Source organism: Bombina bombina, chromosome 2 (genome assembly GCF_027579735.1).
Source record: "Bombina bombina isolate aBomBom1 chromosome 2, aBomBom1.pri, whole genome shotgun sequence".
Classification (NCBI taxonomy): Eukaryota; Metazoa; Chordata; class Amphibia; order Anura; family Bombinatoridae; genus Bombina; species Bombina bombina.
The window spans coordinates 92,840,793-92,912,881 of NC_069500.1; the positions used below are offsets into that span (position 1 = coordinate 92,840,793).

The 72,089-nt window shown below is 40.7% G+C and overlaps 1 protein-coding gene across 1 annotated transcript; it reads right to left on the bottom strand.

The window, feature by feature from the left end:
* Nucleotides 1-7,402: 7,402 nt before the first annotated feature.
* GOLPH3 (golgi phosphoprotein 3) lies at nucleotides 7,403-37,582 on the bottom strand. Its single transcript, XM_053701174.1, has 4 exons — nucleotides 37,179-37,582; nucleotides 23,465-23,596; nucleotides 21,275-21,389; nucleotides 7,403-9,166 (listed from the first exon to the last, which is right to left on the bottom strand). Exons 1-4 carry the CDS (start codon nucleotides 37,377-37,379, stop codon nucleotides 8,742-8,744), a joined length of 873 nt encoding a protein of 290 aa, XP_053557149.1. The 5' UTR covers nucleotides 37,380-37,582; the 3' UTR covers nucleotides 7,403-8,741.
* Nucleotides 37,583-72,089: the final 34,507 nt, after the last annotated feature.

Genomic DNA, 72,089 nt, shown 5'->3' on the forward strand with positions numbered 1-72,089 from the left:
AAAACTTTTTCTGAGTCCTTTATATATGTGTCTTATCTTGTGTAAATAAAGTGCCTCCTTTTTATTATCCCTTTTATAAAATTAAAGTCAGCACTTACCTCATAAATCTGCCAGACAGCAAGGCAGCTCACCAGGTTTGAGAGGTCCTCTCCCTCACATGGACCTGTGGAAAAAAAGGTAAAGACTGAATAATTTTACTCAGGCTTTCCGATTCAGGGCAGCATAATTACATGAGAGGCGCAGTGAGAATTAAGTTCCCATTGCTCTAAAGCCACCACTGCTCTAATGAAGAGACTGATATGGACTACGGCTACACCCCAGGACAAAGCAGCACAATCTTGCACTACTTAAAAAATAATAAAATCTTGCTTGAAGAATCTTTTCCAACACCTAACTTTACCACTTCCTTGCTGTAACATAGGCAAAGAGAATGACTAGGGTGGGAGGGAAGGGAGGTGATATTTAACAGCTTTACTGTGATGCTCTTTGCCGCCTCCTGCAGGGCAGGTGTGATATATCCCATTAGTAATTAGATAATCCGTGGACTCATGTCATTAGAAAGAAAAGATTTGAATAGTACCCTAGACCCCTTTCTGCTTGGGGTACTGGTACGATAACGCAGAGAGAGGAGAGATCCCTCACACACTCTTGAAAGGCCTCTATCTTTACCGGTCTTGAAGACAGGTTTGACAGGAGGAATCTGCCCCTGGGCGGATGGGATCTGAAACCTATACTGTAACCCTGGGCAACAACCTCCAGAACCCAAGGGTCCTGAACGTCCTGTAACAAGGCTTCTGAGGAGAGTATCTGCCCCTTAATTGGTCCGGAGACCAGTCAGGGGCCGCCCCTTTATGACGATTTTGTCTCGGCGGGCTTCTTGCTCTGCTTAGACTAGTTCCAAGAATGAGCCGGTTTCCAAGTTCCCTTGGACTGGTCCGCTTTCGCGGCAGGCTGCTGGGCTTTGTCCGCACGAAAGGGACGAAAAGTAGATCCTTTAGGCGTAGCCTTCTTATCCTGCGGTAGGAAAGCTCCCTTGCCTCCCGTAACCATGGATATGATCGAATCCAAACCTGGACCGAACAGAATCTTTCCTTGAAAAGGCAGGGACAACAGCCTTGACTTAGAGGTCATGTCCGCAGACCAAGACTTTAGCCACAGATCCCTGAGTGCTAAAACAGAAAAACCTGACACCTTAGCATTCAGGCAAATAATTTGCATATTGGCATCACAGATGAAAGAATAGGCGACCTTCAAGACCTTAATCTTACCCTGTATCTCGTCAGTGGAAGTCTCCCCCTCGACCAATTCAAACAGGGAGTCAAACCAATGTCGCAGCTCCGGCAACCACAGCTACGGCCACTGCCAGCTGAAATACAAACTGTGTGTTGAAACATCATCCTTAACATGGTTTTCCAACTTTTTATACATTGGCTCTTTAAACAATGAACTATCCCCGAGGGGAATAGTTGTCCGCTTCGCGAGCGTGGAGATAGCACCATCCACCTTAGGGACAGTACCCCAAAGCTAAAGCTGAGAGTCCGGAACGGGAAACAGTTTCTTTAAGGAAGAAGGGGAAAAGGAAGAACCTAATATCTCCCATTCATTCTTAATATTAGCCATCTTAACAGGAACCGGGAAGGCCTGAGGCACCACCCTGTCCTCATATACCTTATCAAGCTTAGGAATCGCAGGTTCCTCCTGAAGCTTCGGTTCCGGAACCTACCGAGTAGCAAGCACTTCAGCAAAAAGTAAAACTCTCTATCCTAAACCTAAAGTCAGGCTCCTCCGCAGCCAGAGGTTTAGATGACACGAACTCCGACCCAGAAGGGGCCTAATCAGAAGAGTTGGAGTGGGCCTCGTCATCGTATAACGCCTCTGATATTTCCACCCTACGCTTGTGCTTAGCAGAACGTGGTAAGGCATGGATCACTTTCGATACCTCCGTTTGCAGTTGATCCGCAAAATCTCATGGCCAACGAATCTCTCCTGCAGAAGTAATGGTTGGACCCTGGGGGCTGCATGTGCAATTGGAGATGAATGCAGGGAACCCTCAGGGGTAGACGGCTCAGTAGTAGATTACTTTTAGATGTCGTAACTTTATTAAGGCATGTGGAACATAGTTGAGCAGGCTGTTCTACCAGAACCTCCTCACAATAAACACAGGAATGAGACCTTGTTAAAGAGGGAGAACCCTCTAACGTGTCAAAGTCCTCCATAGCTTGTGCTGTTATTACGGACTAGATTAACTTAATAGGCACCTTGATACCTCCAATGGCCAGGGCACTCACCACCTCCTATGACCCGGACTACAGAAACCGTTTTGTCTCCTGCGCCGCTTATCAACAGAGGAAGAAAGCTAGCCACACCCGGTCACATGGAATGCCTTGCAGGACCGCCCCAACCTAAGGAGAAAACGCGCCAAAAAAAGGGCTGCGCAATACTACTGTAAGTCACCTAAAAGTCCCACACATTGCCAGAGCCTCATCTTGCTCATAACGCAGCAATGATACAAACAATATCATGTATAACCCCCCCCCCCTGTTCAATAATCCCATTTCCAGGAATATTAACTCTTGATTCTTTAAAGATAAGAGGCGTCACACTGTGACCCTGTCTTCCGTATTATGTAATAAAAAATGAAACGATTTTACCAGAATCTATGCTGTGGAACAGGAACCCGGCCCTTCAAGTGTGACAGGTTAGTAGCTTCGCTCCCGACATGGACTTGATTGTGAAAAGCAGGCAGCGAAACTCGTCACTGCTGATTGCTTGTGGAGCTGTTAATAGGAGTCAGGATGGTTTCGCAGAAAGACTCTCCCTGTATCTCCGGACTCTAACTTTCACCCAGGCTCTAACTAAGAAGCTGACGGGACTACTTAAAACTCCAGTCCCAATGCGAAGAGTACTACCCTCCTTAAGAGACTACTCCAATCTTCGGCACTTCTCTGCCGTTGTCCTGTGACGAAAGGCAAAGAATGACTGGGGGATGAGGGAAGTGGGGGAGGTATTTAAGCCTTTGGCTGGGGTGTCTTTGCCTCCGCCTGGTGGTCAGTTTCTTAATTCCCAACAGTAATGAATGAAGCAGTGGAATCTCCTCCACTTTAGATGGAAATTGCCTGTTCTATCTGAACCATGAAAGAAAAAAAATTGGGTTTAGTATCCCTTTAACAACCAAGGAGGTGCAGGGTACGTCCTATAAAAACTGGTAGTTAATGACCAAAGACGTATCCTGCACGTCCTCAGGGTTTTCAAGCGCTGAAAGTGATCGCTTCCAGAGTATTGAGGCATCGTACAATACCCTTTTTTTAAGCACACCGATGCAGAGAGGGCAACTCTGTGGCCTGCTCGACATCGGTCAGCGATGGTACCGATTGATGGTGGCGATGGAGGCCCATCACTGGATCAGTTCCTCGGAGTGTGGATCCTTTTCTGGCAGTGCATGCCAGGGAAGGAGGGGGGAATAAGTCTTGGGAAAGGGATCTAGGAGGGGTAGGGTATTGAGGGGGGCAGCTACACTATGGAAAAAATGGGATTATTTAAAAAACAAACAAAAAAAACAGCACAATTTTAGTGCAAAGTGGATACTGGCAGACAGCTGCCAGTACCTAAGATGGCCGCAAATAGGAAGAGCTTAAGAGAGCTGTTGGGGGGGGGGGGGGGGTATCGTGGAGGTTGTGGGGTCAGGGGGAACCTACACTGTTTTTTTAACTGTCATGATCGGTCTTTCTGCAGACAGTACAGTTTCTGCAATGAGATCGCAGTGTTTTGCCTTGGGGCCCACTAGTAATTGGAATGATGTTGTGGACTCTCCATGCCATAGGAAAGAAAAATACTTTTACACAACTTTTGAATGTGTGTGTGTAACTCTGTGCATGTGTAAATGTGTGTGTATGAGCAAGTATGTATTTGTATAACTGTGTTTGAAAATGTGTGTCCTTTAATAGGATATAGTACCGGTATTTTGCGAATCAGGGCAAGTAGATTGTCACGAGGGACAAGTCGATTGGGCTCCCGCTTTAGTTTATTGGAAAGTAGTTTTTAAAAAAATATTCCAAACCCCCTGGGTAGTTTTAGCAATTTCTCCTTCATGACAACGTAATTACTTTTGTCTGCCTTGAAAAGGCAGGGACAACAGCCTCGACTTAGGTCATGTCCGCAGACCAAGACTTTAGCCACAGATCCCTGAGTGCTAAAACAGAAAAACCTGACACCTTAGCGTTCAGGCAAATAATTTGCATATTGGCATCAGAGATGAAAGAATAGGCGACCTTCAAGACCTTAATCTTACCCTGTATCTCGTCAGTGGAAGTCTCCCCCTCGACCAATTCAAACAGGGAGTCAAACCAATGTCGCAGCTCCGGCAACCACAGCTACGGCCACTGCCAGCTGAAATACAAACTGTGTGTTGAAACATCATCCTTAACATGGTTTTCCAACTTTTTATACATTGGCTCTTTAAACAATTTACTATCCCCGAGGGGAATAGTTGTCCGCTTCGCGAGCGTGGAGATAGCACCATCCACCTTAGGGACAGTACCCCAAAGCTAAAGCTGAGAGTCCGGAACGGGAAACAGTTTCTTTAAGGAAGAAGGGGAAAAGGAAGAACCTAATATCTCCCATTCATTTTTAATATTAGCCATCTTAACAGGAACCGGGAAGGCCTGAGGCACCACCCTGTCCTCATATACCTTATCAAGCTTAGGAATCGCAGGTTCCTCCTGAAGCTTTGGTTCCGGAACCTCCCGAGTAGCAAGCACTTCAGCAAAAAGTAAAACTCTCTATCCTAAACCTAAAGTCAGGCTCCTCCGCAGCCAGAGGTTTAGATGACACGAACTCCGACCCAGAAGGGGCCTAATCAGAAGAGTTGGAGTGGGCCTCGTTATCGTATAACGCCTCTGTTATTTCCACCCTACGCTTGTGCTTAGCAGAACGTGGTAAGGCATGGATCACTTTCGATACCTCCGTTTGCAGTTGATCCGCAAAATCTCATGGCCAACGAATCTCTCCTGCAGAAGTAATGGTTGGACCCTGGGGGCTGCATGTGCAATTGGAGATGAATGCAGGGAACCCTCAGGGGTAGACGGCTCAGTAGTAGATTACTTTTAGATGTTGTAACTTTATTAAGGCATGTGGAACATAGTTGAGCAGGCTGTTCTACCAGAACCTCCTCACAATAAACACAGGAATGAGACCTTGTTAAAGAGGGAGAACCCTCTAACGTGTCAAAGTCCTCCATAGCTTGTGCTGTTATTACGGACTAGATTAACTTAATAGGCACCTTGATACCTCCAATGGCCAGGGCACTCACCACCTCCTATGACCCGGACTACAGAAACCGTTTTGTCTCCTGCGCCGCTTATCAACAGAGGAAGAAAGCTAGCCACACCCGGTCACATGGAATGCATTGCAGGACCGCCCCTACCTAAGGAGAAAACGCGCCAAAAAAAGGGCTGCGCAATACTACTGTAAGTCACCTAAAAGTCCCACACATTGCCAGAGCCTCATCTTGCTCATAACGTAGCAATGATACAAACAATATCATGTATAACCCCCCCCCCTGTTCAATAATCCCATTTCCAGGAATATTAACTCTTGATTCTTTAAAGATAAGAGGCGTCACACTGTGACCCTGTCTTCCGTATTATGTAATAAAAAATGAAACGATTTTACCAGAATCTATGCTGTGGAACAGGAACCCGGCCCTTCAAGTGTGACAGGTTAGTAGCTTCGCTCCCGACATGGACTTGATTGTGAAAAGCAGGCAGCGAAACTCGTCACTGCTGATTGCTTGTGGAGCTGTTAATAGGAGTCAGGATGGTTTCGCAGAAAGACTCTCCCTGTATCTCCGGACTCTAACTTTCACCCAGGCTCTAACTAAGAAGCTGACGGGACTACTTAAAACTCCAGTCCCAATGCGAAGAGTACTACCCTCCTTAAGAGACTACTCCAATCTTCGGCACTTCTCTGCCGTTGTCCTGTGACGAAAGGCAAAGAATGACTGGGGGATGAGGGAAGTGGGGGAGGTATTTAAGCCTTTGGCTGGGGTGTCTTTGCCTCCGCCTGGTGGTCAGTTTCTTAATTCCCAACAGTAATGAATGAAGCAGTGGAATCTCCTCCACTTTAGATGGAAATTGCCTGTTCTATCTGAACCATGAAAGAAAAAAAATTGGGTTTAGTATCCCTTTAACAACCAAGGAGGTGCAGGGTACGTCCTATAAAAACTGGTAGTTAATGACCAAAGACGTATCCTGCACGTCCTCAGGGTTTTCAAGCGCTGAAAGTGATCGCTTCCAGAGTATTGAGGCATCGTACAATACCCTTTTTTTAAGCACACCGATGCAGAGAGGGCAACTCTGTGGCCTGCTCGACATCGGTCAGCGATGGTACAGATTGATGGTGGCGATGGAGGCCCATCACTGGATCAGTTCCTCGGAGTGTGGATCCTTTTCTGGCAGTGCATGCCAGGGAAGGAGGGGGGAATAAGTCTTGGGAAAGGGATCTAGGAGGGGTAGGGTATTGAGGGGGGCAGCTACACTATGGAAAAAATGGGATTATTTAAAAAACAAACAAAAAAACAGCACAATTTTAGTGCAAAGTGGAAACTGGCAGACAGCTGCCAGTACCTAAGATGGCCGCAAATAGGAAGAGCTTAAGAGAGCTGTTGGGGGGGGGGGGTATCGTGGAGGTTGTGGGGTCAGGGGGAACCTACACTGTTTTTTTAACTGTCATGATCGGTCTTTCTGCAGACAGTACAGTTTCTGCAATGAGATCGCAGTGTTTTGCCTTGGGGCCCACTAGTAATTGGAATGATGTTGTGGACTCTCCATGCCATAGGAAAGAAAAATACTTTTACACAACTTTTGAATGTGTGTGTGTGTAACTCTGTGCATGTGTAAATGTGTGTGTATGAGCAAGTATGTATTTGTATAACTGTGTTTGAAAATGTGTGTCCTCTAATAGGATATAGTACCGGTATTTTGCGAATCAGGGCAAGTAGATTGTCACGAGGGACAAGTCGATTGGGCTCCCGCTTTAGTTTATTGGAAAGTAGTTTTTAAAAAAATATTCCAAACCCCCTGGGTAGTTTTAGCAATTTCTCCTGCATGACAACGTAATTACTTTTGTCTAATGATTTGTCGTGTTCTCTTACTTTAAAATGTTTTTGGGATCTTTCTGTGGAAGGTAAGACGTATCAGCTCAAGAGTTTACGATGTGTAACTAGTTTTTTTTACCACCCAACAGAGGCAGACCTGCTCAGATTAGACAAACAAAATCAAAAAGGCTCATATCAATTATTGTAGCAAAATCATTTTACGTCTCACAGGAGGCATCAGTGTTAGAACTAAATTGAAACTTGCAAGTAGTAAGCTCCGTTATTCTGTAATAATTACACAACACTGCATTATTTCAGGCACTTTAAAGATCATCATTTATTTACTTATAATAAAAAGCTAGTATACAGATATGAGGGAATCTGATCATTGCAAAGAGTTACTCAACATTTTTGCTCTCTGTATTCGAAGAAAAAAAAAAAAATGTTAGTGCTTTGTCTATAAAGTTCCACCATCATCCCTTCTTGTGCTGTATGGCCCTGCAAAATGACTTAAATGTGCTCAAGACCTTCTGACACTCATCTGGATGATTTATATAAGCTATATACAGAATAAATTGAACAAAAATAGAGTGACAAGCAGCAATATAGAAGAAAAACATGAATTGTCCACAAGATCAAACAGTGATAATCTGCATAATTTTATATATAAAAATGAAATCTCAGTTTAGTGTTTTATAGAAACTTTGTAATTGTTTGAGCTGGTTATTACTTGCCAACATATGCATGCAACATCTCATAGGTGCGATTGCGTCCGAGGCTAAACAGACAAAGACAGGCCTGGAAAAATAACTTATTAGTACATAAAAACTAAGACAAACAAAAACCCACAAATACAAAATGGCTGAACAGCTCATGTTTGAAAGCATTTATAAGTGAATGACATTTCATGATATCTTAAGTTGGGATCTAAACATTATGGACTTGTTGAATCTAATATAGGGTGCAACTGAAAAGTCTCAAATAACTTTGCAAGGAGAGAAAATGATTATTACTATACAACAGATACTATTTACATTTAATGGAATGTTCATCATCCCAAGATGGCTTTCAAACACCATAGGATCTTTCAACACTATACTATTGTTAACATTTAAAATTAGTTAGTTGAAGTGTATATGGACTATACAGAAACAAGAAGCAAATAATGAGCAGCTTTAAAAAACAAAACAAAAAACACAATTATTAAAATTGCTATAACAAGCATTGACTGGAGACTGTAAAAAGTAATGTAGACAGGAAAAAGCAGTTATAAACTTTGGTGATTCAAAGGCCTTTTTTTTTTGTAACGTTCTCTCTGAAAAAGTCTGCAAATCCTAACTGCTGCACAAGCACTTGAGGCAAGCTCATCAAGCTATGGATAAATGTGCCTTGCTACCAGCTAAAGAAAATAAACCCTTCAATAGCTAGAATACAAGTTTACAAGTTAAGGAGTAATGGAATGCCAATATGGCAATAAAAACTTCTCTTTCAACAGGAAGGTTTTTTCGTACCAGCAGCATCCTGCATACAGACACAAATTAATGTCCTCTGAGCTGATTAAAAAATAAGCAAAAAAGATACAAATTACCAAAAATATCAAGCAGAAACAACTGGATTTACATAAAATGAGCACTCCAGTCCACTGTATTTACTTGGTAAAGGTAGCTACCACGGCCCAAAGGATTTCATTAGCATTTGCCTTTGTACACTCAACTTCTGGGTCTAGATCAAGCAGTTGCCGCACTCTCTTCATGGCCAAGTCGTATTGATCATCCAAAAGGGGAGCAAATGCATTCTCAATGACGTCGGAAGAATGGGCTAGGTAGATAAGGGCCAGCAAACGTTTGTCCATACGATGAGGATCTTTCACCCATTTGTCAAGAACTGCTTCCTGTACTTTCTTGATGAGACGCTGCTTGATATTATTATTGGTGAGAGGATGTGTGGTCATGTCAAAGAGAAGAAAGTTTTGCTTTTCTGTTGTCAAAACACCCTTTTCTACAAGGTTTTTAGCTAAACGTTCACGCACATTTCTTAACTGGTAGTGTAGTTTCAATGGATTCCATGTCTCTCCTAAAAAAAACAAAAAAAACAAACAAAACAACATTATACTCACACTCTTGGTATTAACCCTAAACAAAAATGTAATAAAAGCAATCACTTAACAATTTTAACTAATTCAGGTCATGTATGCGACGGCAAGATTAAAAATCTGCCATTAACCAACTTTAACTTTTTAATAGTAGGATATAGAAAATATGTTTGCATACTAATTCCATCATCAAAGACATGAAACACTGCCCACATGTTTAGTCTCAGAGAACTAAAGTCAATTTTGGATGACCAATTAATTAGTATTATAAAAAAAAAAAAAAAAACACAGCTAGGCTGCTGAACTCACCGTATTTGCTAAAATGTCTTTATGAAACTGACATCTAGTGTGATAATCTATAAAAAGCTCTGCGTCTTATACTGGATGCCGCAATCTAGTAGCATCCTGTGATCACAGTGCACTTTCACATATGCTTTCTTGACAGCGAGGCATTACATTTTTTTGCCGTTTAAAAATTAAATGTAAAGTCCAAGATGGCGACTCCCAGTGTGAAGATGCAGAGCTTCACTAACCAATACTTGTAAGGGGTTAAAATAGGAGAATTTAAAGACAGCTGCAGGAACAGGAGAAAATAAAACAGCATGGTGAGTAGTAACCTGCTACTGTACTTCTACTCAGCAGTTTAAAGTCCCTTTAATCCTTACCTCCTATTTATAAAGTAAAGAGAAGTGTAGAGGTGCTCACTTTCAAAAGGAGGGAAGGAAGTGAAGATGGGTTTTCCATGCATGCCACAAAAAAGTGGATTTTTGAAAATGTCAAACTTTTATAAATTGGAAACTACATGAGGTTTAAAAACTGAAGGGACATAATACTCCTATGCTAAATCATTTGAAAGTGATGCATCATAACTCTAAAAAACAGAATTTATGTTTACCTGATAAATTACTTTCTCCAACGGTGTGTCCGGTCCACGGCGTCATCCTTACTTGTGGGATATTCTCTTCCCCAACAGGAAATGGCAAAGAGCCCAGCAAAGCTGGTCACATGATCCCTCCTAGGCTCCGCCTACCCCAGTCATTCGACCGACGTAAAGGAGGAATATTTGCATAGGAGAAACCATATGATACCGTGGTGACTGTAGTTAAAGAAAATAAATTATCAGACCTGATTAAAAAACCAGGGCGGGCCGTGGACCGGACACACCGTTGGAGAAAGTAATTTATCAGGTAAACATAAATTCTGTTTTCTCCAACATAGGTGTGTCCGGTCCACGGCGTCATCCTTACTTGTGGGAACCAATACCAAAGCTTTAGGACACGGATGAAGGGAGGGAGCAAATCAGGTCACCTAAATGGAAGGCACCACGGCTTGCAAAACCTTTCTCCCAAAAATAGCCTCAGAAGAAGCAAAAGTATCAAACTTGTAAAATTTGGTAAAAGTGTGCAGTGAAGACCAAGTCGCTGCCCGACATATCTGATCAACAGAAGCCTCGTTCTTGAAGGCCCATGTGGAAGCCACAGCCCTAGTGGAATGAGCTGTGATTCTTTCAGGAGGCTGCCGTCCGGCAGTCTCATAAGCCAATCTGATGATGCTTTTAATCCAAAAAGAGAGAGAGGTAGAAGTTGCTTTTTGACCTCTCCTTTTACCAGAGTAAACAACAAACAAGGAAGATGTTTGTCTAAAATCCTTTGTAGCATCTAAATAGAATTTTAGAGCGCGAACAACATCCAAATTGTGCAACAAACGTTCCTTCTTTGAAACTGGATTCGGACACAAAGAAGGCACAACTATCTCCTGGTTAATGTTTTTGTTAGAAACAACTTTCGGAAGAAAACCAGGTTTAGTACGTAAAACCACCTTATCTGCATGGAACACCAGATAAGGAGGAGAACACTGCAGAGCAGATAATTCTGAAACTCTTCTAGCAGAAGAAATTGCAACCAAAAACAAAACTTTCCAAGATAATAACTTAATATCAACGGAATGTAAGGGTTCAAACGGAACCCCCTGAAGAACTGAAAGAACTAAGTTGAGACTCCAAGGAGGAGTCAAAGGTTTGTAAACAGGCTTGATTCTAACCAGAGCCTGAACAAAGGCTTGAACATCTGGCACAGCTGCCAACTTTTTGTGAAGTAACACAGACAAGGCAGAAATCTGTCCCTTCAAGGAACTTGCAGATAATCCTTTCTCCAATCCTTCTTGAAGAAAGGATAGAATCTTAGGAATTTTTACCTTGTCCCAAGGGAATCCTTTAGATTCACACCAACAGATATATTTTTTCCATATTTTGTGGTAAATTTTTCTGGTTACAGGCTTTCTGGCCTGAACAAGAGTATCAATAACAGAATCTGAGAACCCTCGCTTTGATAAGATCAAGCGTTCAATCTCCAAGCAGTCAGTTGGAGTGAGACCAGATTCGGATGTTCGAACGGACCTTGAACAAGAAGGTCTCGTCTCAAAGGTAGCTTCCATGGTGGAGCCGATGACATATTCACCAGATCTGCATACCAAGTCCTGCATGGCCACGCAGGAGCTATCAAGATCACCGATGCCCTCTCCTGATTGATCCTGGCTACCAGCCTGGGGATGAGAGGAAACGGCGGGAATACATAAGCTAGTTTGAAGGTCCAAGGTGCTACTAGTGCATCTACTAGAGTCGCCTTGGGATCCCTGGATCTGGACCCGTAGCAAGGAACCTTGAAGTTCTGACGAGAGGCCATCAGATCCATGTCTGGAATGCCCCACAGTTGAGTAATTTGGGCAAAGATTTCCGGATGGAGTTCCCACTCCCCCGGATGTAATGTCTGACGACTCAGAAAATCCGCTTCCCAATTTTCCACTCCTGGGATGTGGATTGCAGACAGGTGGCAGGAGTGAGTCTCCGCCCATTGAATGATTTTGGTCACTTCTTCCATCGCCAGGGAACTCCTTGTTCCCCCCTGATGGTTGATGTACGCAACAGTCGTCATGTTGTCTGATTGAAACCGTATGAACTTGGCCTTTGCAAGCTGAGGCCAAGCCTTGAGAGCATTGAGTATCGCTCTCAGTTCCAGAATATTTATCGGTAGAAGAGATTCTTCCCGAGACCAAAGACCCTGAGCTTTCAGGGGTCCCCAGACCGCGCCCCAGCCCATCAGACTGGCGTCGGTCGTGACAATGACCCACTCTGGCCTGCGGAAGTTCATCCCTTGTGACAGGTTGTCCAGGGACAGCCACCAACGGAGTCAATCTCTGGTCTACTGATTTACTTGTATCGTCGGAGACAAGTCTGTATAGTCCCCATTCCACTGACTGAGCATGCACAGTTGTAATGGTCTTAGATGAATGCGCGCAAAAGGAACTATGTCCATTGCCGCTACCATCAAACCTATTCCTTCCATGCACTGCGCTATGGAAGGAAGAGGAACGGAATGAAGTATTTGACAAGAGTTTAGAAGTTTTGTTTTTCTGGCCTCTGTCAGAAAAATCCTCATTTCTAAGGAGTCTATTATTGTTCCCAAGAAGGGAACCCTTGTTGACGGAGATAGAGAACTCTTTTCTACGTTCACTTTCCATCCGTGAGATCTGAGAAAGGCCAGGACTATGTCCGTGTGAGCCTTTGCTTGAGGAAGGGACGACGCTTGAATCAGAATGTCGTCCAAGTAAGGTACTACTGCAATGCCCCTTGGTCTTAGCACCGCTAGAAGGGACCCTAGTACCTTTGTGAAAATCCTTGGAGCAGTGGCTAATCCGAAAGGAAGTGCCACGAACTGGTAATGCTTGTCCAGGAATGCGAACCTTAGGAACCGATGATGTTCCTTGTGGATAGGAATATGTAGATACGCATCCTTTAAATCCACCGTGGTCATGAATTGACCTTCCTGGATGGAAGAATTGTTCGAATGGTTTCCATTTTGAACGATGGAACCTTGAGAAACTTGTTTAGGATCTTGAGATCTAAGATTGAATAATAAAAACTACAGTTAAACACTAAAAAACTCTAAGCCATCTCCGTGGAGATGTTGCCTGTACAACGGCAAAGAGAATGACTGGGGTAGGCGGAGCCTAGGAGGGATCATGTGACCAGCTTTGCTGGGCTCTTTGCCATTTCCTGTTGGGGAAGAGAATATCCCACAAGTAAGGATGACGCCGTGGACCGGACACACCTATGTTGGAGAAAGCTGACACGAAAATATCCCCCGAACATCTCTATGTAAAAAGGGGGAAGATATTTTGACTCAAAATTTCTTCAGCTCACCAGAAGAGTAAGTGCTTTGTGATCAGTCATACTTCAGCTACTGCCCAGCTGCAAGTTGAAAAGAAAGCCCATCAGCAGTGCTGAGGTCATGCTTTGCTGTGATCTTGTGATAGTTCATAGTAAACTTCCTTAAACTGAATAGGAAAATAACATGACTGTGCCTGCACATGCCAGATGCACAACGGATTGGCTGTTTAAAGTCTCTTTCAGTGGAGTGTGAATACTTAGGTACATTTGAGTAAAAATATATTTTCTTTTTCTTTTTTTTTTATGTAGAGATGTTCAGGTGATATTTTCTAGTCAGCGCCATTTTCAAGTGCTTCAACATTTTGGTATCGTGTCCCTTTTTAAGTACAAGGAGTTAAATCAAAATGGTGAAACCTAAGATGAAACGGTGATTGATAATGTTATTGCAAGACCATTTAGCAGCTGGATTCTGTAATGAGGCATTAATGAGAGCAGCAGGTACAGGAGGGAAACAATAGCATGGTGAATAGTAACCCTGCTACTGTAGTATAATGTCTCTTTAGTTACAATGCAGCTCTGTATATATGTATTGCTGCATCCTGTGACAGAGGCAGTGTGCTTGCAGGGATCAGTGATCGCTATTGGCTTGTTAACAGCTTTACCTTGCACAATAGAAAGCAGAAGCTTTAGATTTAGTTTTTACAATCATGAAGACCACAATTTCCTTTCATGATACAGATAGAACATACAGATTTTAAACAACTTTCCAATTTACTTCTATTATCAAAATTTCTACATTTGAATGGTACTACTGGGAGCTAGCTGAACACATTGGGTGAGCCAATGACAAGAGGCAAGTATGTGCAGCCATCAATCAGCAGCTAGCTCCCAGCAGTAATGCATTGCTGCTCCTGAGCCTACATAGGCACGCTTTTTTAACAAAGGATACCAAAATAAAGTCAATTTGATGATAGAGCATGTCATTCTAAACAACTTTCTAAAAAATATACAGATCCCGCTCTGTATTGTGCACAATAAGACAATATCACTGATCTGTAAATTCACACTGCTTCTGTAACAGAGTGTGGGAATACACTATTTGTTCTGGCCCCTATGTTTTGGACAAATTTATGTGGTTTATAATGGTGAACTACACGACAGAAATATAAACAATACAATGATTTCATTAACTGCATGGCCATACATTGAACACATTTAAGTGTGCAATATAATTTTGTCCTAAACAAAATCAAATAAAAATCTGATAATCTTTTGGCCAATGATTATCAGAGTGATCTGCTTTGACAAATGTAACAATCCTCTAATTGGAACATTGATAAAGTGATGGTATTTCCCTTTGCAGTTACGTATTATGCGATGCCAGGATTGCAAAATGTTTTTTGCCGAGTTAGCTGCACAATGCAAGTACCACTAAATCCTGCACCATGAATTGCACATCCAAGTAAACTTTCTGAAAGTAACAACATTGGGTTTTTGTATAGTAATATATATGTCAACCGTAATGAAATTATGAAAAACATAATTTATGCTTACCTGATAAATTCCTTTCTTCTGTTGTGTGATCAGTCCACGGGTCATCATTACTTCTGGGATATAACTCCTCCCCAACAGGAAATGCAAGAGGATTCACCCAGCAGAGCTGCATATAGCTCCTCCCCTCTACGTCACTCCCAGTCATTCGACCAAGAATCAACGAGAAAGGAGAAACCAAGGGTGAAGTGGTGACTGGAGTATAATTTAAAAGATATTTACCTGCCTTAAAACAGGGCGGGCCGTGGACTGATCACACAACAGAAGAAAGGAATTTATCAGGTAAGCATAAATTATGTTTTCTTCTGTTATGTGTGATCAGTCCACGGGTCATCATTACTTCTGGGATACCAATACCAAAGCAAAAGTACACGGATGACGGGAGGGATAGGCAGGCTCATTATACAGAAGGAACCACTGCCTGAAGAACCTTTCTCCCAAAAATAGCCTCCGAAGAAGCAAAAGTGTCAAATTTGTAAAATTTGGAAAAAGTATGAAGCGAAGACCAAGTTGCAGCCTTGCAAATCTGTTCAACAGAGGCCTCATTCTTAAAGGCCCAAGTGGAAGCCACAGCTCTAGTAGAATGAGCTGTAATTCTTTCAGGAGGCTGCTGTCCAGCAGTCTCATAGGCTAAACGAATTATGCTACGAAGCCAGAAGGAGAGAGAGGTAGCCGAAGCCTTATGACCTCTCCTCTGACCAGAGTACACGACAAACAGGGAAGACGTTTGTCGAAAATCCTTAGTTGCCTGCAAGTAGAACTTGAGGGCACGAACTACATCCAGATTGTGTAGAAGACGTTCCTTCTTTGAAGAAGGATTTGGACACAAGGATGGAACAACAATCTCTTGATTGATATTCCTGTTAGTGACTACCTTAGGTAAGAACCCAGGTTTAGTACGCAGAACTACCTTGTCTGAGTGAAAAATCAGATAAGGAGAATCACAATGTAAGGCTGATAACTCAGAGACTCTTCGAGCCGAGGAAATAGCCATTAAAAACAGAACTTTCCAAGATAACAATTTTATATCAATGGAATGAAGGGGTTCAAACGGAACACCCTGTAAAACGTTAAGAACTAAGTTTAAACTCCATGGCGGAGCAACCGTTTTAAACACAGGCTTGATCCTAGCTAAAGCCCGACAAAAGGCCTGGACGTCTGGATTTTCTGACAGACGCCTGTGTAACAAGATGGACAGAGCTGAGATCTGTCCCTTTAATGAGCTAGCCGATAAACCCTTTTCTAAACCTTCTTGTAGAAAGGACAATATCCTAGGAATCCTAACCTTACTCCAGGAGTAACCTTTGGATTCGCACCAGTATAGGTATTTACGCCATATCTTATGGTAAATCCTTCTGGTAACAGGCTTCCTAGCCTGTATCAGGGTATCAATAACCGACTCAGAAAAACCACGTTTTGATAAAATCAAGCGTTCAATTTCCAAGCAGTCAGCTTCAGAGAAGTTAGATTTTGATGTTTGAATGGACCCTGTATCAAAAGGTCCTGTCTTAGAGGTAGAGACCAAGGCGGACAGGATGACATGTCCACTAGATCTGCATACCAAGTCCTGCGTGGCCATGCAGGCGCTATTAGAATCACTGATGCTCTCTCCTGTTTGATTTTGGCAATCAATCGAGGAAGCAGCGGGAAGGGTGGAAACACATAAGCCATCCCGAAGTTCCAAGGTGCTGTCAAAGCATCTATCAGAACCGCTCCCGGATCCTTGGATCTGGACCCGTAGCGAGGAAGTTTGGCGTTCTGGCGAGACGCCATGAGATCTATCTCTGGTTTGCTCCAACGTCGAAGTATTTGGGCAAAGACCTCCGGATGAAGTTCCCACTCCCCCGGATGAAAAGTCTGGCGACTCAAGAAATCCGCCTCCCAGTTCTCCACTCCCGGGATGTGGATTGCTGACAGGTGGCAAGAGTGAGACTCTGCCCAGCGAATTATCTTTGATACTTCCATCATTGCTAGGGAGCTTCTTGTCCCTCCTTGATGGTTGATGTAAGCTACAGTCGTGATGTTGTCCGACTGAAACCTGATGAACCCCCGAGTTTTTAACTGGGGCCAAGCCAGAAGGGCATGGAGAACTGCTCTCAATTCCAGAATGTTTATTGGCAGGAGACTTTCCTCCTGATTCCATTGTCCCTGAGCCTTCAGAGAATTCCAGACAGCGCCCCAACCTAGTAGGCTGGCGTCTGTTGTTACAATTGTCCAGTCCGGCCTGCTGAATGGCATCCCCCTGGACAGATGTGGCCGAGAAAGCCACCATAGAAGAGAGTTTCTGGTCTCTTGATCCAGATTCAGAGTAGGGGACAAGTCTGAGTAATCCCCATTCCACTGACTCAGCATGCACAATTGCAGCGGTCTGAGATGTAGACGTGCAAAGGGTACTATGTCCATTGCTGCTACCATTAAGCCGATCACCTCCATGCATTGAGCTACTGACGGGAGTTGAATGGAATGAAGGACACGGCATGCATTTAGAAGCTTTGTTAATCTGTCTTCTGTCAGATAAATCTTCATTTCTACAGAATCTATAAGAGTCCCCAAGAATGGAACTCTTGTGAGAGGAAAAAGAGAACTCTTCTTTTCGTTCACTTTCCATCCATGCGACCTTAGAAATGCCAGAACTAACTCTGTATGAGACTTGGCAGTTTGAAAGCTTGAAGCTTGTATCAGAATGTCGTCTAGGTACGGAGCTACCGAAATTCCTCGCGGTCTTAGTACCGCCAGAAGGGCACCCAGAACCTTTGTGAAGATTCTTGGAGCCGTAGCCAATCCGAATGGAAGAGCTACAAACTGGTAATGCCTGTCTAAGAAGGCAAACCTTAGATACCGGTAATGATCTTTGTGAATCGGTATGTGAAGGTAAGCATCCTTTAAATCCACTGTGGTCATGTACTGACCCTTTTGGATCATGTGTAAGATTGTCCGAATAGTTTCCATTTTGAACGATGGAACTCTTAGGAATTTGTTTAGGATCTTTAAATCCAAGATTGGCCTGAAAGTTCCCTCTTTTTTGGGAACCACAAACAGGTTTGAGTAAAACCCTTGTCCTTGTTCCGACCGCGGAACCGGATGGATCACTCCCATTAATAACAGATCTTGTACACAGCGTAGAAACGCTTCTTTCTTTATCTGGTTTGTTGACAACCTTGACAGATGAAATCTCCCTCTTGGGGGAGAGAATTTGAAGTCTAGAAGGTATCCCTGAGATATGATCTCTAGCGCCCAGGGATCCTGAACATCTCTTGCCCAAGCCTGGGCGAAGAGAGAGAGTCTGCCCCCCACTAGATCCGGTCCCGGATCGGGGGCCCTCGGTTCATGCTGTCTTTGGGGCAGCAGCAGGTTTCCTGGCCTGCTTGCCCTTGTTCCAGGACTGGTTAGGTTTCCAGCCTTGTCTGTAACGAGCAACAGCTCCTTCCTGTTTTGGTGCAGTGGAAGTTGATGCTGCTCCTGCTTTGAAATTCCGAAAGGGACGAAAATTAGACTGTCTAGCCTTAGCTTTGGCTTTGTCTTGAGGCAGGGCGTGGCCCTTACCTCCTGTAATGTCAGCGATAATTTCTTTCAAACCGGGCCCAAATAAAGTTTGCCCCTTGAAAGGTATATTAAGTAATTTGGACTTAGAAGTTACATCAGCTGACCAGGATTTTAGCCACAGCGCCCTACGTGCCTGAATGGCGAATCCTGAGTTCTTAGCCGTAAGTTTGGTTAAATGTACTACGGCCTCCGAAATGAATGAATTAGCTAGTTTAAGGACTCTAAGCCTGTCCGTAATGTCGTCCAGCGTAGCTGAACTAAGGTTCTCTTCCAGAGACTCAATCCAAAATGCTGCCGCAGCCGTAATCGGCGCGATGCATGCAAGGGGTTGCAATATAAAACCTTGTTGAACAAACATTTTCTTAAGGTAACCCTCTAATTTTTTATCCATTGGATCTGAAAAAGCACAGCTATCCTCCACCGGGATAGTGGTACGCTTAGCTAAAGTAGAAACTGCTCCCTCCACCTTAGGGACCGTTTGCCATAAGTCCCGTGTGGTGGCGTCTATTGGAAACATCTTTCTAAATATTGGAGGGGGTGAGAACGGCACACCGGGTCTATCCCACTCCTTAGTAACAATTTCAGTTAGTCTCTTAGGTATAGGAAAAACGTCAGTACTCGCCGGTACCGCAAAGTATTTATCCAACCTACACAATTTCTCTGGTATTGCAACAGTGTTACAATCATTAAGAGCCGCTAAAACCTCCCCTAGTAATACACGGAGGTTCTCCAATTTAAATTTAAAATTTGAAATATCTGAATCCAATCTGTTTGGATCAGAACCATCACCCACAGAATGAAGCTCTCCGTCCTCATGCTCTGCAAGCTGTGACGCAGTATCAGACATGGCCCTAGTATTATCAGCGCACTCTGTTCTCACCCCAGAGTGATCACGATTGCCTCTTAGTTCTGGTAATTTAGCCAAAACTTCAGTCATAACAGTAGCCATATCTTGTAATGTTATCTGTAATGGCCGCCCAGATGTACTAGGCGCCATAATATCACGCACCTCCCGGGCGGGAGATGCAGGTACTGACACGTGAGGCGAGTTAGTCGGCATAACTCTCCCCTCGCTGTTTGGTGAAATTTGTTCAATTTGTACAGATTGGCTTTTATTTAAAGTAGCATCAATACAGTTAGTACATACATTTCTATTGGGCTCCACCTTGGCATTGGAACAAATGACACAGGTATCTTCCTCTGAATCAGACATGTTTAACACACTAGCAATAAACTTGCAACTTGGTTACAATCTTATTTAACAAAAACGTACTGTGCCTCAAAGAAGCACTAAACGATTAAATGACAGTTGAAATAATGAACTGAAAGACAGTTATAGCATCAATCCTTAAAAACAACACAACTTTTAGCAAAGGTTTGTTCCCATTAGTAAAGTAACAATAATTAAATTTGAAACATAAAAATTACAGAGCAACGTTTTTAATCACAGTCAATATATAAGTCTCACAGCTCTGCTGAGAGAATCTACCTCCCTCCAAAGAAGTTTGAAGACCCCTGAGTTCTGTTAGAGATGAACCGGATCATGCAGGAAATACAAGAGTAACTGACTGGAAATTTTTGATGCGTAGCAAAGAGCGCCAAAAACGGCCCCTCCCCCTCACACACAGCAGTGAGAGAGAAACGAAACTGTCACAATTAAAACAAGTAACTGCCAAGTGGAAAAATAATGCCCAAATATTTATTCACTCAGTACCTCAGAAAATGCAAACGATTCTACATTCCAGCAAAAACGTTTAACATAATAAATACCTATTAAAAGGTTTAATGTACTTTTAACAGAGTAATTCCGGTGAAATACCATCCCCAGAATACTGAAGTGTAGAGTATACATACATGTCATTATAACGGTATGGCAGGATTTTCTCATCAATTCCATTCAGAAAATAAAAACTGCTACATACCTCAATGCAGATTCATCTGCCCGCTGTCCCCTGATCTGAAGCTTTTACCTCCCTCAGATGGCCGAGAAACAGCAATATGATCTTAACTACTCCGGTTAAAATCATAGTAAAAACTCTGGTAGATTCTTCTTCAAACTCTGCCAGAGAGGCAATAACACGCTCCGGTGCTATTGTAAAATAACAAACTTTTGATTGAAGTTATAAAAACTAAGTATAATCACCATAGTCCTCTCACACATCCTATCTAGTCGTTGGGTGCAAGAGAATGACTGGGAGTGACGTAGAGGGGAGGAGCTATATGCAGCTCTGCTGGGTGAATCCTCTTGCATTTCCTGTTGGGGAGGAGTTATATCCCAGAAGTAATGATGACCCGTGGACTGATCACACATAACAGAAGAAATGCAAAATCTTTACACAACTAAATTTGTATTTCTTTTTAATTTTCAGACTTTAAATCCTCTTATTGTACCAAACGTGTCAATAGTACTAGATGTGTGCCTTAAAGCAAAAGAAAATTGTAAATTTGCACTGGATTACTTAACACAAAATTCAACAAAGTCTTAAGGGACACGGAACCCAATTTTTTTTCTTACATGATTTAGATAGAACATACAATTTTACAAAAAGCTTTCCAATTTAGTTCTATTATCAATGTTGCTTCATTCTATTGGTAACATTTATCGAAGAAGCAGCAATGCATTACTGGGAGCTAGCTGAGCACATAAGTAATATAAAATAATATGAGGTATATATATATATATATATACACATACAGTCACCAATAGTTATAGTTTTGATCAGGGGACTGATGTAGCTAACTGCGAGGACACGGTGCCTGATCTGTTGTAATTACTTTATATATCAGGTTAAATAAATTGTCAACATACTAAAACCAATTCTACACCTACCACTGAGGAGTTCAATCCAACTTTGTACAGTCTCTGGAGCTGGGGTTTCCTTTATATGCTTTAAGGCTTCATCAAGCATAACATCTCCCGTTGGGGCGTCAGATTTACAAATTACCTGAGAAAAATTAAAATGACACAGTTGCTATGTAAATACAGTGATTAACATATACATGAGTCTCGTTTACCACACTTAACGCCCTTTCAGATTTCAATATAATATTTTTAAATTATGAGCAGTAAAATCACTTCTATAAACATGCTTTTATCGCCGTATATGTAATTGGGGTAAAAAGACGGAGCTCCATGCGACTGGTAACTTTACACGTTTCTCATTGGCTCAGCTCCACACCAGTTACCAGCAGACTTAAAGGGATATAAAACTGAAAAACATTTCTCCCCTGTAAAGTGTTCCCAATAACTGATATTACTTGCTGCAGTGTATTAAATTATATCCAAACAAGCATTTTCTTTACCGTAGTCATTTGAAATAGTTGCTTTTTCCCGCTAAAACTACCACCTATACAAAAAAACCATAAATATTGCCATATACCCTATAAAAATAATAATATGTAAACAAGCAGAAACCTTCACAGTGGAGGGTAGGGAGATAGGCCCTAACATTGTTTTTTTCAGTTGGCCATTTTGTATAGAAAGAGAAGATCACATTAGGTGGTCTGCCGTCCCTGAATCCCAAGTCCATTTAAATGGGGATATTCTTGAGAAAAGCAAAACAGCTTTTTTTACAGTACATCCCTTTAAGAATGAATAATTATTTTATGAGAATAGGCATAAGTGTAAAAACTCATTAAGAAATGTACTCTGCCTACACATGTGGTTAAACAGATGGAAAAAGCATCAAAGCAAAGCCAATAAGTAGGGCATAATGCACTCTAATATATCATAGATAATAGACCATTTCCCCATACACTTCAGCATTTCTATGACATTTATCTATTATTATTTTAAGTAACTGTTGAATTAGGCCACTTTTTGAAATTTGTGCACTAAAATGTATACACGGTTCACAAATAGACAGCATGATTTCTTCTGTGGCAAAGAAGAAAAAAAAACGAGCTATGAGAAAGGGTTAAAAGAAAATAAATATGGCTGCTAGACATCTATTCGGTTGCATATATTTTTTTTACTCACTCCCCATATTCCTGCTGCTTCCAACTTAAAAACAATCTCCAAAATTTGCCTCTTTCTCGCACAAGATATACTTTAATCTACTCACATTCCGGTCTACCAGACTTCTCCAGCCCCTATCTTGTGGAACACTCTGCCTCGCTCCACAAGACTATCCCCTAGTTTCCAAACTTTCAAGCACTTAAAGGGACAGTCTACATCAGAATTTTTATTGTTTTAAAAGATAGATAATCCCTTTATTACCCATTTCCCAGTTTTGCATAACTAACACAGTTATAATAATATACTTTTAACCTCTGTGATTATCTTGTATCTAAGCTTCTGCAAACTGCCCCTTTTTTCAGTTCTTTTGACAGACTTGCAGTCTAGCCAATCAGTGCCTGCTCCCAGATAACTTCACGTGCACGAGCACAGTGTTATCTATATGAAATAAGTGAACTAACACCCTCTAGTGGTGAAAAACTGTTAAAATGCAATCTGAAAGAGGTGGGCTTCAAGGTCTAAGAAATTAGCATATGAACCTTCTAGGTTAAGCTTTCAACTAAGAATACCAAGAGAACAAAGCAAAATTGGTGATAAAAGTAAATTGGAAAATTGTTTAAAATTACATGCTCTACCTGAATCATGAAAGTTTATTTTGGCCTAGACTGTCCCTTTAAAGACTCTGTTCAGGGATGCAAACATTATACATGAACATGTTCGTATCTCAGTTCCTCTACTCCTTTGTCATCCCCTTGAACCCCCTTTAGCATGTAAGCCTACAAGCCCAGCCGCTTGGTAGATAACATGAGAGCTGATTTACAACAGCTCAATTCTTGGCCGGGCCGTCTATCAATTTGTCTTTTATAATTGTCACCTTGCATGTTTATAGCGCTGTGGAATCTGTTGGCGCTCTACAAATAACTAAGAATGTATGTCAAAGTTTTAAAATTGAGCAGTAAATTTATTGTAAGTATGCTGTGAAATACTGATGATTTATTTTTCCAAACTTAGCATAGGATGAACTTTAATACAATTACACATTTAATGACAGACTTTGTTTACCTTTCTTGAGAGTAGACTTTTGCGTCTCATACCAACAGCTTCAAGAGTAATTCTGCCCCTAAATGCCAGTTCAATTAACATACAACCACGTAAGCCAGCAGAAATGCAATCATTCCAAAATGATGTATATCCCTAAAGGAAAAAAACAAAAAAAACACAAACAGCATGGCATTAGGATTACTCCAAGAAACAAGGTCTTGGTAAAATGTAATGAAATCCTAAATGTAATTTACAAATCTTAAGACCCAGGAAGCAATTTTATGTCTGGTTCCTTAGTATTTAGATATTTCTACATAAATCCCTATACAAAATAATTCCAAATATAGTATGGCTGCAAACTCAAATGTTTCTCAATGCCTAGTATTGGAAAGATGCAAAGAAACATGTTGCAGAATGAAGGTCCATTGAAAAGCTTATCCATCTTTGAATTTTTAAGATGAATTAATTTAGGTTTTTTCAGTGTTTCAGTATAAACTGACCACCCTCATGCTAAAAAAAACAAAAACTATGCTTTCTTCACTTTTAATCTGCTTTTCCTTTCCAAAAAAAAAAAACACTACACAGTAAAAACGCTGTCACTTCCTACTATAGCTCATTGATTGAAGTGTACTTCCCGATTATACTCACTAAGCATTTATATTTGTAGTAAAAGGAGTTTCAGACTTACTTCCGTTTCTTTGTGTGTCTTTATGTCCACACTTTAAGGCACCAGCTACTACTGAGCATGTGCAAGAGTTCAGCGTATACATACAAGTCTGTGGTTGGATAATGGTTGTCACATGGAAAAGGAAAGAATTTCTGAAATTTGTTAGAATAAATCTACTCCTGGTTAAAATGCAGTGTTATTGCACTGTCTTTTTTTTTTTTTTACACAATTCTACTGTATTTAATGGTCTGTATACATCGTTATACTTCTGCATAAAATGGTACTTCATAAATAAAAGATATAATTGTGAAGTGAATACAGTACGATTCAGAGCTAAACACAGCCATTGAGCTGATCAGAGATGGCATATGTGCCATGTTTTGTTAAAGATAAAAAAAAAATGCATTGCTGCTCAAGAATTGACAAGTATGGTTTTCTTCTGCGGTTGTTAACACAGGTATAGGCAAGCAACAGTGCAATATGAAAATGTTCCAACATAGGGCTTGACAAAGTTGATAAAAATCTAGGAGCCAGAAATTTTGGGAGTCAACATGATAGATATAAATGATATATTATTTGACACATTTACTGTCGGGCGCAATACTATACTATTTCAAGCATGCATGAAAGATAGGTTAGTAATGCGATTGTCACATTCATCTTTTAAACACAGGAAACCCAAAGACAAAAGAATAAAGGAACTAGGAGTTGTGGCACTGATCTTAAAGTGTAATTTTATACATGGCCAGCGCCTCTAAAAAAAGTAGGCATTGATCAGTAGTAGGGCTGGGCGATATGGGGAAAAAAATGTGATTGTGATTTAATCACGATTTTCACGTCAGCACCCCTGTAACCCCATGAGCCCCCCTCTGTAACCTACATAAGCCCCATCAGCTTTCACTGTAACCCCTCTCCCTGTAACCCGCATCAGGCCCCAGCGCACCCCTCTCCCTGTAACCCGCATCAGGCCCCAGCGCACCCCTCTCCCTGTAACCCGCATCAGGCCCCAGCGCACCACGGGAAGTCGGCCCCCCTCCCTGTAACCCGCATCAGGCCCCAGCGCACCCCCCTCCCTGTAACCCGCATCAGGCCCCAGCGCACCCCTCTCCCTGTAACCCGCATCAGGCCCCAGCGCACCCCTCTCCCTGTAACCAGCATCAGGCCCCAGCGCACCCCTCTCCCTGTAACCAGCATCAGGCCCCAGCGCACCCCTCTCCCTGTAACCCGCATCAGGCCCCAGCACACCACGGGAAGTCGCCCCCTCTCCCTGTAACCCGCATCAGGCCCCGGCGCACCCCTCTCCCTGTAACCCGCATCAGGCCCCGGCGCACCCCTCTCCCTGTAACCCGCATCAGGCCCCGGCGCACCACGGGAAGTCGGCCCCTCTCCCTGTAACCCGCATCAGGCCCCGGCGCACCCCTCCCCCTGTAACCCGCATCAGGCCCCGGCGCACCCCTCTCCCTGTAACCCGCATCAGGCCCCGGCGCACCCCTCTCCCTGTAACCCGCATCAGGCCCCGGCGCACCCCTCTCCCTGTAACCCGCATCAGGCCCCGGCGCACCCCTCTCCCTGTAACCCGCATCAGGCCCCGGCGCACCACGGGAAGTCGGCCCCTCTCCCTGTAACCCGCATCAGGCCCCGGCGCACCCCTCCCCCTGTAACCCGCATCAGGCCCCGGCGCACCCCTCTCCCTGTAACCCGCATCAGGCCCCGGCGCACCCCTCTCCCTGTAACCCGCATCAGGCCCCAGCGCACCCCTCTCCCTGTAACCAGCATCAGGCCCCAGCGCACCCCTCTCCCTGTAACCCGCATCAGGCCCCAGCGCACCACGGGAAGTCGCCCCCTCTCCCTGTAACCCGCATCAGGCCCCGGCGCACCCCTCTCCCTGTAACCCGCATCAGGCCCCGGCGCACCACGGGAAGTCGGCCCCTCTCCCTGTAACCCGCATCAGGCCCCGGCGCACCCCTCTCCCTGTAACCCGCATCAGGCCCCGGCGCACCCCTCTCCCTGTAACCCGCATCAGGCCCCGGCGCACCACGGGAAGTCGGCCCCTCTCCCTGTAACCCGCATCAGGCCCCGGCGCACCCCTCTCCCTGTAACCCGCATCAGGCCCCGGCGCACCACGGGAAGTCGGCCCCTCTCCCTGTAACCCGCATCAGGCCCCGGCGCACCCCTCCCCCTGTAACCCGCATCAGGCCCCGGCGCACCCCTCTCCCTGTAACCCGCATAAGGCCCCGGCGCACCCCTCTCCCTGTAACCCGCATCAGGCCCCGGCGCACCCCTCTCCCTGTAACCCGCATCAGGCCCCGGCGCACCCCTCTCCCTGTAACCCGCATCAGCCACAGCGCACCACGGGAAGTCGGCCCCCCTCCCTGTAACCCGCATCAGCCACAGCGCTCCCCCCTCCTTGTAACCCGCATCAGCCACAGCGCTCCCTGGTAAGTCGGCTCAATGTTGCAAGGCGGGCACGGCCCTTCTGTACATCATAAGTAAATTCAAATGGGGTGGGGCTAAAAATCGCATACTCTTGCGGTTCTAAAACTGTGGCGATTAATAGCGGTTTAAAATCGCATCTGCGATTAATCGTGCAGCCCTAATCAGATATTTATGCCAGCAAGCAGTTCACTAGAACTATTTCCAAGATAACCTAGAATAGTTAACAGTTATACTATGGTATTATGTTATTTTGTGCACAACAGCTATTGCCATAATAAAAAAACAAAAAATTTTTTTATTTGTGGTGTTCTTGATATGGCATTACTTGAAACTGCACTTTAACAAAGTCTGGGGATAGATTACTTTATAATGATACATTACACTGTGGGGTTGTCAAATATATTTAAAATTTAGGAGCCAGACACTGGTATTTGTATATAAATATATGGAGAATAATCCAAAAAAGGTAGGAGCCAGTGGCTCCCGAGTTTGTTGAGACCTGCCATAACTTTAGATAGTGCTGTTGTTAGTTGTTTACAGGGCTCCTGACAGTTTGACACTGAGGGGATCTATAACTAAAGATAACACTCTGCAGCACCAGGTACCCTGGCATTAGACACTGGAGATCCGTAAAAGAAGATAGCTGTGTGGTCCATGCAGCAAAGGGTCTCATGAAATTTTGACATTACAGGGATCAGGTAACAAGTTAATACTGTTGTCCATACAGTACCAGGTCCACTGACAGTAAGGGGGATCTGAAGATAGCACTAGGGTCTGTACAGCACCAGGTCCCTGGCAGAAGGACACTGGGGATCTGAAATTGTGGTCTGTGCAGCACTGGGTCCCCTGACAGTTTGACATTGCAGAGATCCGTAAATGAAGATAGCACTATGGTCCATCCAGCACCAGGTCCCTTGACAATTTGACACTAAGGATCCGTAACTGAAGATAGCAATGGAGTCCGTGCAGCACCAGGTAAACTGTCAGTATGACACTGTGGGGATCCGTAACAAAAAATAAATCTGCGGTCCATGCAACAATGGGACCCTGACAGTTTGACACTGTAGGAAACTGGTAAATAAAGATAGTGCTGAGGTCCGTGCATCAAGTCCCCTGTAAATGACACTCCGGGAATCCTATAATTGAAGAAAGCCTTGTGTAGCAGAGGAAAAAGTAATTTTGGAAATGTGCAGGTGGTGTAATGAATTAAGCTACAGCTTGCTGCAACTGCATTGGGCAAGGGCAGGATGGTGGTACAACAGAGGACAATAATTATTGCCCAAGACCATGAAACTTAAAGGGATAGAAAACCCAAACATAAAAGGTCATTTTTTTAAAACATCATATACGGTTGATAATTTAAGCAAATAACATGTATTAGCTATTTTCTTTTACAGGGAGTGCAGAATTATTAGGCAAGTTGTATTTTTGAGGATTAATTTTATTATTGAACAACAACCATGTTCTCATTTAACCCAAAAAACTCATTAATATCAAAGCTGAATATTTTTGGAAGTAGTTTTTAGTTTTAGCTATTTTAGGGGGATATCTGTGTGTGCAGGTGACTATTACTGTGCATAATTATTAGGCAACTTAACAAAAAACATATATACCCATTTCAATTATTTATTTTTACCAGTGAAACCAATATAACATCTCAACATTCACAAATATACATTTCTGACATTCAAAAACAAAACAAAAACAAATCAGTGACCAATATAGCCACCTTTCTTTGCAAGGACACTCAAAAGCCTGCCATCCATGGATTCTGTTAGTGTTTTGATCTGTTCACCATCAACATTGCGTGCAGCAGCAACCACAGCCTCCCAGACACTGTTCAGAGAGGTGTACTGTTTTCCCTCCTTGTAAATCTCACATTTGATGATGGACCACAGGTTCTCAATGGGGTTCAGATCAGGTGAACAAGGAGGCCATGTCATTAGATTTTCTTCTTTTATACCCTTTCTTGCCAGCCACGCTGTGGAGTACTTGGACGCGTGTGATGGAGCATTGTCCTGCATGAAAATCATGTTTTTCTTGAAGGATGCAGACTTCTTCCTGTACCACTGCTTGAAGAAGGTGTCTTCCAGAAACTGGCAGTAGGACTGGGAGTTGAGCTTGACTCCATCCTCAACCCGAAAAGGCCCCACAAGCTCATCTTTGATGATACCAGCCCAAACCAGTACTCCACCTCCACCTTGCTGGCGTCTGAGTCGGACTGGAGCTCTCTGCCCTTTACCAATCCAGCCACGGGCCCATCCATCTGGCCCATCAAGACTCTCTCTCATTTCCTCAGTCCATAAAACCTTAGAAAAATCAGTCTTGAGATATTTCTTGGCCCAGTCTTGACGTTTCAGCTTGTGTGTTTTGTTCAGTGGTGGTCGTCTTTCAGCCTTTCTTACCTTGGCCATGTCTCTGAGTATTGCACACCTTGTGCTTTTGGGCACTCCAGTGATGTTGCAGCTCTGAAATATGGCCAAACTGGTGGCAAGTGGCATCTTGGCAGCTGCACGCTTGACTTTTCTCAGTTCATGGGCAGTTATTTTGCGCCTTGGTTTTTCCCCACACGCTTCTTGCGACCCTGTTGACTATTTTGAATGAAACGCTTGATTGTTCGATGATCACGCTTCAGAAGCTTTGCAATTTTAAGAGTGCTGCATCCCTCTGCAAGATATCTCACTATTTTTGACTTTTCTGAGCCTGTCAAGTCCTTCTTTTGACCCATTTTGCCAAAGGAAAGGAAGTTGCCTAATAATTATGCACACCTGATATAGGGTGTTGATGTCATTACACCACACCCCTTCTCAATACAGAGATGCACATCACCCAATATGCTTAATTGGTAGTAGGCTTTCGAGCCTATACAGCTTGGAGTAAGACAACATGCATAAAGAGGATGATGTGGTCAAAATACTAATTTGCCTAATAATTCTGCACTCCCTGTATAGATTTCCTGTAAATTGCACTTGAAAATCTTAATTCTGCCAAACCCTCTTTGCACCTCATTGCGTGAATCAAATAACTGAGTTCTACCTAGGTAGACATGCTCAAATGTTTCTTTCATTTGGTACGCTGAATACCTATAGCATTTAGATATTTTAACTGTTTATCAATAAAGCCCCTTTTCACTTGAGTCCAGTTGCGCTCTTCTTTCTCTTATAATTTTCTAGGTAGAACAATGATGGCCTCCTGCATGCGCATTTGCAATTTGCTGTGGCAGTGCATGCGCAAAAATTACCACTTCCTCTTGAGCTGGAGTGTCATCAGCACCGCGCTAGGTGCTGATGAATAGGCCAGTGATGTTTTAGTGGGCGTGGCGCACCGGGGCACTGAAGACAGAGGCACATAGCGTCTTTAGTCTGTCTTGGAGGAGCACACAGAGTGGCAGACTGACAAACATAATCCCCATAGAACAAGAATTTTTATGCATAATTAAAAAAATATATATTCTAACTGTAAAAACACCCCTGGACTGACAGTCATATCATATTATACATATAAATGTATAGAAGGGCAATTAAACCCTAACAAAGCTTCATTGCGCATGCGAATGCCCTAAGATTAGAATGTGCATGTGAATTTGCTTAAGACACTGCTTCATTAATATTCAAATAAATGCATTAGCACTGCCGCGCTATTGGCTGATAGAATTCAATGTATAATGTCTGAATCCAGTCCTCAATTATGGGCAACGACAACAGCAAACAGCGCACCCAGTGGAGCAAAAGAATAAAGGCACTCAAAGCATCATCAAACCTGTTTAATGTAATTTATCAAATCCACATTACAAACATCAAAGTGTGGCAGATGAATAGGCAGAGATTGCAATAGAGCAGGCAGCTCAGGTCAAAAAATAGGTCAGACGCGTTTCATAGTGTATTCAACACATAACTTCCTCAGTGACCATACTAATCACCCATGAGGCACTGCTGTATATTGCTAGAGTGGACTCCTCCCAACAAATGGCTGTCCAATACGAGACAATTAAATCTCAAAAGCAGGATATGATAGGTGAAAAGGGGATTGCTTATAACAATATACTGGTAAACAAAGAATACAAAAACATATTGTGAATATATATGTTTGTCTAGTTACACTTAAACTAGTTTCATCACACAAAATTAGTGCATAAAATGAAGCTAAACAATTATGTTAATACACGTGAAAAATTAAAAATATAAAATATAAACATAAAAAAACAATATGCTAAGAAAATTTAAAGGGACAACGTAACACAAACTATTGATTTACATACAGTTTAACATCCCAATCTGAATTTAAAGCTTTTGGCATCCTTGTATCCAAATGGAAAATCCAAAAAACTTCTCTTTTCCTGAGAATGATTCCTCTATTCCCTCCTCTGGGGTGCCTGGGAATCAATTGGATAGCTTAGAATGTCAGAAGGGAACTATCAGAATTGTGATATTTTTTTAAATGGGCAGTCTTTGAAGCCGTTTTATTCACAAATTAAAATATACATTTTATTTATACAATACGTACGTTTTGAAGAAACAGTAAGTGTTGTAAAAAGTTTTACTTTTACTTTGAGATTTTATAATTTGTAGATTTGAGAAAAACAAAAGATTTCTAACCCTTTAAGTGCCAAACAATTTTAAAGAAGCCACAGGTGCCCGGGATAATCAACAAATTAAAACGTGATCCCCTGACAAAAATAGTTAAAGCGTGTTTAAATGCTGCTCTTTCATATGCACGGTAAACATTTTTAAAGGGACACTGTACCCAAATTTTTTCTTTCGTGATTCAGATAGAGCATGACATTTTAAGCAATTTTCTAATTTACTCCCATTATCAAATTTTCTTCATTCTCTTGGTATCTTTATTTGAAATGCAAGAAAGTAAGTTTAGATGCCGGACCATTTTTGGTGATCAACCTTGGTTGTTCTTGCTGATTGGTGGATAAACTCATCCTCCAATAAAAGAGTGCTGTCCAGAGTTCTGAATAAAAAAAAAGCTTAGATGTCTTTTTAAAATAAAGATAGCAAGAGAACAAAGAAAAATTGATAATAGGAATAAATTAGAAAGTGGCTTAAAATTACATGCTCTATCTGAATCATGACAGTAAAATATTTGGGTTCAGTGTCCCTTTAAGCACAATGTTCCTTTAAGAAAAGAGACCAAGCAACTAAATAAACCAGGTTTAAGATACAAGTATGAAAACCTTAGCTGTTAGGACACTGTTCAATTCAGTTTATGGAGTTTAGAACTCAAAGGATGTTCTTAAAAGGACCGGTAAATACAGTAGAATTGCATAGTCAACAAATGCACAATGAAGAGAATAGCAATAGCTCTTACTTTGCAAATAAATTTCAAAGATTCTCTTTCCCTGTCCCCTGTATCATGTGACAGCTGTTAGCCAATTACAGACTCGTACATATACAATGAACTCTTGCACATGCTCAGTAGGAGCTGGTGACAAAGTGTGCATACAAAAAAACTGCACACAAATTGATAATAGAAGTAAATTGGAAAGTTTTCTAAAATTATGTGTTCTGTCTGAATCTACATTTTGGAGAAATTTGTAAACCTTGACTTACATACAGCAACCCACGCAGGATTATGCTTTACCGTAAAGTATCATTGCTTCAGCTTGCACAAATGTCAATAGTTGGCCTGCAACATGGGTTAGTGAAGTTAGTTGAATAGACCAAGCCAAGAGAGACAGACACAAAGAAATGCCATGAATTCCCTCTCTCCATGAGCAATTATTTACTGCTTAAAGAATTACACTGATATTATATGATTAAAAGTACTGAATATGATCTACCTGATTTAAACACAGTCTTGGTGAAGTTAAGAGACAGATGAATATGACCAAATTAATGTAAATTCAAGTTATGGCTCCTATTGCTGTGTGTCTATATATTCCAGTAAAATTTCCGAACTAAGCAATATGGGGAAATCAGCCACATTTTTCTATTCCAAACAATGGTGTATGAATATTGACAGTAGTAAAATCTACTGGGTTATGATAAACACACTGTAATATGAGCGCATACCAATGTCTCAACCATCCCTGTGTATACAATGGGCTATCTGTACCTCTTCCACACTAGCTATTTATAAAAGCACAACATGCACACTTCTTACAAAACAGCTTTTCATCTAGCATTTATATGAAAACACAGGTAATGTAAACATTACATGTATATGTTCTAATCTAGGGTACATGATATCAAGAAAGCCGTTTAGTTGACAGAGTCTGGTATAAAATGGGTAGTTATGTGGTCAGTGCCACTTAGGATTAATCTTTGAACAGGGCTCGACAAACTCGAGGAGCCCTTGGATTCTAGACTTTTACCCTTGTCTCCTAACTTTTTGGGTTATATATATATATATATATATATATATATATATATATATATATATATATATAAGCAAAAAGAGTCAGTTGCACTCTCACAAACAGTTCTCCAAGGGCCAGGGTGCTAGAGTAGTTGAAATGTAGCAAAACAGGAAACAGCACTCTCTGGACTTAAGTAAAAAACAAGTAGTTTATTCAGTAAACTACTTGTTTTTTACTTAAGTCCAGAGAGTGCTGTTTCCTGTTTTGCTATATATATATATATATATATATATATATATATATATATATATATATATATATATATATATATATATATATATATATATATATATATATATATATATATATATATATATATATATATATATATATATATATATATATATATATATACACACATATACACACACATACATACATATACCACTATCTGGCTCTTAAATGTTAAGCAGATTTGTCAGCCCCTGTTTTAGGAGATGGTCCAAATTTACAAACACAGAGATTTAGTCGACTAATGTCTTGCTAGACTGAAATCCCCTACAAGCCCTCATGGAAAGAATAGTAGCATATCATAAGGATGCTTAGTTTTATTTCATGTTATAGTCATATTCTGTGCCCAAAACAGGGAGAAAAAAAAGCCCAAGCTACTGTATTATTTTATTATAATAATAAAAAATGTTATGCTTGTGTGTTAATGTCCACCAAAAGAGCTGCCACTGAACCACATGGAAGAGTTGTGCACAAACTATTTCCTGATATTGCACAGCACCAGCATACTGTGTAAGTATGTCTGTTTAAAGGGACACTAAAAAAAACCTAAAAACTTTCAAGATTTAGGTAGTGCATGCAATAAAAAAAAAAAAAAAATCTTCCCAATTTACTTTCATTATAAAATTGAGCACATTCTTTTTATATTTACATTTTGAGGCACCATGTCCTACTAAGCATGTGCAAGAGATCGGTCTATATGTATGTGCCTGTGATTCACTGATAGCTGTCGCATGAAACACGGGGCAGGCAAAGGAAATTTTGCAATCATGAATGAATACATGATATTCATCAATTTTTATGTGTAATTCACAAGTTCAAAAAGTGTAGTATAGTGGTCTCCCTATAACCGGATCTCTTAAAGGGACATTATACACTCATTTTTTCTTTGCATAAATGTTTTGTAGATGATCTATTTATATAGCCCATAAAGTTTTTTGTTTTTTTAAATGTATAGTTTTGCTTATTTTTAAATAACATTGCTCTGATTTTCAGACTCCTAACTAAGCCCCAAAGTATTATGTGAATACCATCAGCTACCTTCTGCAACTTGCTCCTGTTTGTGTAAAGGGCCTTTTCATATGCAAAAGAAGGGGAGGGGGGAGTGTCTTATTTCCCACTTGCAGTGGGTGTTCCAGTAACCTTTTCAACAGAGCTAAACTGAGAGCTTCTAAGTAAGTTTTTATCAGTATCTGTGCATCTTATTCTTTATAGTAGTGTCTATTACATGCAGTTATATGAAAATGAGTGTATACTGTCCCTTTAATGACCGTTAAAGGGATATGAAATCCCAATTTTTTTCATTCATGATTCAGACAGAGAATGCAATTTTAAACTTTCAAATTTACTTAGTTTAGCAATTTTTCTTCTCTTTTGATATCTTTTGTTGGAAAGCAGGGGCATATGCTTAGGAGCCATCCCATTTCTGGAGCACTAAATGGCAGTAGTTTTGCAAGAATGTTATTCATTGGCAAAAAAGCAAGATGGCAGGACTATATTCTGTCATGTAGTGCTTCAGATGCCTACCTAGGTATCTCAACACAGAATATCATGGGAACAAAACAAATTTAATAATAAAGTAAATTGGAAACTTTTTTTTTTTAATTTTGTGCTCTGTCTGAAACACAAAATACATTTTTATGGTTTCATATCCCTTTAAGTCAGAGGTCAGCAACCTTGGAACCCCAGATGTTTTGGAACTACACTTTAGGCTGGCTGAGTATCACAGGACATGTGTTCCGAAAAATCTGGGGTGCCAATGTTGCTGACCCCTGCTTAAAGTAGAATTGCATAATCAGCTACAGACAATCACCGATGCTGCATTTTTTTTTTTTTAATAATAAAATATTGTTATGCTTGTGTGTCAATGTCCACAAACATGTTTAACCCTTTCCCGCCGTTAGGACGTTCCATGCCGTCCTAATTGTGCTGGGCTTTAGCGACGTTAGGACGGCATGGAGCGTCCTAGCCGTTCTGCTGCACTGAAGCAGCTACGGCTACCTAACTGGGATCGCGGACTGGAGGGCATGCCTAGCCTCATAGGCACTCCCCCCCAGACCCGATCCCATCATTGAAATCACGCGATCGCTTGTACAATCGCATGATTTCAATGTTTTACTTATTTGTTTACATTGGAACTTTGTTCTGATGTTACAAATAAGTACCGACATTAAGGGGTTAAACAGTGCAAAAAAACTACAAACTGTAATACTTCTGCTCCTTATTATGAGAGCTAAACTGAAGTGAAAGGCACAGCTGCCAAAAACAAGATCTGTGAAAGTGCACTGCTCCTATCACAGGATACAATAATATGCGTGATACAAGATGGCAGCACCCAGTATAAAATGCAGAGCGCTTTACCATCTGGATTATGTAATGAGTTAAAATATGAGAACAGTTTTAAAGAGATACAGGTGCAGCAGGGAAACAATAGCGTGGTGAGTAGTAACCATGTTACTGTAGTTGTAACCAGCAGTTTAATTAAAGTGAATGTAAATTTTGATGCTAAAGTGCCCGGTTTTTCAAACTTCGATTAAAAACAGGGGCACTTTAATTCATCAACATTTACATTTCACTCCTATTGTGAAAAAAAAACAAACTTACCTTTTAAACTTCACAGCAGCTCCAGCTTCCTCCACCCATTTCAAAGCCTCTTCCTGGGTCTAAAATGAGGCATCTGGCTTCCTCCAATGACAGTGTTGAATCAGACACTGATTCCCCTGGGGGGGAAGCTGTGATTGGAGGATGACCTATCAATCATTTCTGACATCAGAAATGGCTTGTGAGACCAGAGGAAGATGGAGCTGCTTTGAAGTTTAAAAGGTAAGTAAGTTTTTTTTCACAACAGGAGTGAAATGTAAATTTTAATGAATTAAAAAGTGCCCTTGGTTTTAATCAAAATTTACATTCACTTTAATGTCCCTTTAAAGGGGCATCCTAATGCAAAAATGATATGCTCTAATTTGTTGCATTACTGACAGTACATAAGTCCTAGAGAAATAACCAACGATTTGCAACAGCAACACTGTGTGAAAGGGCAAAAGTCTTATTAGGGTGTCATAACCCAAACATACAACAATATTTCAAGCAGTATACAGCCCTCAAACAGCATTTTTAGGTAAGACATCCTAATAAACAAAACCTTGCACTTTTATACAGTGTTGCTGTTGCAAATCCTGGTTACGTATTTGTGATAAATTCTGGGTTTTAATTATACTTTTTTTTTTTTTAATAGTTTGAAGTTGGTGATGTCCTTAGCTTACTTTTTTGATTACATAAGTCCTGCTCAGCTCCTGAGGATACAGCTGGTATGCAAAAGTAGTACAACCTCACCTATCACCAGCAACGTCCTACAAGAGAGTTGCAAAGCTTACAGCTCCTAAGCAGGATTTTACCTGTGTGTGTAACTCATTTGCCAAGTTAGGTGCAGGCTCAATAATGCAAAAATCGCAAGTTCTAATAAATTAAAGCAAACAATTTATATACATGAGAATATCCCAACTGTGTGTCTGTACTGCAGGAATTAAACACAGGTATCAAGGATCATTGGTGTAATAAAATAAAAAGAGCCAGAAATATGGATATAAATAATATATGTAGAACAATGTAAAATATTAGCAGCCATGAAAGCATAAATGTTTTGTCAAACCCTGCAAAACTGATGAAAATATTGCACAGAAAATGTTCTACACTGAATCTTAGCCTATGTATAAGGAGAACTTTCTCTTTGGAGACCTAAATAGTATTACAAACATAGGTGTGCAAACTGTAATCCCTGAGGCAATATTATTATTAGTGGCTGTGTGAAAATCACAATGTTGTCATCTACTACCCGGCACTTACAAAGATCAACTGGTGGATTGGAACCTACCTTTTACTTTAATGGATACAGTCAATTACTTGGGTGTATATGAATAGACTGTGTACAGAACTAGCTACAGAAGAGGACTGTAATGACTCCAGAATACAAAATCTGGACGTATATTGTTCGTGCACGAATACAGTGTAAACAACCGCACGCACGGAGCACAGCTCACCTCCCTGTCCTTCAGCCCCAACAGCAACACTTCCTCCATCAGGGTAAGCCTGGCCTCCTTGTCCCCGGCCCTCTCGTCCTCGTCCTGCTCCTCATGGCCCTTGTCCTCATCCTCCCCCTCAGCTGCTCTCTCCCTGTCATTCCGGGAGGCCTCCGTGCGCCGCTGCACCAGCCCGGAGCTGCGCTGGGTAAGAGTGGTCATGATACGGCAGGATTACAACGGACAGCAGCGGGGCTCTATGTGCACAGCAGGGATAGGGGAGGGCTATCTGCCGCCCCGAGCAGAGCTCATGAGGCCGAGCTACCCTGCGCCTTAGTCCGCTATACCCCTTTAGCTTGCTACAGCTATCCGCAGGAGGCAGCGAGAAGGTGCTCTGCCAAGATGGCGGCTCTCGCTGACGTCACTAAAGGATGTGGCACGGACACTAAGATGGGAGGTAGAGGAGGATGTGACTTACCGGGAAGGCCTGACAGGCGAGAAGTGTGAAGGCGGGGTCAAAGGATTATTTTGTTTGTATTAGTAGAGTAAGGAAAGGACACAAACCATTACCAAAATAGAAATGGTTTAAACTAAATAACTATTTTGTCTGTCACACAAAAGTGCAACCCATTGAGAAAGCTTTCTAATCAATAAGGTCCTGATTACAAGTGGAGCGATCATTTTTATTGCTCATGAGCTGTAACTGTGTTCAAGGTAAAAAAAAAAAAAATATAGCTGTTGGGTTAGTGCTGGCATTGCAAGTTGAAAGTAAAAAGTTAGCGCACAAGCGAAAGACTCAGACAAGCTAACTTCAGGACTTTGGAATGGATGTCCCATCCATGCTAACTCCCTCTCCCAATAGACTTCTATGGTGTGCTCTAAGGAAAGCCTTTTCTATTTATCACTCTGCTTTAATCTGAAACATAAGGAATACTTTTAATTCCTATGTTCTTCTCTTATTTTTAAATATATATAAATGAAATGCACAATGATGAGTCTTGGGATTTCCCAGTAGAGAGATGATAAATGCAACTGAGGCTCCTGTTCTTTGCTAGACCGAATCGGCACTGTATGATTTTATAAAATATATATTGAATTGTCTAAAGTGAAGAGAGTGCTTATTTTTTAAGGATATATATACAGTATATATATATATATATATATATATATATAGATATATATATATATATATATATATATATATATATATATATATATGTCTTGCTGTGTTTTCCCTTAGATAAGCCAGAACCCCTAATAAATAGTGTCTAAGTTCCACTTTACCAAATGTTATTGCATATCTATTGATGCATCAAGTAAGTAAAAATGTCAGCACAAGAGACAAAAAGCAGTGCCCTCTACCCAGAGCTAGATAAGGTCAATCAGAGGACACTGGTATAATTTTAGACATGCTTTTAACCATATTATGACACTAGATGATGAAAATATGACAACCATGTAATATTTAGTACCAAACTAATTCTCATGATGTCACACTGGGAAATTGCTTATATAGGTGTATGTGCTGAATATGTAAAGCAGAAGTTATAAGGTGTTCTATAATTTCAGGCAAAGACTCTGAACTTTATGACATGTTGTAAAAAGAGGGGAGTGGATATTTCTGGCCCCTCTGTATGAAGGTTGGGTCAAGCAATGTGATATCAGAGAACAGGTATACAATTTTGTTTCTAACAATACAAGTTGTTCATTCTACATGAGAGGCTGTATATCAACAGAGTGAGTGACCATCTTTTCCTGCCAATCTCCCTGGCACAGACAACTAAAGCTAGTAAAGTATAAGGTTTCTGTTATTTCTCCTTTTTATTTTAAAACTGTTTGTGTATATTTCTATTTGTTAACATCTTTTTATTAATAATGCATTGTGACTTGATTTTTGCTTATAATAAATAATTAATTTATTAAGTTTCTGCCTTTGTCTAATATTTGAACCACATTATTGAAAGATACTTTTAGTATGTATACTGTGATTATAGGCTATTTTTTGCTAAATTGTATTTTGGGATTGAATTTGTAAGTCTGGGTTTCTTTAAAATTTCCCATTTAATAAATCTTAAGTGGTGGCAGCTTAGAGATGGTTTAGTGTGGGTAGCATTAAAGGGGAGTTTGGGCATTTTTTTCTAAGTCTAAGACATACTAGAGAGTGTTGTTAACCCTTGCACCCACTGAACTAAGTCAGATTTTAGTGCTTTGTGCATTTGCTAGTGTGAAAATCCCAGTACTAAAATAAATTGTGACTCTCACAAATTCCAAAAACTAAAACTCAGTGCATTATATAGTTACACATTGCAAACAGTCCCCTTTCCTATTCTCTGTTTTTCTTTTTTACTATGGAGACAAACCAGCAGCAGACCAAGGAAATTATGTCACTGTTTTGTAAGAGATATTCCCTCCGGTGGGAAAACCAAAGAGGGATTGATACAAGCTCTTATGGACTATGACAGCAGCCAGGCCACACAAGCTGAAGCCTCAGGAGAGGTGTCTGCAGCTGTGGGCAGTGATTCATCAAGATCTCAAGATCCCTTGGACTGTTATTTGCAAACTGTTCTAAAGTATATGGGCTCAGTAGAATCAAGTATGCGCATGGAGCTGTTCTTTAAAATTCTAAGAACAGCAAGCTGCTGCAGCTGAGAGACAGGCTGTTGAGCGTCAAGTTGAGAGGGAGGCTCTGACCACAGAGAGAGAGAGGCTGCTGAACGACAGGCTGAGAGAGAGTATCAGTTACAGCTTGCACGGTTAGAGAGAGAAACAGTCTCACCTGTTGTTAGTGAACCTAGAGACTCCTCTTTTATTAGACCATGGGCAGAGAATTTCCCTACCCTGGAGAAAGATGGAGACTTGGATGTATTCCTGCGCAGCTTTGAAAAAGTTTGCAGATAGTTCCAGCTGCCAAGGGAGCAGTGGGCCAAGTATCTTACCCCTGGTCTAAAAGGTCATGCACTAGATGCTTTTGCAGAACTACCTCCAGAGTTTGATCAGGACTATGAGGCAATTAAAACTGCACTGCAGAGGAGGTATAATCTCACTCCTGAGGTGTACAGAAAGAAATTTTGTACTCTGCAGAGGAGTATATCAGAGAGCTACACTGCAATTCTGGGAAGCCTGACAACATTATTCACACAGTGGATCAAAGATCTAAATATTGCCACAATGGAGGACCTTGAAGATCTAATGGTTAAGGAGAAATTCATGCAGCTGTGCCCAGCAGAAGTACAGGAGTCGGGGTGTGGAATTTCAAGCCCAAAACAGCATTGAAGATGGGTGAGCTGGCAGATTTTTACACAGCTAACAGGTCCCAAGTGAATGGGAGAAAATCTTTTGTTAAGGGGGCATCTACCTGGAAAGGAGCTGCTTCACGACCCCCTTTTACCAAGCCTATTGTGCCTTTGTTTAATATGTCTGTCACCTCTGGGAAAGGAGGGGCGAGTGCTGCACCTGGGAAGGGGGATACCTGCAGGTGTTTTGCATGCAACAAAGTGGGCCAAATCAGCTTCACTTGCCTGGAGAAGATGAAATCAGCTGGAGGGAGTCATCCCTCAGAATTACCAGCATCTGTGTTGTTTGTTACACAGCCAGAGGAAAGCAACAATAAGAACTTACAACCTGTGACTGTTGGAGATAAGGTAACATTGGGGCTTCGGAACACAGGTGCAGAAGGAAGTGACTCTTGTGCATCCAGGGCTGGTGAGCTCTAAGGAACATTATTCATGGCAGGACTGTAGCAGTTAAAGGGTTTGGGGTAATCCAACTTGCAGTGCCTATGGCAAGTGTATACCTTGATTGGGGAGCAGGGAGAGGTTTAGGAAATGTGGGGGTAACTGACAATATTCCTAATGATGTGTTACTGGGTACTGATCTGGGTAGATTATCTCTGTATAACAATCAGCACATACACTGATAGAAGTGCAGAGTCAGAGTTCCCAGCAGATAGGCCCCACAGTGGAGAAAATGGGGGTTGCAGTTAGGGAACCCCCTACCAACCATAAAAAAGGTGCAGGATTACAGGGATTCTACTCCAGTGGAAGGGAAAGATCCATGGCTAATTAATCAAAAGCTGACAGCACACGATATGTTCAGAGGGTGTGACAAGAAACTAGGCTTCACAGACACCCCTGTAACAGGGTATAATGTACATTTCAGGGACAAGATGCAAGCCTTATTGGGGGAGGTACCTGCAAGAACAGTTGCAGGATTCTACTGCCAGAAAGGGAGTGTATGAGATGGGGCAGAATGTTCTGGTACTAACACCCATGAGGCAGAACAAGCTACAGGCTGTATGGGAGGGTCCCTTCAATATATTAAACCAGCTGGGTAAAGCAAATTCTGTTTCATTTTTAAATGGAGGACATCATAATGGCAAACTGATATGTGCAATTTGACTGGGAATGGCGTTATCACATCAAGGGGAAGCTCCCTTTGAAACGCAGCTGGAGTGGCTTGTGTGCCACCTTCCTTTGCATCACTTATTTGGGGGAGGTGTCATGAATACCTCATGCTTTATAAGCTAATGGGTTGATTTTCTTTAGCTTTTATGCTAAAAACATTTGTTTTTTTCATAGGAAATGTGTTGCTATGTTTTCCTTTAGATAAGCCAGAACCCCTAATAAATAGTTTCTAACTTGACCAAATGATATTGCATATTTATTGATACATCAAGTAAGTAAAAATGTCAGCACAAGAGAGCTAGATAAGGTCGATCAGAGGACACTAGCACAACTTGAGACATGCTTTTAACCATATTATGACACTAGATGATGAAAATATGACAACTATGTCATATTTAGTACCAAACTAATTCTCATGTCGTCACTGAGAAATTGCTTATATAGGTGTATGCGCTGAATATGTAAAACAGAAGTTATACAGTGTTCTATAATTTCATCCAAAGACTGAACTTTATGACATGTTGTAAAAAGAGGGGAGTGGATATTTCTGGCGTCTCTGTAAGAAGGTTGGGTCAAGCAAGTTGATATCAGAGAAACAGGTATAAAATTTTGTGTCTAACAATACAAGTTGTTCATTCTACATGGGAGGCTGTATATCAACAGAGTGAGAGACCATCTTTTTCCTGCCAATCTCCCTGGCACAGACAACTAAAGCTAGTAAAGTATAAGGTTTCTGTTATTTCTCCTTTTTTATTTTAAAATTGTTTGCTTGTGTATAATTCTATTTGAAAACAATGGTGTTAAGAGCGCCAGAAGATTGTAGTTAAAAAAAGGTTTAATAATAACTAGCTAAAAACTGTAAAAGGTATACAATAAAATCAATGGAAGTGTGCAATAAACTAAGCACCATACATGAATTGTATAAAAATGTTATAAAAAATACAATGATAAGCATACAATTGTACTGATTCCAAAGGATAGCTAAGGTGCACCTTTATGCTGATCTTTTAAGTCCAATGGCCAATAGGTAAAGTCACAAATATACAGTCAAAAAAGTGTCAGGGTGCCAGGAATCAGACTGAGACGAGAAGTGCAAAAATAATCACACCTTTATTAATAGCAAAACATAATAAAAAGTCCACAAGTCAAATAACAAGCCAGGAGTCAAAACCAGAGCTGGTAGTCAGACGAGCCGAGTCAGGAGCCAAAGCGAATAGTCAGACGAGCTGGAATCATGAACAAGGAAAACAGCAGAGTCAGGAACAAGCCAGGGATCAGGAACCAGGAAGGACGTCAGGCAGCCAGGTAATACACAGGAACTCTCACAAACTGTTCTGAGACAACGCAAAGGCAAAGCATACTGAACAGAGGCCCTTTAAATAATAAGTGATGACATCAGTCTGAGACTGCATCCTGTCTCACATGGATGATGCACACCAGTTTGGCCAAAAAAGGAAGTGCAGGAATTGAGCAGCATCCCCCACAATGCACCATAGTCAGGAAGAGAGGTGAGTAAAATGGCTGCCAGCAGCACATGGCAAACACAACAGGGGAAAAAACCCTGACAGTACCCTCCCCTCATCGACCCCTCCCCCGCTGGAGGACAAAAGGCTTATTGGGGAAACGGGCATGGAAGGCACGGAGGAGGGTGGGAGCATGAACATCAGAGGAGGGAACCCAAGAACGCTCCTCCGGACCGTAGTCTCTCTAGTGAACCAAATACTGTACACAGCCCCTGGACATGCGAGAGTCAATAATGCTGCTGACCTCATACTCCTCATGGTTGTCAACAAAGATAGGACGGGGACGAGGCAACACAGTGGTAAACCGATTACAAACCAATGGTTCAAGAGGGAGACATGAAAAACATTGGAGATGCGAATAGCAGGAGGAAGGTCAAGAGCGTAGGCCACAGGATTAACCCGTCGGAGTATTCGAAAAGGACCAACATAACGGGGAGCCAATTTATTGGAAGGCACACGGAGGTTCAAGTTGCAGGAGGACACCCAAACTCTCTCACCAACCTGGTAGGAAGGTGCGGGCAGACGCCTACGATCAGCCTGGAACTTTTGGCGCTGCATAGAACAATGAAGACAATCCTGAATCTGCACCCACGTGGAACGGAGTTGCCGGAGATGCTCCTCCAAAGCCGGAATACCCTGAGACATGAATGAATCGGGAAACAAGGATGGTTGAAACCCATAATTCACCATGAACGGGGATATCTTGGAGGAAGCATTAATAGCACTATTACGAGCAAACTCTGCCCAAGGTAACAGTTCAGACCAATTATTGTGGTGATCTGAGACATAGCAACGGAGGAACTGTTCCAGAGCTTGGTTATTCCGTTCCGCAGCCCCATTGGATTGAGGGTGATATGCCGAGGAGAAGGAAAGCTGGATCCCCATTTGAGCACAAAAGGAACGCCAAAATCTGGAGACAAACTGGCTACCCCAGTCCGACATCTCCTTGGGTAACCCATGTAAACGGAAGACCTCCCGGGCAAAAATTTAAGCAAGCTCCCGAGCGGTAGGCAGCTTTATCAAGGGAATGCAATGTGACATTTTAGAAAAACGGTCAACCACCATAAGGATAACAGTATTGCCATTGGAAACAGGCAGCTCGACAATGAAGTCCATGGAAAGATGTGTCCAAGGACGCTCACCATTAGCAATAGGTTGAAGAAGACCCACAGGAAGACGTCGAGGAGTCTTATTCTGTGCACAAACTGAGCAGGAGGCAACAACGCAGCAACATCAGAACGAAGACCTGGCCACCAGAATTGTCGAGTGACAGACCAAATCATTTGGTTCTTGCCTGGGTGACCTGCGGATTTAGGATAGTGGTAAGTGTGCAAAAGTTCAGTTAGAAGATTCTCAGGAACAAAACACTTACCACTAGGTTTCTTAGGAGGTGCATTGGTTTGTGCGGCCAGGATCTCCTCCCCCAAGGAAGAAGTCAAATTAGTACGTATGGTAGCAAAAATATGGTCAGGAGGTATAACAGGAGTAGGTACAGACTCCTCCTTGGACAGAGGCGAAAATTGTCGAGAGAGGGCATCAACCCTAACATTCTTACTACCAGGCAGGTAGGAGACCACATAATTAAACCAAGACGGGCGACAAACGTTTTGCTTAAGATAGATAAGTTAAATTCTTGTGGTCAGTAAGAATGAGCACTGGCACGCTAGTACCCTCGAGAAGATGCCTCCATTCCTTAAGTGCCAAAATTATGGCCAGTAATTCCCTGTCGCCAATTTCATAATTGCACTCCGCTGGAGACAATTTCTTAGAGAAGAAACCACATGGATGCAAGGAACCGTCAGGCGTAGGACGTTGAGACAAGAGGGCACCTACTCCAGTCTCAGACGCATCAACCTCAAGAATGAAAGGCAGGACAGGGTTAGGATGAGCCAGAACTGGAGCGGCAGCAAAGGCAGTCTTAAGACTATCAAAGGCCTTAATGGCAGTAGGTGACCAATGGAGTGGATTATTCTCTTTACGGGTCATGTCTCTGATAGGTTTGACCAAGGAAGAAAAGTTTTTAATAAACTTCCTATAGTAATTGGCGAAACCCAAAAAACGTTGAATAGACTGAAGACCAACTGGGCGAGGCCACTGCAGAACTGCAGATAACTTGTCAGGAGCCATGGAGAACCCTGCAACGGAGATAACATAACCTAGGAAGGTTACTTGAGTCTGATGGAACTCACATTTCTCGAGTTTACAAAACAGGCCGTTCTCACGTAGTCTCTGAAGAACCAGTGTAACATCAGAACGATGAGCCTCAAGTGTTGGTGAGTGTATGAGGATGTCGTCTAAGTACACCACAACACACTGTTGCAACATATCTCATAGGACATCATTAATAAATTCCTGAAAAACAGCAGGAGCATTACATAGGCCAAAGGCCATTACAAGATACTCATAATGCCCACTCCTGGTGTTAAATGCTGTTTTCCATTCGTGGCCCTCCTTAATCCTAACGAGATTGTACGCTCCTCTCAAATCAAGTTTAGTATAGACCGTAGCTCCCTTGAGGCAGTCAAAGAGTTCCGTAATAAGCGGAATAGGGTAAGCATTCTTAATGGTAAGACGATTAAGACCCCTATAATCGATACATGGTCTTAACTCGCCACCCTTTTTCTTCACAAAGAAGAAACCAGACCCTGCAGGAGAGCAGGATTTGTGGATGATCCCCCGCGACAGAGCATCGGCAACATACTCCTCCATAGCACAATTCTCGGCAACTGACAGAGGGTACACCCGGCCCCGAGGAGGAATGGCTCCGGGTTGCAGGTCTATGGCACAATCGTAAGACCGGTGAGGAGGCAACGTACCGGCAAGCACCTTGTCAAACACGTATAGGAACTCTCGATACTCCTCTGGCAATTGAGATACAGAAGAAGAGCACAAGACTTCAACTGGTTTCCGAAGACAAGTGGAAATACATTGCGGGGACCACGACAAAATTTCGGACCTGCACCAGTCAAGACTGGGATTGTGCTTTTGGAGCCAGGGATAACCCAGAACAACCAGAAAATGCGGAGAGTTTATCACTTGGAACTGGAGGGTTTCAAAATGGAGAGCCCCAACAGCCATGGACAACGGAGCAGTTTCATGAGTAACGAGTGCGGGCTGAAGGGGCCTACCATCAATGGCCTCAATAGCAAGTGGAACGGACCGAGGCAAAACAGGAATGGAGTGCTTTGATACAAAAGCACTGTCAATGAAATAGCCCGCAGCACCGGAGTCAACAAGAGCCTGGGTGACTATGGAGGAGTCCACCCAGGAAAGGACAACCGTGACCAAAGGTTTCTCCTTAAGCGGTTCCTGGGACGAGGATAAACCACTCAAGGTCTGCCCCCGACAGGACCTTAGGTGTGAGCGTTTCCCAGCCGTGTAGGACAAGACTTCAAAAGGTGGCCCTGTAACCCACAATAGAGGCAGAGCCCCTCCCTCCTCCTAAAGGCCCTCTCCACCGTGGAGAGGCGCGTGAATCCCAGCTGCATCGGCTCTGCAGTACCTGGTGACTCGGGACCAAGAGGCATGGGAGGAGAGGGAGGCACGGGTGGGAACGATCACATAGGAGACAACAAAACAGGAGGCTTCTGCAAGCGCTCCTTGAAAGAGGGCCTCTCTGAGTCTGATGTCAATTAGGATCAAAAAAGACACCAATGCCTCGAGATCCTCTGGTAAATCTCTGGCAGCAACTTCGTCTTTAATCGCATCAGAGAGCACATGAAAGAAGGCGGCAACAAGGGCTTCATTGTTCCAACCTACCTCTGCGGCAAGCGTACGGAACTCAATAGCATACTGACCAACATATCTTGTACCTTGCTGAATGGACATGAGTCGTTTAGCAGCAGAGGAGGAGCGAGTCGGAACATCAAATACCCTTCGAAAGGAGGCCACAAATTCAGGGTAATTTGAAATCACAGGTTTATTAGTCTCCCACAAGGGATTAGCCCAGGCAAGAGCTGTCAGAGAGTAACGAGATGAGAAATCCCACCTTAGCTCTGTCAGAGGGAAACACCTGAGGTAACATCTCAAAGTGAATGCCCACCTGGTTCAAAAACCCTCTGCACTGAATAGGATCGCCTCCATATCGCTGAGGTAGAGGTGCAGAACCGGACATGGTCCTGGTAGGCATAGGTGCAGCAGCGGAAACAGGAGCAGCCATAACTTGCGGGACACTTTGGTCCAAATGTGCAGTGCGAGTCAGCAGGGTTTGCAGGGCTAGTGCAAATTGATCCAAGTGGTGATCCTGTACATCCATCCTGGAAATAATGGCAGGTAAAGTTGGATTATTAGCACCATCAGGATTCATGGCCTTTGTGTAATGTCAGGGTGCCAGGAATCAGACTGAGACGAGAAGTGCAAAAATAATCACACCTTTATTAATAGCAAAAAATAATAAAAAGTCCACAAGTCAAATAACAAGCCAGGAGTCAAAACCAGAGCTGGTAGTCAGACGAGCCGAGTCAGGAGCCAAAGCGAATAGTCAGACGAGCCGGAATCAGGAACAAGGAAAACGGAGTCAGGAACAAGCCAGGAACCAGGAAGGACGTCAGGCAGCCAGGTAATACACAGGAACTCTCACAAACTGTTCTGAGACAACGCAAAGGCAAAGCATACTGAACAGAGGCCCTTTAAATAATAAGTGATGACATCACAATTCTGAGACTGCATCCTGTCTCACATGGATGATGCACACCAGTTTGGCCATAAAAGGAAGTGCAGGAATTGAGCAGCATCCCCCACAATGCACCATAGTCAGGAAGAGAGGTGAGTAAAATGGCTGCCAGCAGCACATGGCAAACACAACAGGGAAAAAAACCCTGACAAAAAGCAAGTGATTCCAAATGTTGAAAAATGTTCTAGTGGTAGTGTATTCCAGTGAGTGAGGATGGTGAAATATCCAAAAACTGTACACAAAATCCAAAAAATGCTCAAAAAATATATCCAAAAAGAAAGTGGCAAAAAAGTGAAAAAATGTGAACAAACAGAGATAAAAATAAAAATGCTCTGAAGGAAACAAGGATGTTGTAAAAATGTTATAAAAGAGTCTTGAGAAAGGCCCTATTTTGAGGGCCGAAACGCGTCGACAGTTTGGTAAGCCTTATTCTATCTGCATTATTTTGTTTTTAGCTGTATTGCACCATTGTGTTATTGTTCTACAGGTTACAGGCACGATAATACCAGCCAACACCTAAGAAGATTTACACTTCTACACAGAGGGACTTATTGTTTTGGATCCCATACACACAGTTTCACTCAATACATTTTTCACATTTTTATAACATTTTTACAACATCCTTGTTTCCTTCAGAGCATTTTTATTTTTATTTTTATCTCTGTTCACATTTTTTCACTTTTTTTGCCACTTTCTTTTTGGATATATTTTTTGAGCATTTTTTGGATTTTGTGTACAGTTTTTGGATGTTTCACCATCCTCACTCACTGGAATACACTACCACTAGAACTTTTTTTAACATTTGGAATCACTTGCTTTTGTGACTGTAAATTTGTGACTTTACATATTGGCCATTGGACTTAAAAGATCTATTAGCTTAAAGGTGCACCTTAGCTATCCTTTGGAATCAGTACTATTGTATGCTTATCGTATTTTTTTATAAAGATTTTATACAATTTATGTATGGTGCTTAGTTTATTGCACACTTCCATTGATTTAATTGTATACCTTTTACAGTTTTTAGCTAGTTATTATTAAACCTTTTTTAACTACAATCTTCTGGCGCTCTTAACACCATTGTTTTCATGTCTATTATCAAGGTGAGCTAGGACACCTATGTTCTAGAGCGACTCAAGTATTGTCCCTAAGCGCTCCTTCTCAATCACACCTGTCTATAATTCTATTTGTTAACATCTTTTTTATTAATAATGCACTGTGACTTGATTTTTGCTTATAATATATAATGAATTTATTACGTTTCTGCCTTTGTCTAATATTTGAACCACGTTACTGAAAGAGACTGGTAGTATTTATACTGTGATTTTAGGTTATTTTTTGCTAAATTGTATTCTGGGATTTAATTTGTAAGTCTGGGTTTCCTTAAGATTCCCCATTTAATAAATCTTAAGTGGTGGCAGCTTATAGATAGTTTAGTGTGGGTAGCATTAAAGGGGAGACTGGGCCTTTTTACTAAGTCTAGGATAGACTAGAGAGTGTTGTTAACCCTTGCACCCACTGAACTAAGTCACAGGCTTGCTTCTCTCTTTCCATTTATGTAAATTATGACTCTTAGAGAAGTCTCCCTAAGTTTGATGCGGGAATCCAGACGTGGACCCGTTGCTCAGTGTCCCTAGAGGGATATGGCTGCACCTCACTGACAAGGTCCACAATAGGCCGAAATGTACATCTGGGGTTTTGCCGTTTCTCTTGTTCAGAGAGGGATTGCCTGGTATTTCGGGCTGGACTGTACTGTTAAGTCAGGATCAGACTGATATGCAACAGAAAAGTTCTCTGTGAAAGACACATGTTTAGCAAAAAGAGGCTGCTTCTTGGGTGGTAACTAGCCATAGAACAAGCTATTATGCTATTGTTCGTTCCCAGGTCGAGAGCTTTTCTCTTTTAATTTATGCAAATTATGACTCTTAGGGAAGTCTTCCTAAGTGTAATGCGGGAATCCAGACGTGGACCCGTTGCTCAGTGTGTCTACTCTAGAGGGATATGGCTGCACCTCACTGACGAGGCCTACACTAGGCCGAAACGTACGTCTGGGGTTTATACTGTGATTTTAGGTTACTTTTTGCTAAATTGTATTCTGGGATTTAATTTGTAAGTCTGGGTTTCCTTAAGATTCCCCATTTAATACATATTAAGTGGTGGCAGCTTATAGATTGTTTAGTGTTGGTAGCATTAAAGGGGAGATTGGGCATTTTTACTAAGTCTAGGATAGACTAGAGAGTGTTATTAACCCTTGCACCCACTGAACTAAGTCACAAGCTTGCTTCTCTCTTTTCATTTATGCAAATTATGACTCTTAGGGAAGTCTCCCTAAGTGTGATGCGGGAATCCAGACTTGGACCCGTTGCTCAGTGTCCTTAGAGGGATATGGCTGCACCTGACGAGGCCCACACTAGGGTGAAACGTGCGTCTGGGGTTTTGCCGTTTCTATTGTTCAGAGAGGGATTGCCTGGTATTTCGGGGCTGGACTGTACTTTTAAGTCAGGATCAGACTGATAAGCTACAGGAAAGTTCTTCTCTGTGAAAGGCACATGTTGAGCAAAAAGAGGCTGCTTCTTGGGTGGTAACTAGCCATAGAAGAAGCTATTATGCTATTGTTCGTTCTCAGGTTGAGAGCTTCTATCTTTTAATTTATGCAAATTATGACTCTTAGGGAAGTCTCCCTAAATGTGATGCGGGAATCTAGACGTGGACCCGTTGCTCAGTGTGCCTAGAGGGATATGGCTGCACCTCACTGATAAGGCCCACACTAGGCCAAAATGTACGTCTGGGGTTTTGACGTTACTCTTCTTCAGAGAGAGATTGCCTGGTATTTTGGGGCTGGACTGTACTGTTAAGTCAGGATCAGACTGATATGCTACAGGAAAGTTCTTCTCTTCCAAAGGCACATTTTGAGCAGAAAGAGGCTGCTTCTTGGGTGGTAACTAGCCATAGAACAAGCTATTTTGCTATTGTTCATTCCCAGGTTGAGCGCTTCTCTATTAATTTAAGTCACAGGCTTGCCTGGAATGGCTAGACTGTGACAGATTGGTTAAAGTGGAAAGGGTCTGTTAACCCTTTCTGAGCTAAACAAGTGACTGGTGCAGGGTTGGTTAATCTTGGTCGTCACTGTGGTTATTAAAAATGTATATCTAGATTTTTAAATTTAAACCACTAAATATATAATTGTATGTAAAAACCCTCTTAACCATTACATTTAAGTTAAGTGAAATAAACACTATAAAAGGGTCTCCATTGTTTCCAAATAATTTATTAGGAATCAATATATTTTAATAATAAGAGAAATATATTTACAGATATATATATATATATATATATATATATACACAAACAGTATATTTTACAGCAAAACAGTCTAAATAATTAATACAGGGCAACTCTACCACAACCCCAATTTGTGCAACACTGCTAAAATAAACACAGATTATTATCCCATAAAAACTTAGCCAGATTTTCTCTTATGTGTCCAACATCATCCATCTTTTCCGCAGGAGCAGGATAAGACAGAGAGGCAGAAAGAAAGTGTTTCCCAATTCTATTCTTAATTCAAAGGGGGTTGGCATATCACATGCTAGTCAAGGCTAATGGGAGTGTCTTTAATTAAACACCTAGCTCAGACAAGGTGTACCGGGGGGGGGGGGGGAAGAGATTTTAAAACCAGCTATGTGAATATGCCAGGAATAAAATCTGTGAGCTATGTATGTCACCACATTCCCTCACTTTTTCTTCTCCTATGTTGCCCGTTTTCTAGTTATACCCACTAGTACAGAAGAACACAGTGGGAGCAAAAACCTTACAGGGAAAATTCTCACACCATCCCTTCATCCCTTCGGAATATCATTCACTCTGCGATACAAGCTTTTCTGTACTTTCCTAGGACTGTAAATTCCTAGTCTAACTATAACAATTCATTTTAAAAAATCACTTAATATTATACATAGAAACACAACATCCTATGCTAAACCCATTAGCAACATTTATACAATGGTCTTAAAATTGGGAAAAATTAAAAGTTCATGTATGAGTGCGTGAGTGTGGGTACACTAGATGGGTATGCGTGTAGTAAAATCTTTATTAATAAAGTGTGAATTGTGCCTGTAAAACAAAAGTTATAATGGTTCACTGAAGTTCTTTGTTGTCATCTTTTGTCATCTGGTCCCTGCTTTTGGCATCTGGTCTTTGCTCTTGCTTTACCAATCACCTCTCTTTGAACCACTTAGTTTTTTTTCAGGACCCTCAAAGGAATGAAAAGAGATTAAAATCAGGCATATATTTACTTCACACTACAACACTCCATCTGCAGTAGAAACCACATTCACAGTTATCAACTTCAAGTTGGGATGTGCCTCTATCATTGCATCATCCCACTCGCCCCCTTACTTGAACTTATTTTGCTTGCCCTATATAATTATTTACCCCTTTATGCCATATATTGTTTGGCCTAATGCCCAATTTTACATCTCCATTGTGATACATTTTATACTTATTTAATTTGTCCAACTCCACCATCATAGATTCTTGGTTAGATCAGTCCTGATGACACCTGAAAAACAACAATCTATAATATGTGTTATTGGGGAAAGCTGGAAGGAAAGGGGAGAAGCCTTCTATCTTCATTGGTTTTCTTCCTGCAAGATAAGACTTCAGACAGTTTACATGGAAATTTTCTTGCATGTGGCCTCCCAAAAGTAATCACAATTGAGGTATCTGTTATTTGTTTTTTTTTAGAAAGAAAATGCATCAATTAACTATGTATTCTAAATATTGGAATATTTAAAACTTAATAATGAACAAAAATAGAATTATTTATTGAACGTAAGAATGCACTGCAAACAAATATGCTTATAAGCAAAAAAAAATGATTTAAGTTGAGCACTCCAGCTCAGTCAGCTGTTTCTTTAGAAACTCAATTTGTTCTTTCATTCTTTTGTTTGAGTTCCCAATAACTTAAGTTGGCCTTATTGCTTCTCTCATCTGTCCTCAACCTCCAGTTGTTATACTTATTTTCACCTGTTTATATGACCATTTAAATTCCTGTCTCTCCACTTTCCTGAATTTGATTCTCTACATTTCTGATATCCCCAAACATTCCTTCTGTTACCCCTCTCTGATTCCTGCCTGTGAATTTTCATATTGTTCTCCATTGACTGTTTCACTGCTGAAATTGCCTTAATAGTGAGCACCATTTCTAAGTTTGTAGAGTTTGGATCATACAGTTTACAAACTCCTGACACTTTCTAGGGAGAGCTTCAAGTACCCTCTGTATGTGAGCTGGTGACCCCCAGACTATTTGGGTCTGTAGCTGGCACAACACACACCAGAATAAAACACTTTTTGCTACTTCAAATGGCCCATCATGGTAATTTCACTAATCTCTTTTTCTAGGCTAGTAAAATTGAAAAAGGTTTTAATTATTCTCCCAGCCTGATCAGATATGCTTGAGTTGAATCCTAATAACCTGTTGGCATAGGGCCCCATGGCATCTTGAAGCAATTCTGTCCATTCCTGCATGTTCATTCCTACTTTTATGGCTTTTTCAGCCCCCTTGTGAAACCAATGTGAAAAGTTAATTTAAGCTGTGTGTGGGGATTGTGCCCCACCATTTCTGAAAAATGTCTATCTGTTACAGACATTGGCCTAGTTTGATTTGAAAAACCTGTAGGAACTTTCAGGGTGTTAAAATTATCAGATATTATGACAAGGCAATTGGAACAGAACTTTGTTTTTTTTTATTACTTGTTTTGGCTCTCTCCTTTGTGGCAGTAAGTGATCACAATCTGCATTGTTCCCAGAAATATCACTAATTATTTTTTGTTCTTGTTTTATTTTCATCTGTAACTCAGTAATTTTATTTGAGTATTCGTTTCTGCTGTGTTCCAATAATTTTAACTGACACTGTAATTTACTGATCTGTATGCTGTTAGTTAAAGCAGAAAGCTTAATACAATCTCTGTCAGTCTGTGTTTTATCTAACTTTAATTTCAGATCTTTATTTTGCTCTGTCGAGTCTCCAATAATGTTTGTTAGTCCTCTTAATGTTGACATAACTTACTGCGCTGTTATACATTTTCTTTTAATATTATTAATCTTTTTAAGAGTTACTACCTGTGTTAGTATCTCTAAAAAAACTTTCACACTTGGGGTTTTTAGCTTCTGGGATGAGGAATGGACCATTATATTTATGAATATAATTGTTACAATAATCACAGATTTCCTGTGAAATATAGTTTTTCCCAGACATTTTAGCAGATAGCCGTTAGAACTAAAATAAAAAAAATAAAATAACATAATTTATGTAAGAACTTACCTGATAAATTCATTTCTTTCATATTAACAAGAGTCCATGAGCTAGTGACGTATGGGATATACATTCCTACCAGGAGGGGCAAAGTTTCCCAAACCTTAAAATGCCTATAAATACACCCCTCACCACACCCACAAATCAGTTTAACGAATAGCCAAGAAGTGGGGTGATAAGAAAAAAAGTGCGAAGCATATAAAATAAGGAATTGGAATAATTGTGCTTTATACAAAAAAATCATAACCACCACAAAAAAGGGTGGGCCTCATGGACTCTTGTTAATATGAAAGAAATGAATTTATCAGGTAAGTTCTTACATAAATTATGTTTTCTTTCATGTAATTAACAAGAGTCCATGAGCTAGTGACGTATGGGATAATGACTACCCAAGATGTGGATCTTTCCACACAAGAGTCACTAGAGAGGGAGGGATAAAATAAAGACAGCCAATTCCTGCTGAAAATAATCCACACCCAAAATAAAGTTTAACAAAAAACATAAGCAGAAGATTCAAACTGAAATCGCTGCCTGAAGAACTTTTCTACCAAAAACTGCTTCAGAAGAAGAAAATACATCAAAATGGTAGAATTTAGTAAAAGTATGCAAAGAGGACCAAGTTGCTGCTTTGCAGATCTGGTCAACCGAAGCTTCATTCCTAAACGCCCAGGAAGTAGATACTGACCTAGTAGAATGAGCTGTAATTCTCTGAGGCGGAATTTTACCCGACTCAACATAGGCAAGATGAATTAAAGATTTCAACCAAGATGCCAAAGAAATGGCAGAAGCTTTCTGGCCTTTCCTAGAACCGGAAAAGATAACAAATAGACTAGAAGTCTTACGGAAAGATTTCGTAGCTTCAACATAATATTTCAAAGCTCTAACAACATCCAAAGAATGCAATGATTTCTCCTTAGAATTCTTAGGATTAGGACATAATGAAGGAACCACAATTTCTCTACTAATGTTGTTGGAATTCACAACTTTAGGTAAAAATTCAAAAGAAGTTCGCAACACCGCCTTATCCTGATGAAAAATCAGAAAAGGAGACTCACACGAAAGAGCAGAAAATTCAGAAACTCTTCTAGCAGAAGAGATAGCCAAAAGGAACAAAACTTTCCAAGAAAGTAATTTAATGTCCAATGAATGCATAGGTTCAAACGGAGGAGCTTGAAGAGCTCCCAGAACCAAATTCAAACTCCAAGGAGGAGAAATTGACTTAATGACAGGTTTTATACGAACCAAAGCTTGTACAAAACAATGAATATCAGGAAGAATAGCAATCTTTCTGTGAAAAAGAACAGAAAGAGCGGAGATTTGTCCTTTCAAAGAACTCGCGGACAAACCCTTATCTAAACCATCCTGAAGAAACTGTAAAATCCTCGGTATTCTAAAAGAATGCCAAGAAAAATGATGAGAAAGACACCAAGAAATATAAGTCTTCCAGACTCTATAATATATCTCTCGAGATACAGATTTACGAGCCTGTAACATAGTATTAATCACGGAGTCAGAGAAACCTCTATGACCAAGAATCAAGCGTTCAATCTCCATACCTTTAAATTTAAGGATTTCAGATCCGGATGGAAAAAAGGACCTTGAGACAGAAGGTCTGGTCTTAACGGAAGAGTCCATGGTTGGCAAGATGCCATCCGGACAAGATCCGCATACCAAAACCTGTGAGGCCATGCCGGAGCTATTAGCAGAACAAACGAGCATTCCCTCAGAATCTTGGAGATTACTCTTGGAAGAAGAACTAGAGGCGGAAAGATATAGGCAGGATGATACTTCCAAGGAAGTGATAATGCATCCACTGCCTCCGCCCGAGGATCCCGGGATCTGGACAGATACCTGGGAAGTTTCTTGTTTAGATGAGAGGCCATCAGATCTATCTCTGGGAACCCCCACATTTGAACAATCTGAAGAAATACCTCTGGGTGAAGAGACCATTCGCCCGGATGCAACGTTTGGCGACTGAGATAATCCGCTTCCCAATTGTCTACACCTGGGATATGAACCGCAGAGATTAGACAGGAGCTGGATTCCGCCCAAACCAAAATTCGAGATACTTCTTTCATAGCCAGAGGACTGTGAGTCCCTCCTTGATGATTGATGTATGCCACAGTTGTGACATTGTCTGTCTGAAAACAAATGAACGATTCTCTCTTCAGAAGAGGCCAAAACTGAAGAGCTCTGAAAACTGCACGGAGTTCCAAGATATTGATCGGTAATCTCACCTCCTGAGATTCCCAAACTCCTTGTGCCGTCAGAGATCCCCACACAGCTCCCCAACCTGTGAGACTTGCATCTGTTGAAATTACAGTCCAGGTCGGAAGAACAAAAGAAGCCCCCTGAATTAAACGATGGTGATCTGTCCACCACGTTAGAGAGTGCCGAACAATCGGTTTTAAAGATATTAATTGATATATCTTCGTGTAATTCCTGCACCATTGGTTCAGCATACAGAGCTGAAGAGGTCGCATGTGAAAACGAGCAAAGGGGATCGCGTCCGATGCAGCAGTCATAAGACCTAGAATTTCCATGCATAAGGCTACCGAAGGGAATGATTGAGACTGAAGGTTTCGACAGGCTGTAATCAATTTTAGACGTCTCTTGTCTGTTAAAGACAAAGTCATGGACACTGAATCTATCTGGAAACCCAGAAAGGTTACCCTTGTTTGAGGAATCAAAGAACTTTTTGGTAAATTGATCCTCCAACCATGATCTTGAAGAAACAACACAAGTCGATTCGTATGAGACTCTGCTAAATGTAAAGACGGAGCAAGTACCAAGATATCGTCCAAATAAGGAAATACCACAATACCCTGTTCTCTGATTACAGACAGAAGGGCACCGAGAATCTTTGTGAAAATTCTTGGAGCTGTAGCAAGGCCAAACGGTAGAGCCACAAATTGGTAATGCTTGTCTAGAAAAGAGAATCTCAGGAACTGATAATGATCTGGATGAATCGGAATATGCAGATATGCATCCTGTAAATCTATTGTGGACATATAATTCCCTTGCTGAACAAAAGGCAATATAGTCCTTACAGTTACCATCTTGAACGTTGGAATCCTTACATAACGATTCAATAATTTTAGATCCAGAACTGGTCTGAAGGAATTCTCCTTCTTTGGTACAATGAAGAGATTTGAATAAAACCCCATCCCCTGTTCCGGAATTGGAACTGGCATAATTACTCCAGCCAACTCTAAATCTGAAACACAATTCAGAAATGCTTGAGCTTTCACTGGATTTACTGGGACATGGGAAAGAAAAAATCTCTTTGCAGGAGGTCTCATCTTGAAACCAATTCTGTACCCTTCTGAAACAATGTTCTGAATCCAAAGATTGTGAACAGAATTGATCCAAATTTCTTTGAAAAAACGTAACCTGCCCCCTACCAGCTGAACTGGAATGAGGGCCGTACCTTCATGTGAACTTAGAAGCAGGCTTTGCCTTTCTAGCAGGCTTGGATTTATTCCAGACTGGAGATGGTTTCCAAACTGAAACTGCTCCTGAGGACGAAGGATCAGGCTTTTGTTCTTTGTTGAAACGAAAGGAACGAAAACGATTGTTAGCCCTGTTTTTACCTTTAGACTTTTTATCCTGTGGTAAAAAAGTTCCTTTCCCACCAGTAACAGTTGAAATAATAGAATCCAACTGAGAACCAAATAATTTGTTTCCCTGGAAAGAAATGGAAAGTAGAGTTGATTTAGAAGCCATATCAGCATTCCAAGTCTTAAGCCATAAAGCTCTTCTGGCTAAGATAGCCAGAGACATAAATCTAACATCAACTCTAATAATATCAAAAATGGCATCACAGATGAAATTATTAGCATGCTGGAGAAGAATAATAATATCATGAGAATCACGATTTGTTACTTGTTGCGCTAGAGTTTCCAACCAAAAAGTTGAAGCTGCAGCAACATCAGCCAATGATATAGCAGGTCTAAGAAGATTACCTGAACATAGATAAGCTTTTCTTAGAAAAGATTCAATTTTTCTATCTAAAGGATCCTTAAACGAGGTACCATCTGATGTAGGAATGGTAGTACGTTTAGCAAGGGTAGAAATAGCCCCATCAACTTTAGGGATTTTGTCCCAAAATTCTAACCTGTCAGGCGGAACAGGATATAATTGCTTAAAACGTTTAGAAGGAGTAAATGAATTACCCAATCTATCCCATTCCTTAGCAATTACTGCAGAAATAGCATTAGGAACAGGAAAGACTTCTGGAATAACCGCAGGAGCTTTAAAAACCTTATCCAAACGTATAGAATTAGTATCAAGAGGACTAGAATCCTCTATTTCTAAAGCAATTAGTACTTCTTTAAGTAAAGAGCGAATAAATTCCATCTTAAATAAATATGAAGATTTATCAGCATCAATCTCTGAGACAGAATCCTCTGAACCAGAAGAGTCCAAAGAATCAGAATGATGGTGTTCATTTAAAAATTCATCTGTAGAGAGAGAAGATTTAAAAGACTTTTTACGTTTACTAGAAGGAGAAATAACAGACAAAGCCTTCTTTATAGATTCAGAAACAAAATCTCTTATGTTATCAGGAACATTCTGCACCTTAGATGTTGAGGGAACTGCAACAGGCAATGGTACATCACTAAAGGAAATATTATCTGCATTAACAAGTTTGTCATGACATTTAATACAAACAACAGCTGGAGGAATAGCTACCAAAAGTTTACAGCAGATACACTTAGCTTTGGTAGATCCAGCAGGCAGAGGTTTTCCTGTAGTATCTTCTGGCTCAGATGCAACGTGAGACATCTTGCAATATGTAAGAGAAAAAACAACATATAAAGCAAAATAGATCAAATTCCTTATAAGACAGTTTCAGGAATGGGAAAAAAATGCCAAACATCAAGCTTCTAGCAACCAGAAGCAAATGAAAAATGAGACTGAAATAATGTGGAGACAAAGGCGACGCCCATATTTTTTGGCGCCAAATAAAACGCCCACATTATTTGGCGCCTAAATGCTTTTGGCGCCAAAAATGACGCCACATCCGGAACGCCGACATTTTTGGCGCAAAATAACGTCAAAAATGACGCAACTTCCGGCGACACGTATGACGCCGGAAACGGAAATGAATTTTTGCGCCAAAAAAGTCCGCGCCAAGAATGACGCAATAAAATGAAGCATTTTCAGCCCCCGCGAGCCTAACAGCCCACAGGGAAAAAAGTCAAATTTTTGAGGTAAGAAAATATATGATAATTAAAGCATAATCCCAAATATGAAACTGACTGTCTGGAAATAAGGAAAGTTGAACATTCTGAGTCAAGGCAAATAAATGTTTGAATACATATATTTAGAACTTTATAAATAAAGTGCCCAACCATAGCTTAGAGTGTCACAGAAAATAAGACTTACTTACCCCAGGACACTCATCTACATGTTTGTAGAAAGCCAAACCAGTACTGAAACGAGAATCAGTAGAGGAAATGGTAAATATATAAGAGTATATCGTCGATCTGAAAAGGGAGGTAAGAGATGAATCTCTACGACCGATAACAGAGAACCTTATGAAATAGACCCCGTAGAAGGAGATCACTGCATTCAATAGGCAATACTCTCCTCACATCCCTCTGACATTCACTGCACGCTGAGAGGAAAACCGGGCTCCAACTTGCTGCGGAGCGCATATCAACGTAGAATCTAGCACAAACTTACTTCACCACCTCCATCGGAGGCAAAGTTTGTAAAACTGATTTGTGGGTGTGGTGAGGGGTGTATTTATAGGCATTTTAAGGTTTGGGAAACTTTGCCCCTCCTGGTAGGAATGTATATCCCATACGTCACTAGCTCATGGACTCTTGTTAATTACATGAAAGAAATATAAATATACTAGAACCAATATTTTCCTAACCACTGAATTCAATCTGGGGAGCAGTCTCCGAATAGTGTGTCTCTCACAACATAGTAGTTTTCATTTTAAAAGATGTTAACACAGGATGTACAAGGTACAATTGAGATGCTAATTTTACACAACAAAGGTCGTATAGCAGTTTAGCCATCTAGTAGAGGTAGTAATTAGATCTGTTTATAAGCAGGTCAGCTATCCAGCAGCGGTGGTAATATAGTTAAATTTTGTATATAAGGAGCAGAAATCAAGCATTAAAGAAACAACAAACAAACAAACAAAAACACTTGAGTCCTAAAATATAGACCAAACTGATGAAAATGCAGGCTAAATTAAACACCCTTCAGATGTTTTTAGTTTAAACAGTGAAAAATGTTAAAAATGTTTGTGCTTTTAAAATATTGCTCTAAACTATATTACTTGTAAATCCAAATAGTGTGTCACACACACACACACACACACACACACAAAATAACTTGCCAACCTACCTTCCTGCACCTTCCCCCAACAGAAAGGAATTTACATTAACATATGTATAAGGCAAGCTACAGCTCTAGGTGTAACAAATTTACAGAAATGAATCCTTTGTAAAAAAAAAAAAAATGTGCAAGAAAATTACAATCTTTATATTATTATTATATTCAAAATGTGTCTGTTATATTTATAGAGCATAAGTCAATCACTTTAAACTGACTAGGACAACTATTAAAGGCTATGCCACTCAGCAAACGACCATCTTCTTTGTAAGAAAACAAAGTACTGTAAAGCTTTTTTTGTAAAGAAAAAAAAACATTTATTTAGATGGGACCAAGACAACAAGTAAATATCATGTCTCTTAAATTCATTAGATTTTTACAGAAAACAAACTTATTTACTCTCAAAACTTTAGGTAAACCAATTAAAAAGGAATATCCATTTTCCAAAAACAAGAAAAATACAAGAGCAACAAAATGCAGGTCAAAAGTAAACTCTAATTCCAAAGAAGAGAAAATGTATAAATCCCAGCAGTGAAATTAAAGGGCCACAATACTCAAATGTTTAAACACTTGAATGTGATGCAGTATAGCTGTAAAAAGCGGACTAGAAAATATCACCTGAACATCTTTATGTAATAAAGAAAGATATTTTACCTCAAAAGTTCCTCAGTAGCCACCTCCCATTGTAAAGGACTTCTAAGCAGCAAATCAGAATGTCTGTCCCGGGACAGCTAAGGGAGTGAGCTTTCATTTTAAGGAAGTTTACAATGAAATCTCATGAGAGTTAAGTCAAATCTCATGAGATCACAGTAAAAGAATTCATGACCTCAGCACTGTTGAAGCCGATTGGCTGCTGTTCATTTCTTCATTTTTATTAATTTTTTACCTGCAGCTGGGCAGTAACCGAGTATAACTTTTTACACAGAACTTACTCTGCTGAGCTGAGGAGATTGTGAGGTAAAATATCTTCCTTTTTTACATAGAGATGCTCAGGTGATATTTTCCTGTCAGCTATTTACAGATATACTGCATCAGTTTCAAGTGATTTAGCATATGAGTATTATGTCCCTTTAAGCATATACAACCACTCTAAAAAACATAATTTATGTAAGAACTTACCTGATAAATTCATTTCTTTCATATTAGCAAGAGTCCATGAGCTAGTGACGTATGGGATATACATTCCTACCAGGAGGGGCAAAGTTTCCCAAACCTCAAAATGCCTATAAATACACCCCTCACCACACCCACAAATCAGTTTAACGAATAGCCAAGAAGTGGGGTGATAAGAAAAAAGTGTGAAAGCATAAAAAATAAGGAATTGGAATAATTGTGCTTTATACAAAAAAATCATAACCACCACAAAAAAAGGGTGGGCCTCATGGGCTAATATGAAAGAAATTAATTTATCAGGTAAGTTCTTACATAAATTATGTTTTCTTTCATGTAATTAGCAAGAGTCCATGAGCTAGTGACGTATGGGATAATGACTACCCAAGATGTGGATCTTTCCACGCAAGAGTCACTAGAGAGGGAGGGATAAAATAAAGACAGCCAATTCCGCTGAAAAATAATCCACACCCAAAATAAAGTTTAAATTATAAGCAGAAGATTCAAACTGAAATAGCTGCCTGAAGTACTTTTCTACCAAAAACAGCTTCAGAAGAAGAAAACACATCAAAATGGTAGAATTTAGTAAAAGTATGCAAAGAAGACCAAGTTGCTGCTTTGCAAATCTGATCAACCGAAGCTTCATTCCTAAACGCCCAGGAAGTAGAAACTGACCTAGTAGAATGAGCTGTAATCCTTTGAGGCGGAGTTTTACCCGACTCGACATAAGCAAGATGAATTAAAGATTTCAACCAAGATGCCAAAGAAATGGCAGAAGCCTTCTGACCTTTCCTAGAACCGGAAAAGATAACAAATAGACTAGAAGTCTTTCGGAAATTCTAAGTAGCTTCAACATAATATTTCAACGCTCTAACTACATCCAAAGAATGCAATGATTTCTCCTTAGAATTCTTAGGATTAGGACATAATGAAGGAACTACAATTTCTCTACTAATGTTGTTAGAATTCACAACCTTAGGTAAAAATTTAAAAGAAGTTCGCAACACCGCCTTATCCTGATGAAAAATCAGAAAAGGAGACTCACAAGAAAGAGCAGATAACTCAGAAACTCTTCTGGCAGAAGAGATGGCCAAAAGGAACAAAACTTTCCAAGAAAGTAATTTAATGTCCAAAGAATGCATAGGTTCAAACGCAGGAGCTTGAAGAGCCCCCAGAACCAAATTCAAACTCCAAGGAGGAGAAATTGACTTAATGACAGGTTTTATACGAAACAAAGCTTGTACAAAACAATGAATATCAGGAAGATTCTGTGAAAAAAACCAAAGAGCAGAGATTTGTCCTTTCAAGGAACTTGCAGACAAACCTTTATAAAAACCATCCTGAAGAAACTGTAAAATTCTCGGAATTCTAAAAGAATGCCAGGAAAAATGATGAGAAAGACACCAAGAAATATAAGTCTTCCAGACTCTATAATATATCTCCCTAGATACGGATTAACGAGCCTGTAACATAGTATTAATCACAGAGTCAGAGAAACCTCTTTGACTAAGAATCAAGCGTTCAATCTCCATACCTTTAAATTTAAGGATTTGAGATCCTGATGGAAAAAAGGACCTTGTGACAGAAGGTCTGGTCTTAACGGAAGAGTCCACGGTTGGCAAGAGGCCATCCGGACAAGATACGCATACCAAAACCTGTGAGACCATGCTGGAGCCACCAGCAGAACAAACGAGCATTCCTTCAGAATCTTGGAGATTACTCTTGGAAGAAGAACTAGAGGCGGAAAGATATAGGCAGGATGATACTTCCAAGGAAGTGACAACGCATCCACTGCTTCCGCTTGAGGATCCCTGGATCTGGACAGCTACCTGGGAAGTTTCTTGTTTAGATGAGAAGCCATCAGATCTATTTCTGGAAGACCCCACATTTGAACAATCTGAAGAAATACCTCTGGGTGAAGTGACCATTCGCCCGGATGTAATGTTTGGCGGCTGAGATAATCCGCTTCCCAATTGTCTATACCTGGGATATGAACCGCAGAAACTAGACAGGAGCTGGATTCCGCCCATACCAGAATTTGAGATACTTCTTTCATAGCCAGAGGACTGTGAGTCCCTCCTTGATGATTGATGTATGCCACAGTTGTGACATTGTCTGTCTGAAAACAAATGAACGATTCTCTCTTTAGAAGAGGCCAAGACTGAAGAGCTCTGAAAATTGCACGGAGTTCCAAAATATTGATCGGTAATCTCACCTCCTGAGATTCCCAAACCCCTTGTGCTGTCAGAGACCCCCAAACAGCTCCCCAACCTGTAAGACTTGCATCTGTTGAAATTACAGTCCAGGTCGGAAGAACAAAAGAAGCCCCCTGAACTAAACGATGGTGATCTGTCCACCACATCAGAGAGTGTCGTACAATCGGTGTTAAAGATATTAATTGAGATATCTTTGTGTAATCCCTGCACCACTGGTTCAGCATACAGAGCTGAAGAGGTCGCATGTGAAAACGAGCAAAGGGGATTGCGTCCGATGCTGCAGTCATAAGACCTAGAATTTCCATGCATAAAGCTACCGAAGGGAATGATTGTGACTGAAGGTTTCGACAAGCTGATATCAACTTTAGACGTCTCTTGTCTGTCAAAGACAGAGTCATGGACACTGAATCTATCTGGAAACCTTAAAAGGTTACCCTTGTCTGAGGAATCAATGAACTTTTTGGTAAATTGATCCTCCAACCATGATCTTGAAGAAACAACACAAGTCGATTCATATGAGATTCTGCTAAATGTGAAGACTGAGCAAGTACCAAGATATCGTCCAAATAAGGAAATACCACAATACCCTGTTCTCTGATTACAGACAGAAGGGCACCGAGAACCTTTATAAAAATTCTTGGAGCTGTAGCTAGGCCAAATGGTAGAGCCACAAACTGGTAATGCTTGTCTAAGAAAGAGAATCTCAGAAACTGATAGTGATCTGGATGAATCGGAATATGCAGATATGCATCCTGTAAATCTATTGTGGACATATAATGCTCTTGCTGAACAAAAGGCAGGATAGTCCTTACAGTTACCATTTTGAATGTTGGTATCCTTACATAACGATTCAATATTTTTAGATCCAGAACTGGTCTGAAGGAATTCTCCTTCTTTGGTACAATGAAGAGATTTGAATAAAACCCCAGCCCCTGTTCCAGAACTGGAACTGGCATAATTACTCCAGCCAACTCTAGATCTGAAACACATTTCAGACATGCTTGAGCCTTCGCTAGGTTTACTGGGACACAGGAAAGAAAAAATCTCTTTGCAGGAGGCCTTATCTTGAAGCCAATTCTGTACCCTTCTGAAACAATGTTCTGAATCCAGAGATTGTGAACGGAATTGAACCAAATTTCTTTGAAAAAAACGTAATCTGCCCCCTACCAGCTGAGCTGGAATGAGGGCCGCACCTTCATGTGGACTTGGGAGCTGGTTTTGGTTTTCTAAAAGGCTTGGATTTATTCCAGACTGGAGATGGTTTCCAAACTGATACCGCTCCTGAGGATGAAGGATCAGGTTTTTGTTCCTTGTTGTGACGAAAGGAACGAAAACGATTATTAGACCTAAATTGACCTTTAGATTTTTTATCCTGTGGTAAAATTTCCTTTCCCTCCAGTAACAGTTGAGATAATAGAATCCAACTGAGAACCAAATAATTTATTACCCTGGAAAGAAAGGGAAAGCAAAGTTGACTTAGAAGACATATCAGCATTCCAAGTTTTAAGCCATAAAGCTCTTCTAGCTAAAATAGCTAGAGACATATACCTGACATCAACTCTAATGATATCAAAGATGGCATCACAAATAAAATTATTAGCATGTTGTAGAAGAATAATAATGCTATGAGAATTATGATCTCTTACTTGTTGCGCTAAAGCTTCTAACCAAAAGGTTGAAGCTGCAGCAACATCCGCTGAAGATATAGCAGGTCTAAGAAGATTACCTGAACACAAGTAAGCTTTTCTTAGAAAGGATTCAATTTTCCTATCTAAAGGATCCTTAAAGGAAGTACCATCTGCCGTAGGAATAGTAGTACGCTTATCAAGAGTAGAGACAGCCCCATCAACCTTAGGGATTTTGTCCCAAAATTCTAATCTGTCAGATGGCACAGGATATAATTGCTTAAAACGTTTAGAAGGAGTAAAAGAATTACCCAAATTATTCCATTCCCTGGAAATTACTTCAGAAATAGCATCAGGGACAGGAAAAACTTCTGGAATAACTACAGGAGATTTAAAAAACCTTATCTAAACGTTTAGATTTAGTATCAAGAGGACTAGAATCCTCAATTTCTAATGCAATTAGGACTTCTTTAAGCAAAGAACGAATACATTCCATTTTAAATAAATATGAAGATTTATCAGCATCAACCTCTGAGACAGAATCCTCTGAATCAGAAGAAACAATATCAGTATCAGAATGATGATGTTCATTTAAAAATTCATCTGAAAAATGAGAAGTTTTAAAAGACTTTTTACGTTTACTAGAAGGAGGAATAACAGACATAGCCTTCTTAATGGATTTAGAAACAAAATCTCTTATGTTATCAGGAACACTCTGAGTATTAGATGTTGACGAAACAGCAACAGGTAATGTAACAGTACTAAAGGAAATATTATCTGCATTAGCAAGTTTGTCATGACAAACAGTACAAACAACAGCTGGAGGAACAGATACCAAAAGTTTACAGCAGATACACTTAGCTTTGGTAGCTCCAGCACCAGGCAGGGATATTCCAGAAGTATCTTCTGACTCAGCTTCAACGTGGGACATCTTGCAATATGTAATAGAAAAAACAACATATAAAGCAAAATTTATCAAATTCCTTAAATGACAGTTTCAGGAATGGGAAAAAAATGCCATAGAACAAGCTTCTAGCAACCAGAAGCACAAAATAATGAGAGACAATAGTGACGCCCATATTTTTTAAGCGCCAAAAAAGACGCCCACATTATTTGGCGCCTAAATGCTTTTGGTGCCAAAATGACGCCACATCCGGAACGCCGACACCTTTGGCGCAAAAAAAACCGTCAAAAATGACGCAACTTCCGGCGACACGTATGACGCCGGAAACAGAAAAAAAATTTGCGCCAAAAAAGTCCGCGCCAAGAATGACGCAATAAAATGAAGCATTTTCAGCCCCCGCGAGCCTAACAGCCCACAGGGAAAAGTCAAATTTTTAAGGTAAGAAAAAATGATTTATTCATATGCATTATCCCAAATATGAAACTGACTGTCTGAAATAAGGAATGTTGAACATCCTGAGTCAAGGCAAATAAATGTTTGAATACATATATTTAGAACTTTATATAAAAGTGCCCAACCATAGCTTAGAGTGTCACAGAAAATAAGACTTACTTACCCCAGGACACTCATCTACATGTAGTAGAAAGCCAAACCAGTACTGAAACGAGAATCAGTAGAGGAAATGGTATATATAAGAGTATATCGTCGATCTGAAAAGGGAGGTAAGAGATGAATCTCTACGACCGATAACAGAGAACCTATGAAATAGACCCCGTAGAAGGAGATCACTGCATTCAAATAGGCAATACTCTCCTCACATCCCTCTGACATTCACTGCACGCTGAGAGGAAAACCGGGCTCCAACCTGCTGCGGAGCACATATCAACGTAGAATCTAGCACAAACTTACTTCACCACCTCCATAGGAGGCAAAGTTTGTAAAACTTATTTGTGGGTGTGGTGAGGGGTGTATTTATAGGCATTTTGAGGTTTGGGAAACTTTGCCCCTCCTGGTAGGAATGTATATCCCATACGTCACTAGCTCATGGACTCTTGCTAATTACATGAAAGAAATTGCTACTCATGCAAACTTTTACCAAACCTAACAAGAAAAAGGCCTCAAATCTCATACAATAGGCCTGCTGGGGCCAACCATGATGTTCTCTGTTTAAATACTACATACTAAAACTTTGCTATAAAACACCAAATCTACCTTAACTGCAGTTACATTTAAACAGTAACACTCAATTTTTCTTATTTGCACTAAATTGAGAAATTTTCTTTGACTGAGGCCCTCACCCATGTAACTCTATGGACATGCGAATGTATACAGACTAGAAATACAGGTTTTTAAAACCATGATTTTCTTGAGAAACATTTAAAAGATATAACCTGCAATATTCTAAAATTAAATCAACATATTATCCAATTCCTGCAAAACTAATTGACATATTATTATTATCAGGTATTTGTAGAGCACCAACAGGTTCCGCAGCGCTATGAACATATGGATTTGTCTAAAACTTTGTGGCTTGCAAAATGTGGTTATTAAAAATGTATATCTAGATTTTAAAATTTAAACCACTAAATATATAATTCTATGTAAAAACCCACTTAACCATTACAATTAAGTGAAATAAACACTAAAAAAAGGTCTCCATTGTTTCCAAAGAATGTATTAGTTATTAGTAGATATGTTAATAATAAGATAAATATATTTACAGATATATATGCACATACAGTATATTTAACAGCAAAACATACAGTCCAAATAATTAATACAGGGCAACTCTACCACAACCCCAATTTGTGCAACACTGCTAAAATAATCACATAATATTATCCCAGATTCTCTAATGTGTCCAACATCATCCATCTTTTCAGCAGGAGCAGGATAAGACAGAGAGGCAGAAAGTGTTTCCCTATTTTATTCTTAATTTAAAGGGGTTTGGCCTATTACATGCCAGTCAAGGCTAGTGGGAGTGTCTTTAATTAAACACCTAGCTCAGACAAGGTGTATCTGGGTGGAAGATATTTTAAAACCAGCTATGTGGATATGCCAGGAATAAAATCTGTGAGCTATGTCACCACCCAGACTCCCACTTATGGCCAAACATCACCAGTGAGAGACAGGTTGTATTCCCAGAATTATGATGTAATCACTCACTATTTAAAGTGCCTCAGTTCAGTCTTCCTTTGCCCTTGCGTTGACTTCTCTGTGAGTTCCTGTGTTACTGATTCTGTGTCAACTTGTCTTGTTTGACGTCCCTTCGGAGTTCTTGATCCCTGGCTTGTTCCTGACCCCGGCTCATCTGACTACTCGCTTTGGCTCCTGACCTGGCTTGTCTGACTACCAACACTGGCTTTGACTCCTGGCTTGTCATTTGGCTTTTGGACACTTTATTATTTTTTTATATATATATTGTGATTAATTTAGCAATTCATGTCTCAGTCTGATTCCTGGTTTCCTGACATATATATTTTGTTACCAATACAGCAAAGGATTCTGGGTAATATTTGCAAATTAGTCTCACAAAGCCGCACCTTTTTACTTTAATCTGCTTTAGGCATAGCATCACTGTATACACAGCTTTAAAGCTTAGCCAGGATTAGTACAGCAATTTCAGAACCATCCCAGTACGGCTGTTGTATTGTATTTTGCTACTCATTAGCTGGGAGTAGTTTCTGAATCTAAATTACTGCTTGATAAAGCTGATTTCGTAGCAAAAACCAACAACTTTTGAAATTACTGGCAGGTGAAAAGTGAGGTATTGGGAACTTTATTTGCATATCTTTCCTAGAATCCTCTGCTGCAGTGGTAACAATGTATCTGAGTTTTATGTGGGGAAAACAAGTCTTCTGACTTTTCCACAATGATTTATGTTCTCTCTCTCTCTATATATATATATCTATATTTACCCATACCTGTATGTGTGTGTATATATATATATATATAAAACAGACCCACTCAGCAGAGAGCGGGTCTGTAAAACAGCCAGGTTTTTTTTAAATTAAAAGGGAATATTACGTTTTATAAAGATAACGCTAATATAATGTTATATAATTCTGCACTATGTGCAGAATTATATAACATTATTTTTGAGGTTTACTGTCCCTTTAAGTTTATCTTGCACTTTGTTTGATGCAGTTTGTGGCTCCCATAAAGCTCTGACACCTGGACTTTAGTAGCAGGCATGGAACTGCCTGAGAAGAATACACAAAGTATTCCATCATCACACGGGTGACCAGTGAGCTGGCCACTGTGAGTGTCAGCCTGCTGTTGTAGCACTCTTGTTCTTTGTAGGTGCCACTACAATTGTGAGTTGCATTCTTTTCTTTTGTGTGATACCTTTTTCTTAACGGAATTCACTTTGAGACGCCCCTTGTTTTCTCTTCGATTTCTAGCGGTGATCGTTTCATCTGGTTTACGTAAGTGGAGCGAGCCTTGTTATTCCATCCAGCATTTGCTTTGGACTTATTCACAAGTTTTCTACCAAGAAGAGCAAACCTCCAACACTGCTAATTCACAGACAGAAAAACTGTTCTTTTCCAACTTTGCAGCTGTTCTCCTTAACACAGGTTTTATTGTGTGATGTTCAAAATTTGATTGTATTTATTACACTAATTATTGTTGGTGTTTTAAAGGGACATTCCAGCCAAAATGGGAATCCACGTAGATGCATTGCAGCGTTGCATAGAGGCATTTTTGTAGTATACATGTATTAGCAAAAATGCTTCAGAGAGCCTAAGGTGCTTGTACCATCTGGTAATGACTCAATTTGTTAATTGCTGACATGATACAAGCCCCACTGGTGCTCTAAACAGCTGCAGTATTTAACATGCTGGTTCACTGAGAATATCTAGCTGTACTTCACATGCACGTGCAGAGAAACTTGTTAACACTAAAACAGTGGTAACCTTTACTAGAAGCATTTTTGCCAATGCATGTATATTGCAAATATGTTTCTATTCAAAGATGTAATTCATGTATGTGCATTTAAATTTTGACTGGAATATCCCTTTAAGTCACTCACTGATATTGTGTTTCACTTATTAATAATACATTTTTTATATATTTTTTTTTAATATATATATTTTTTCATATATTTTTTTCATATCATTATCAATTTTTGTGGCAACTTTGCCCTCTCTATTTTTATTATTTTGATTATATGATACTAGTGCGCCAACTTTAGGTTTCTTGTCGGATCCCGAATTGTCCATTATCTAAATTCGATTTTTAACTTCTGGAAGGACTTAATACATTTTAAATTATCATCCCAGATATGCCACAAAAACTTTAAGCCAATTTTTAAATACTCTAGAAGATATGCCTGGAGAGAACTCAGGATTACTAATGATGGGGTAGAACTGAGAGAAACAATAATTGATACAGATCTGTTTACAGAATAGCTGCCATTCCTGTATTGTATTCCTGAATATAATAATATTAATATTATCAGGCAGTTTGTTAGATGGGTAATATAGTAGTGCTTTGAGGGAGAATGGAAAAACAAAATTTATACTTACCTGATAAATTTCTCTCTTTCCGGACATGGAGAGTCCCCAACGTCATTCCAATTACTAGTGGGAATATCACTCCTGGCCAGCAGGAGGCGGCAAAAAGCACCACAGCAAAGCTGTTAAGTGTCACTCCCCTACCCATAATCCCCAGTCATTCGACCGAAGGGAAATGGAGAAAGGAATAACACAAAGGTGTAGCGGTGCCTGAGGTTTAGTCAAAAATACCTGTCTTAAATAAGGGTGGGGCTGTGGACTCTCCATGTCCGGAAAGAAAGAAATGTATCAGGTAAGCATACATTTTGTTTTCTTTCCTAAGACAGGGAGAGAACAAACAACAGTATTGGCGCACATCCAAACAAATGAGACCACATATTATAAATGCAGCAAAAAATTGCCTGCCTTATTACTTTTAAATAAAATTGGGATCTTAGTCACACAATATGGCCATATTCTGCACAGCCAGTCACCACTTACAAGGTGTCCCAAGATAGACTGGTCCTAACACTATAAAGTTTAGCCTTTATGGGCTGAATCATTCAATTTTAATATACCAAAATAGAATTACAACACTGCAGTACTATGCCTCAAATCAAAACTGCATAGAGTGAGACTCCCTGGCTTTATATATATATATATAACTCAATTACATTGTCTGGAACACACCTGAGCAGGGTAGGGTGCTTTAACCAAAGGGATTTAGTCAGTCTCCCTTAAATTTAACACAACATGAGGGTTTTGGTTAAGCACACCCAAAAACATTGGAGAGTCCACAACGTCATTCCAATTACTAGTGAAAACCAATTCCCAAGCTAGAGGGCACAGAATGAATAGGGAGGGAGAACAAGACAAGCAGATCTAAATAGAAGGCACCACCGCTTGAAGAACCTATCTCCCAAAAGAGGCCTCAGCCGAGGCAAAAGTATCAAATTTGGAAAAAGTATGCAGAGGACCAAGTTGCAGCCTTGCAAATCTGTTCCACAGAAGCTTCATTTTTGGAACCCCAAGAAGAGGAGACAGCCCTAGTGGAATGAGCTGTAAATCTCTCAGAAGGCTGCTGACCAGTAGTCTCATAAGCAAAACGAATTATACTTCTCAACCAGAGGGAAAGAGAAGTATCAGTAGCCTTCTGACCCTTACGCTTTCCTGAGAAACAAACAAAGAGCGCAGAAGACTGGCTAAAATCCTTAGTCGCCTGTAGGTAGAATTTTAGAGCATGCACAACATCCAAGTTTTTTATGAAAAGAAGTAATAGGACAGAGAGAAGGAACAACAATTTCCTGATTAAT

What these genes read in the sequence shown, in the direction of transcription:
- GOLPH3 (XM_053701174.1), bottom strand. Translation starts at nt 37,379, where the DNA reads ATGACCACTCTTACCCAGCGCAGCTCCGGGCTGGTGCAGCGGCGCACG. An exon ending in TGGGGCTGAAGGACAGGGAG is followed by an intron (nt 23,597 to 37,178) that starts GTGAGCTGTGCT and finishes TTTTTCCTTTAG; the next exon opens with GGATATACATCATTTTGGAA. An exon ending in TTGGATTGAACTCCTCAGTG is followed by an intron (nt 9,167 to 21,274) that starts GTAGGTGTAGAA and finishes TGTTTTTTTTAG; the next exon opens with GAGAGACATGGAATCCATTG.